Genomic DNA, 72089 nt, shown 5'->3' on the forward strand with positions numbered 1-72089 from the left:
ACCAACTAGAAATTAAGCATACACTGACTGAAATAAAGAATAATTTACAGAGATCCAACAGCAGACAAGAGGATCCCAAGAATCAAGTCAAAGATTTGAAATACAAAGAAACAAAAAATACCCAACCGAAAAAGAAAAAAGAAAAGAGATTCCAAAAATATGAAGATAGTGTAAGGAACCTCTGGGACAACTTCAAGCGTACCAACATCAGAATTATAGGGGTACCAGAAGGAGAGAGAGGGCAAGATATTGAAAACCTTTTTGAAGAAATAATGACAGAAAACTTCCCCCACCTGGTGAAAGAAATGGACTTACAAGTCCAGGAAGCGCAGAGAACCCCAAACAAAAGGAATCCAAAGAGGACCACACCAAGACACATCATAATTAAAATGCCAAGAGCAAAAGATAAAGAGAGAATCTTAAAAGCAGCAAGAGAAAGACAGTCAGTTACCTACAAGGGAGTACCCATTCGACTGTCAGCTGATTTCTCAACAGAAACCATGCAGGCCAGAAGAGAATGGCAAGAAATATTCAAAGAGATGAATAGCAAGAACCTGCAACCAAGATTACTTTATCCAGCAAAGCTATCATTCAGAATAGGAGGTCAGATAAAGAGCTTCAAGGATAAGAAAAAGCTAAAGGAGTTCATCACCACCAAACCAGCATTATATGAAATGCTGAAAGGTATTCTTTAAGAAGAGGAAGAAGAAAAAGGAACTCTTACCATTTGCCACAGCATGGATGGAACTGGAGAGCGGATAAATACCACAGGATCTCACTCATTTGTGGACTATAATGAACAACATAAACTGATGAACAAGGACTGATCCAGAGACAGAGAGGCATTGATTGGAATGTCGGGCCTTGGAGGGAAGGTAGGGGAGGGTGGGGGCAAGGGGGAAAGATCAATCAAAGGACTTATATGCAAGCATATAGGCCTAACCAATGGACACGGACAACGGGGGGGTGAGGGCATGAGCGGGGGGGGTGGGGGGGGGTAGAGGGTACACATATGTAATATCTTAATCAATAAAAAATATATTAAAAAAATAAATTGGAAGGAAATTGTATGGTTTTGATACTAGAGGACATGAGGCATGGACATACATTTTGAAGATGAAAAAAGTGAGTTAAAGTTATAAGAATGTTTGTGGTTCTCAACCCTCCTAATGCCGCGACCCTTTAATACAGTTCCTCATGTTGTGGTGACCCCCAACCATAAAATTATTTTCATTGTTACTTCATAACTGTAATGTTGCTACTGTTATGAATCGTAATGTAAATATCTTATATGCAGGATGTATTTTCATTGTTCGTGACCCACAGGTTGAGAACGCTGTGAGAGAAAAATATTAAAAGGAAGTTATATAAATGACACATGCCAATAAGCCAGGATAAGTACAACAGGGAAACTAGATGGTTAAACAGAATAAATCCCATCTTCTCTAAACCAAGGACACTTAAGAGTAAATGATTAGCATTTTGCCTCCCTAACCAGAGGGCAAATAGCTTATATCAAAGTACTCAGGGAGCCCTAACCGGTTTGGCTCAGTGGATAGAGCATCAGCCTGTGGATGCTAGGGTCCCAGGTTTGATTCCGGCCAAGGGCATGTACCTTGGTTGTGGGCACATACCCAGTAGGGAGTGTGCAGGAGGCAGCTGATCAATGTTTCTTTCTTATCGATGCTTCTAACTCTCTATCCCTCTCCCTTCCTCTCTGTAAAAAAAAAAAAAAAATCAATAAAATATATTTTTTAAAAAATTAAAAACAAACAAAAAAACCTCTAGCTCTAATCACTTAAAAAGCTCTATTGGTAGATAACATACTCGAACAAGTAACAACTAAAAAGACAGTGAGCCCTGGCTGGTTTGGTTCAGTGGAGAGTGTCAGCTAGCGAACTGAAGGGTCCCAAGTTCGATTCTGGTCAAGGGCATGGACCTTAGCTGCAGGTTCCTCACCAGCCCAGGCCTGGTCAGGGCTCATGCAGGAGGCAACCAGTCGATGTGTTTCTCTCACATCAATATTTCTCTCTGTCTTTCCCTCTCTCTTCCACTGTCTCTAAAAATCAATGGAAAAATATCCTCAGGTGAGGATTAAAAAAGACAATGAGCAAATTTTTTAAAGTTCAATCTCAGTAGAATTAAAAGAAAGGCAATTAATGAATGTCATTTTTTTTGCCTATCAAAATGGCAAAGATGTTTTTAAAAGAACAGGATAAAATGTGGCTAAGGCCAACTGCTGATGAGTAAGTGAACGCATGCAACTCTTCTGGAGGGAAATGTGAAATACACTCAAAGCCTTCAACATGTATGTACTTCAACGTATGAACATGTGCAACTGTTCTAGTGGGGTATGTGAAATATACTCAAAGCCTTCAACACATATGTACTATTTTGCCCTGGACATCACTTCTCTACAATTTTCCTAAGAAAATAATTTATAAGGGTTAAATATTTTAACTACTTAAGATATTTATTGCAATGCCAGAGGCCTGATGCACAAAATTCGTGCAAGAGTAGGCCTTCCTTCCCCCAGCTGCTGGTACCGGCTTCCTTTTGGCACTCAGGCGCTGGGCTTCCCTCCGACACCCGGGACCCGGGCTTCCCTCGCAGCCCCATCTTCATCTGGAAGATTGTCCAGAAGGACGTCTGGAAGGACGTCGGTCTAATTAGCATATTATGCTTTTATTATTATAAATTACTTAAAATAGCAAGGAAAGTTTTAGAAAAAGCTACAGTGCACAGCAATAAACGGATGAATGGATAATGTACATTTCACACAACAGGATTAGGTCTCTTAACTGAACTCCACTGAACACATTCACACAACTCCTCAGAGCCCATCCCTCTCCCTTCATCCCTTCCCGGCAGCCCCCTCAGGGGCCCCACTGGGTTGTGGGTAGATATGCAAAACACTGTGCTGAAGGGCCAGATGAGGCTCAGGAGGCAAAGACGGATGCTAGCAAACTACTCGAGTGCCACACTGGCTGCTGTTTGTTCCCAGGACTGCCGATGTCAGAAAGGTTTGTTCATAGTAACTGTGATTTCCATAAAAAGCATGATTTTTAAAAGCATGCCAGCTAATTCTGAGGCAGAGCCAAGTTTGTGACTACTGATATGGAACCCACACTAAAGACTGCTTCCTTCCTTTTCAGAGATGACTTTTTTCTTCTCTGCAGGCTGGTCTTTGTCTCTTCTGACCTTGATCAACTTCCTGTCCCATCCAGGAAGAAACTGTGTTTTGGCTGCGGACTCAAGGGAATACCTCCCTTTGGTAATTGAGATATTGGGTACAGCCCCCCCTAGGTGACACTGTGATTGATACTGGGTGTGGCCTCCCTTGCTACATTTCTAGAAAGCAGTATAGTGTACTGGGTAAGAGTACTCTGGCCCCACAGAGTCTCATTCTGAATCCCAGCACCACCACCTACTAGCGGTGGGACCCTGGCAAGTTACTTAACCTCTCTGTACTTCAGTTTCCTGACCTAACCCTCTGATGGGGTTACAGAACCTACCTCATAGCACTGATGGAAGAAATAAATGAGCTTGCCCAGCTGGTGTGGCTCAGTGGTTGAGCACCGACCTATGAACCAGGAAGTCATGGTTTGATTCCTGGTGGTCACGGCATATCCCCAGTTGTGCGCTCATTCCCCAATGTGGGGCGTGCAGGAAGCAGCCAATCAATGATTCTCTCTCATCATTGATGTTTCTATCTCTCCCTCTCCCTTCCTCTCTGAAATCAATAAAAAATATTTTTTAAAAAGAAATAAATGAGCTACCACATAGCAAGTATGATCCACAAGCATAAGCAGCTGTTATTATTGTTCTTGGGTGTGTTTTTGTTGTTGTTGTTAATCCTCACCTGAGGATATTTTTCCATTGATATTTAGAGAGTTTCTGGAAGGGAGGGGGACAGACAAAGAAACTTCGATGGAAGAGAGACACATCAATTGGTTGCCTCTTGCATACGCCTCAGCCCCAGGGATTAAGGGCCAGGGATTGAGCTTGCAACCAAGCTACGTACCCCTGACTGGAATCAAACCCGGGACCCTTCAGTCCGCATGCCGATGCTCTATCCACTGAGCCAAACCGGCTTGGAATTGTTTTTTAATTATATATCCCACCAGCAGAGAGTACTAGGAGCTGTCTAGTGAAAGAGTGAACACATGGTCCTGTTTCCTCATCTGGCTCATCTCTGAACACCTCCGCTTATGGCTTTGGATCTAAAGCTTCCCACAAATCTTTCACAATACCACCTCTTTCGTCAAATCCCTTCGCCCCCACTTTTTCTTTTTTTTAAATATTTTATTGATTTTTTACAGAGAGGAAGGGAGAGGGATAGAGAGTTAGAAACATCGATGAGAGAGAAACATTGATCAGCTGCCTCCTGCACACCCCCTACTGGGGATGTGCCCGAAACCAAGGTACATGCCCTTGACTGGAATCGAACCTGGGACCCTTCAGTCCGCAGGCCGACGCTCTATCTACTGAGCCAAACTGGTCAGGGCTTGCCCCCACTTTTTATCTACCCTTTGCTAACAACGAAAGCTGGAAACCAGGGGGAGGCAAAACACTAAGGAATCATGGAGGGTTGCTGGGATTTAGAGGACACAGGGGAACTGCCGCAAAGGTCAGGCTGAAGGAATGCCCTCTAAATGCCTTGGCAAGAAACCATGGACACATGGATAGTCTGTGATATGTGTAAGAAAAAGATGTGTTCAATGGCATACAAAGGCATCTGTCCTGATTTCTTCAGCAGACAGGAAGCAACATGGTGGATTCACAATTTCGATCATTTTGAAAGTGTTTATTATTTAATAACTCTCTCTCCCTCTGTCCCAGCCAGCCACTCTCTTGCTCTACTTTTTTAGTCATCCTAAAAGCTGAATACATTCTTTTTCTCTGTGGGGGAGGAGCATAAACACTAAACCAATAAACGCGATGAGGCCTGCATCAGGCACTATGTCACTGAGGAACGCTGGTCTCCAACAAGCGTGGCTTTCCCTGGGGCTTCAAAAGGTAGTCCTTTTTCATGGTATCCGATGCACTCATGGAGTTAAAATGCCGCTGCCCATCTAAATACAGCATGGACTCTGAAACACAAGAGAGATAATCATGGAGAAACTTGCAGTGCCTGAGAACAGCAAGGTATAAACACAAGACTACTCTGGAACACTGGGCAGCAGTGAGAACGCAGAACTGGTGCCCAGCAAGTGCTATTGGGCCAGGGGTACGCAAGGTTCCCAAGCCTCGACTCCCACCCCTTCCCTTTGGCTGGACCCGTCTTTGACCCCCAGTGGCTGCTTGCAGCTGGCACCCGCCCTTCAGACAAGAGCCAGGTGGGCAGAGCAGCCACAGCCACCTGTGGGGCCAGGAGGCATCCTGGCCTTCAGGGCTGCAGAACCTGAAAATGCACAATCTCCTAAAGATGTGCTCAGTGGTTGAGCGTTGACCTATGAACCTGGAGGTCATGGTTTGATTCCCCGTCAGGGCGCATGCCTGGGTTGTGGGCTCGATCCCCAGTAGGGGGCATGCAGGAGGCAGCTGATCAATGGTTCTCTCTCATCACTGGTGTTTCTCTTTCTCTCCCCCCCCTCCCCCTTCCTCTCTGAAATCAATAATATATATTGATTTTAAAGATGTGCTCTTGAGCTAACAGGCATCAGTGTGCTTCCTACAACAATTTGAAAGGAGAAAATTTCTTGAAAAGTTCCTGCCTTTGTTAGGGACACGCCATCCTGGCTGCTTACCTCCGTATGTTCTGGGGAAAACCAAGGGCACTTCATTCTCCGACATGAACGTGAAATGAAAGACATTGGTGGTCGTATGCTCTTTATTGTGCAGAGAGGCCACTTCGCTGTGGACTCTGACTTGAATGTAGTTGCCTTGAGTAAAGCAAACCTAAGAGATTATAGATACGAGTGAGCCAGTCACATTGGGAAGGGGGAACAGGCAGTCACAAGAGAAGCAATAGCTGTAGGATATCAAAACTGCTCTTCTAGGCCCAAATGATCATAAATTGTATTTTATCTCATCGCACACCTACCTGGGAAGACAGAAACAGCAATGATCCAACCTCAACAGGTTTCTGAAACATGATGTCATCCACCGCCACGACAAATGGTCGGGAACCACTATTGGGAAAGGCAGAATTTGGGGTCAAGTGTAAAATTCAGATGCTATTTTTTTCCCTAACAAGTGACTGAAGCAAAATTTAAATGATCAAAGAATAAACCTAGAGAAGGGGAAAGCAGTCATACCAGCGAGGAATGGTAAGACATGTCACTGTGACAAGATCAGTGCCAAAGTCACTGTATCTTTTCCCTTCAGCATATTATCACCTCCCTTTCTCATAGGTCTTTACAGGCAGACCTCGGAGATATTGCAGGTTTGGTTCCAGACCACCGCAAAAAATAAGCATTGAAATAAAGCGAGGCATAACCTTTTTGCTGATGGAAGGTCTTGCCTTCAATTTATAAAAAACACAACATCTGTGGAGTGCAATAAACTGGAGCACAATAAAACGAGGTATGCCTGTAATGTACTAATTTACCTAGTCAGAGTAACAGACTTCTAAAATGAGGATCAAACCCAGCTGGTATAAGTGTGATATTTATTTTAAAAACACAAAAAATTCCCCAACACATCCAGACTGGTCCAAAATGTTTCATTTCAGTGGGGTAGTAAAAATTGCTTCTCAGAAGTCAACACTACCTTAAATCTAACTTACCCAAAGTTACAAGCAGTAGCCCATCCGAGTTCATATGCTTTCCTCATAAGGAAACCACCAAAGATCCTATTGAAAATATTCCTCTCCTATAGGGCATAAAATGAATGATAGGAAATACAAGATCATGGCCACCCTCATATACATAACAAAGGAATTAATAATGCCAAAGAACAGAGACCAGTTTAAAGATATCATATCTTAGATCAGTGGTTCTCAACCTTCCTAATGCCGCAACCTTTTAATACAGTTCCTCATGTTGTGGTGACCCCCAACCATAAAATTATTTTCGTTGCTACTTCATAACTATAATTTTGCTACTGTTATGAATCGTCATGTAAATATCTGATATGCAGGATGTATTTTCATTTTACAAATTGAACATAAAGCACAGTGATTAATCACAAAAACAATATGTAATTATATATGTGTTTTCTGATGGTCTTAGGCAACCCCTGTGAAAGGGTCGTTCGACCCCCAAAGGGGTCGCGACCCACAGGTTGGCGACCCACAGGTTGAGAACCGCTGTCTTAGATGAATATCATTGATGCAAGTTATCCTATTTAGGTTTTTCACCATATCACAATACCTGAGGGTGGCAAATTTCCAAGCTCTTCAGTTTTGATTTCTCCATCCATACTGCATTAGGGGGCAAAACTCGACTTTGAAAACTTATAGTCCTGTGCAAATAGAGAATCAGTAAACCCTGTTAGGGCCATGGTTTAGCTGCTAAAAAGTAAAATATTTGCAAAAAATTTCCAATATGTTCAGGCAAGCCTGGCTATGGAGAACACCAAGTATTAATGCATCCTAATGTGGAATCTCACCAGCCTAACTTACTTTTTGTTTTAAAATATTCTTTATTTCAAAGAGAAAGGAAGAGGGAGAGAGAGATAGAAACATCACTGATGAGAACTATTGATCAGTTGCTTCCTGCATGCCCCCCCACCCCACTGGGGACTGAGCCCACAACCCAAACAGGTGCCCCGACCAGGAATCGAACTGTGACCTCCTGGTTCATAAGTCAATGCTCAACCACTGAGCTACACTGGCCGGGCCAGCCTAACTTACTTCTGATCCAGTGTGTTCAGAAACATCTCATGGATGGTCGTCCTCTCCTCAGCACTGGGAGCCATTTTCAGTAATGACATGGAGCTGAAGGCAACCCTTCTCCCCTTGTTCACTGAAATATGGGACAATAAGGAACCATGGTTAGGAGGGTCACACTGCACACTGGGGTTTCTGAACTGGGCTGTACTTCTAGACCAGGCGTGGGCAAACTACGGCCCGCGGGCCGGATCCGGCCCGTTTGAAATGAATAAAACTATTCAAAAAAAAGACCGTACCCTTTTATGTAATGATGTTTACTTTGAATTTATATTAGTTCACACAAACACTCCATCCATGCTTTTGTTCCGGCCCTCCGGTCCAGTTTAAGAACCCATTGTGGCCCTCAAGTAAAAAAGTTTGCCCACCCCTGTTCTAGACTGTAACAATCCCCCTGGAAATTGTCCATACGGCTCACAAAAACTTTCTGTGATTCTTTGCTTTCACAAGGAAATTGTATCAGCTCACTGTAAAACCAGCTATAATCATCCTGACCTAGAGCCCCAACCAAGTTATTTCATTAAAGATACATTTACCATTTCATGAACAATGAGAAAAAATTACTTCAATTAATAAATATTGGCTGATTGATAAAATTGTTCAAAGTATGAACTTCATGGAACAAAAAATAAGGTATTTTTAATTTCAATAAATTCTTGGAATGAGTAAGACACCTGACTAATATGAGCCCATGCATACTCTTAAAAATAATCTCTTCTGCAGTACAGTTAATGTGCTTTTAAAAGTTTATCTTATTATAAAAAATTAATATACATTCTCCTTGTCTAAAGAGCGCTTCTTCCTTAGGGCCTTCAGGGATGAGTGGATTTACAAATGCCGACCTAAAGAGAAGAAAAGAGTATAAATTAAAATGTTATTATCTTCCCTAGGCAGTTTGGCTCAGTGAATAGAATGTTGGCCTGTGACTGAAGGGTCCTGGATTCGTTTCCAGTCAAGGGCACATGCCCGGGTTGCGGGCTCGATCCCCAGTGGGGGGCATGCAGGAGGCAGCTAATCAATGATATTCTCTCATCATTGATGTTTCTATCTCTCTCTCTCCCTTCCTCTGAAATCAATGACAATATATTTTAAAATATTCTTTAAAAAACAAGCAAACAGCAAAGACTTGAAAACTGGTGGGTAATAGTTAATCTTCCATTTTTATTAGATAATAACATTTTTTAAAAATATATTTGATCGGCCTTCTACATGCCCCCTACTGAGGACTGAGCCTGCAACCCGGGCATGTGGCCTGACCAGGAATTGAACTGTGACCTCTTGGTTCGTAGGTCATAGGTCAACACTCAAGCACTGAGCCACACCAGCAGGACTTTGCTGTTCATTTTGAATAACGCTTACTGACTGCTTCACACAAGGACTCTGGAAAAATAGAGGAGGCTTCTGGTTACAGACCCATCTGCACAGTAGGAAGTTCACATTATCAAAAGGACACGACTGCTTGCCAACATGTTTCACCTGATCCTAATCACAAGGAAGCAGTCAAAATTGGTTGCAGAACATCCTACTAGACATCCGGACTCGACTCTTCAAAAATGTCAAGACAGAAAATGACAGGGTGACTAATTTAAAGAACCATGGAGCCGAAACCGGTTTGGCTCAGTGGATAGAGCGTCGGCCTGCGGACTGAAAGGTCCCGGGTTCGATTCCGGTCAAGGGCATGTACCTGGGTTGCAGGCATATCCCCAGGAGGAGATGTGCAGGAGGCAGCTGATCGATGTTTCTCTCTCATCGATGTTTCTCTCTATCTCTCTCCCTTCCTCTCTGTAAAAAATCAATAAAATATATTTAAAAAAAAAAAAAGATCCATGGTAACCAACTGCAATACATGATCCATGATTAGATCTGCCTCAGGGGAAGAAACCATAAAGGATATTTTAGGGACAATTGGCGAAGTTTGGATATGGATCATATATTGCATAATACAATTATATCACTGTTCAATTTCTTGGGTATAATAAAAGCAGTGAGGTTATGTAGGAGAATTATCTTATTCTTAGGAGATATATGCTAAACTATTTATGGGTGAAACAGTCTCAAACTTTTGAATGATTCAGGGGGGAATGTGTATATATATTTATAAAGGACAGGAAAATAGGTTGGTGGCAAAACATTAATTGGCAAATTTAAGTAAAGGGTATATATAAGTGTTCAATGCATTATTCTATTTTTCTGTAGGTGTCAAATTTTTTAAAATAGAAAACTGAGCAAAAAGGAACATAGTATTTCACTGTGGTAGAATCCAAAAGTTTGATGAAACAACAATGGAAACAAAAGACCTGAAATGGCAGTTTGGGAAACTGAAATACATCAGCTGGGAGAGGAATTTTAAGTAATGCCCCCCAGTGCTGGCAAAGGAGCCCCAGGCCAGGCACCAGAGCAGCAAGCAGGTCAGCTGGGGACGGTGGGAGGACTGAAGCTAGATGGGTGCATTCTTTGCTCAGACCAGTCGCCAAGGTATTTTTCAATCTTAACACATTTTCCATGTCAGCTTTTCACGCAGAAATGACGTCTCATTGCAAACTCCTCACTCAAGTTTCTAATACAAATTAGACTCCCCAAAGGCCTCTAGAGCAGCGGTTCTCAACCTGTGGGTCGCGACCCCTTTGGGGGTCGAATGACCCTTTCACAGGGGTTGCCTAAGACCATCGGAAAACACATATATAATTACATATTGTTTTTGTGATTAATCACTATGCTTTAATTATGTTCAATTTGTAACAATGAAAATACATCCTGCATATCAGATTCATAACAGTAGCAAAATTAGTTATGAAGTAGCAACGAAAATAATTTTATGGTTGGAGGTCACCACAACATGAGGAACTGTATTAAAGGGTCACAGCATTAGGAAGGTTGAGAACCACTGCTCTAGACTGTCCTGTACAAACAGCAATCCTGTAACACTCTCTCCCACCCTGCTCCCCCCAACACAATTAGATGGTTTTTCTCAGTTTGAAGGCCTTGGGTGGAACTGTTGTTAGGAACCAATAAATCAATTTAAGAGAAAAAAGATAAAGTAGAAAGCCAAATGAGTTAAAGCTTGTACAATTAAACTTGAAAATGACACTATAAACTCATGAGGTTGTTTATTTATTTGCTTTATAATATACACCCAAGCTCTGTCCACTAAAAAGGCCTAGACATGATGATAAACTAGTAACAATACAGTTCTAGTGCCTAGATTTTGGTCTCTAAATACCAGTTCCCACTAAAAGGAACCCCAGGACTCCTTGGGGAAATGGCTGTTTCTAGGCCTGGGGCAGGAAATGTGTAAGATGAGCCCAAGATAACTTGTTGCACCAGAGAGCAGGCAGGTATCAAAAACCAATGCGGAAATGTCAAAAGGGCTTATCACAGGAGGCAGCTTAAAGGGGCTCCCACTGACCAAAGAGAGTATACTCTGAGCGGTAAGAGCACTGGCTACAATTCGTGGAAATACATTTATATGTTAAAATCCATGCATTCATAATGATACTTTTTTTTAAAAACCAAAAAAGTAGAAAAACCATGCTGTCACTAGCTCATTCTTTTGCAAATGTGTAAGTAAAACACAGGAATGAAACATTCATCTTACTTCCCTTTACAAACCAAATTGCCCTAGTTGATAAGGGACAGCTCTTCTTCACAGAACTCCAGCTAATAAATGTTGAAAGAATGACAGAATTTGAGAATCCTTTTACACTCCCACATGATTAAAGCAATGATCAACAAAGGGCATTAAGAGCCACGGAAAAAGACGGATGGGGAGCTAGCTATGTGCAGGATGACAAAATATACATTGGATACACCCTGCCCTGTAGATCACTGCTGATCATAAGCGGATAATCTGAACTTGACAGTGGCAAGATCAGGTTGTCACTATTTGAGCCCACGCATCAATCTTAGCATCGCTAGGAGGGAGACCATCTATACCTCCTTATATGACACAATACAAGACACGAGATACACAGCATCACCCATGAAGTGCTCTCACCCAATAAGCTGAACCTGAATCTAATCAAGGCTCTAGCTCTAACTTCAATTTATAGAAAATACTAGGGAATAAAGAAACAAGTCCATGCTTCCTCATGGTATTTTTTTTTTCTTGAAAATCCAGAAAGTTGGACATTGTCTAGAACAGGGGTGGGGAACCTTTTTTCTGCCAAGGATATTTATGACATCATTTGCAGGCCATACAAAATTATCAGTTTAAAAATGAGCCTGCTCTATTTGGTCAAACATTTAATGAACTCACCCCTACTGCCTTGGCAGGGCCAGGCCAAATAATTTCTCAAGCCTTATACAGTCCACGGGCTGGATGTTTCCCACCCCTGGTCTAGAAGAACCCATTGGGCCTTTCAATGAGTTGATAAAACAATAAGGATGCATGCAATGATGTTAACATTTTGTGTCAACAGCAGCTCACCTAGTGAGTGTTGATACTTTGGGTCTGAGTGGGGGGAAAAAGAGGAGAACAGTGGAGACACACAACTATTCTGGATTTAAACAACCTCTAGAGACTGCACAACTGTGAATACACTAAAATCCACAAAATTGTACACTTTCAATGGGTGAATTATTTTTTTTTATAAGTTAGATTCAAACCAGGGTCTGACTTTTTGTTTCTTTTTTTAAAAAAATATATTTCATTGATTTTTTTACAGAGAGGAAGGGAGAGGGATAGAAAGTCAGAAACATCGATGAGAGAGAAACATCAATTGGCTGCCTCCTGCACACCCCCCACTGGGGATGTGCCCGCAACCAAGGTACATGCCCTTGACCGGAATCGAACCTGGGAACTTTCAGTCCACAGGCCAACGCTCTATCCACTGAGCCAAACCAGTCAGGGCTCAATGGGTGAATTCTATATGTGAATTATATCTCACTGAAGCTATTAACCAACAAAACAGGCTTATGAGACATAAAAATCAAATATAATATGTGGACTTTGTTTGTATTCTAATTTGAACAAATCATTAAAACGATATTTGGGGAAAATAGAATATGAATTATTGGAATATACTAAGGACTGACTAGTATTTTTGTCAGGTGTGCTAATGGTAATGTAGTTATTTAAGAAAATATTCTCATTTAAAAAAATATTTTAATACATTTTTTTATTTCAGAGAGGAAGGGAGAAAGAGAGAAACATCAATGATGAGAGAGAATCATTGATCAGCTGCCTCCTGCACACCCCCTACTGGGGATTGAGCCCACAACCTGGGCATGTGCCCTGATCAGGAATTGAACCCTGAGCTCCTGGTTCATGGCTTGATCCTCAACCACCAAGCTACATCAGCCAGGAAAAAATATCCTCATTTTTTAAGAGATGCCTCAACTAAAGTTTTTAGAGGTGAAATGTCATTATGTCTGGGATTTGCTTTAAAATATTATAAAGAAAATAATATACTTTAAAAAAACAGATGAAGCAAATATGGCAAAAATATTAAAACCCTTAAGTGTAGGTGATGCGCATATAGACATTCATTATGCTCTTCTCTCTGGTGTTATGTATCTTCAAAATTTTTCAAAATAAAGAATTAGAAAAAAAGAACAATTACCCCTTATTTTCAGAATCACGGGCCACCATTACAAATGTTGCTTCCAAAACAGGACAAAATTCACTGTCTTGTAACTAAAGAACAAAGGAAAGAAAATGCAGATGTAAGAAATGCATTTCCTGGGAAGACCTGCTACAATTCTAACAGAGAGCGTGCATGCTTTGAGAAAGGCAGCAATTAGAAAAAGAGGAGAAAGTGTGGTACATTTATACAATGGCATACTATGCAGCTGTACAAAAAAGAAGGTTCTCTTAACCTTTGAGACAGCGTGAATGGACCTGGAAATTATTATACTGAGTGAAATAAGCCAGTTAGAGAAAGACAGGTTATCACAGGATCTCACTTATATGTGGAATCTAATGAACAAAATAAATTGACAAACAAAATAGATCCTGAGACATGGAAGCATGCAAGAGACTGACAGACCTCAGGGGGGATATGGGGTGAGGGAGGAGGAGAGATTAACCAAAGAACTTATATACATATATGCATAGCCCATGGACACAGACAACAGTGCGGTGAAGGCCTGGGGTGGGGCAGAAGTCCAGAGGAGGGAGGCAAAGGGGGGGAAAATGGGGGACATCTGTAATACCCTCAACAATTTTTTTAAAAGAAACAAAAAGAGAAGTGCATTCATGAACCACCAGCTGCCGAGTTTCCAGGCACAGAACTAGGCTCTGTGTGGGGACAGCAGCGTGACCAGGAACCTGTGGTCTAGCAGGAGAAAGACACCCCAAAATTCCAAACAGTGTATTACGGGACATGCTGGGATGGACATGAGCTAGAGGCTGCGGAGCTGAGCCTGACTGGGACCCAACAACAGGGGTCACAGAAGGACCTACTACATCATCATTTCACTGTCCTGCTTCAGAGCCAGGTGGACCTCCCGCCACTCACATAGACATTAGCATTTTCAAGAACCTTAGTGTGCCAACTACCAACACGTCTAGGATTCCTTAGCTGAGCACAGGGGCTCCCAAGAAGGAATAAGATCAGTGACAAATCTGTGGATTAAGCTAAATACTTACAATGCACAAAAGCCTTTGAGGTTTTAAGGTGTTTCTTTATCCCTTAGAAGTCTGTACTTCCAGGACAATCATATCATAAAGTCCTATCATAACCTGAGGGTCCATTCAGTTCCTTCCTCATCACTAGTCCTCGTCACTAACACCTGTTTGGGCCCTAGTACCTCCCCCCTTGACTTTCTTGTAGCACCTGCTCAAAGCCTGTTGGCCCTGTATATACAGCCCTCCACCAGAGCCCAAATTCCTCTCCAGCTGTTCCCAAACACTTCCTCATACCCGCACCTTTTTCCCCAGCCACGGCTAACCACTTGGAGGCCCTGGAATGGACCGTGCTGTTGAATACCTCTGTTCCATGCCTTCGCCTGATGCCTTCCTCATGGCTACATTCATCACTACCACCCCGCCCCCCGTGGCCCAGTCAGTAAACACGCATCCCTTCGCCCCAGACACAACTCATCATTCCCTCCTTTGTTTGCCACTAAATGCAAAGTCCTCTCCTGACAGAGGTTCTCACCCCTGTAGAGTTATTTGGAAATGTGTAGGGTTGTCACATGACTTGGGAGGCATTACTAGTGGGATGGGGGTGAGCAAGGAGCTGAACACTTCACAATGCAGGGGGAAAGTCCTGCAGAACAGAGAATTTTCCCACATGTAATGCCAATAGTGTCCCTGTTGAGAAATGCTGCATCATACTTAATATACTATACCATGATCATTTATTTAAGTGGCCGCCTCCCCACTGCATCATGAGTTCCTTGAGGACAAAGGCCATTTTCATTGACATTTGTACCCTAAGCACTTAGCACAAAGACTGCCTATAGCAGATACCTGATCAATGACAGTCAATGTATGAATCAAGGTAGGTAATTATTGAGGACTACCAAAATGAAAACTCCAAGAAAATGGAACTGGGTTTTGCTCACGGCTGTATACCTAACACAGAATGGCAGGCAATAAATGATTGCTAAGTGAACTGTTAAATGAGTGGACGTCAGGAAGTGGGCTTGGTGACTCACACCCAGATCCTGTTGTTGAGAAGCATGTAACCTAGTAGAAGAGAAAACATGTTCCTACGAAGCTCTGAGGAGCAGAGGTCAGCAGGTCAGAGAAAGGGTTCTGAGGAAGGCATCATGGGAAGGAACAGGTATTATGAGCTGGAGGACCAGGGAAGGATTCGAGCATGGAGTGACTTGGAAGCACACGTGGAATGTGGATGTGCAGAGCCAGAACACAGGATTTCAGGAAAAGGAAAAAGCATAAGCAACGATATCAGCCACTTGCTTACTGGTTTATTATAATGAACACCTACTAGCGCCAAGTATCGGGAATGCCAAAATGAACAACTCCCTACTCTCAGGCTGCTCAAAGATGCTCTAAGAAGGTATTTAAGTGATGTTGGAGCTAGTTTTCGGAGACCCTTGGGTCCTAACTAGTCAAAGGAGTTTAGACTTTAATGAGCAGAAAATGGTCAAGGTTTTTAGGAGAGTGATGTGATTTAAGATCAGCTTTGGAAGGTCTATCTGATAAAAATGTATAAAATGAACAGAGGGTGAAAACATGCAACAGGCCGGCAGACTAACTGAAAGACAGTTCAGGTACTCACACAGAGGCAGTGGGGGCTTGAACAGGACACAGGGGCCAAGGGCAAGGGAGAGAAAGGACCGTGGTGAGTTGCGGAGGATGATGAATTTGTAAAACTTGGCAAAAGGCTGCACAGGAAAGGGAAAAATTTAAGCTATCACAAAGGTATGCATCTGGGAAGCCAGGAGGATGACAAAGGGGAAACACTGAAGGAAGATCAGGATTAGAAGGGAAGCTGACACTCAATTTAAAACGCACTGGACTGGAGGTAGCAAGAGCCCGGGTAGGGGGAGATATAATAGGTGCTTGGAAAGTTAGGTCTGAAGGTCAAGCCCAGAACAGAGATTTGGGATCATCTCCATAGTAACAATAAATTAGCATTATTGTCAACATGTGATTAGTAGTTACTGTGTGACAGGCAACGTAACAAGTTCTTCATATGGGTGGGATGTTTTCCATTTCATCTGTACCACACCATATAATAGGGTACTGTTACCGCTTCCATATTGCACTTGAGAAAAGAGAGGCTCAGGGAAGGTGATTTACCCACAGTCACGTGGCTAATAAGCAGCAGAGCTGGGATTTGAACCTACATGCACACAAACCAGAGGCACCTATTGCCAAGCTCCTCTCTGGAATGGAAAGGACCACTCAAGTAATAAGTTATTAGGCAAAACAGCCAATGAGAAATGAAAATTAAAAACAAAAGTTCGTACTTGCCTAACACTGATTTTCATTGGGTCTCTCCTCCTAATAATCTCTGTATCTCTTTTTCAATCGACTTGTCCAAGATTCAAATTGTCAAGTTTCCCTAGAAAGCTGGTCCGATGCCAGCAATCTGCTGCACGTGGCACTAGGAACCAACCATGAAGATTTAAAAAGTGTGTGGGCAAATCATACAGATCCCCAACTTTATTGTGTTTTGTTTTAAAAACAGTACTACCGTCAGTTACAGCTGCACTGGAGTTACAGAATCCAACTGCTTACATATAGCATCAAATACAAAACTACTTAAGCACTAGCCGGGTAGATGAGTTATTTGGGGCACTGCCCCAACACACTGAAAGGTTGCAGGTTCAATCCCCAGTCAGGGTGGGTATGGGAGGCAGCCAATCCCACATCGATGTTTCTCTCTCCTCTCCCTTCCTCTCTCTCTAAAATCAATTCTAAAGATCAAATCCTTGGGTAAGGATTAAAAAACTACTTAACTATTTTTGACAAATAACTATTGTTGTTTTTTTAGAGAGAGAGAGGAAGGGAGAGAGGCAGAGAGAGAGAGAGAGGCAGAGAGAAACATCAATCTGCTGCCTCCCATACTGACTGGGGATAGAACCTGCAACCTAGATTTGTGCCCTGACCAGGAATCACACCCACAATCTTTTGGTGTGTGGGATGATGCTCTAACCAACTGAGCCACCCAACCAGGGCTTTGACAAATAACTTTTTTTTTGACAAATAACTTTAATTACTGCAGAGCAAGCTTCAAACTTTTTCCAAAAGGTGAAGTATTTCAAAATTCCGTAACAACAACAAAAAAATGTATCTGAATAACAGGTCTACTGAATACCCTGGCTAAATTAAAAAAGTCATTCTTAAGTTTTCATAATAAAATCTTAAACATATGCTGAACTATTTGATTTCTGTGCTATTATCCCCTTTGAGGTAGTTTTCCTTGTCAAATTTCTCCATTTCTTTATAGTAGCTATTCTATGTTTTGCTCATTAGAGGTTCCTAACTGCTGTGATAGTCTAAGTGTCTGTTCTGGGTTAAACTGTGTCCCCAAAAATATATGTTGAAGTATCTATAAACACGCATTTATTTGGAAATAGAGTTGTTGCAGATATAATCAGTTAAGATGAGGCCATACTAGAGTAGGGTGGGTCCTTATCCAATATTATTGATGTCCTTATAAAGAGAGGAGAAGAGACATGGAGACACAGATGCACAAGAGGAAATGCCATGTAATAATGAGGCAGAAATGGAAGGGTTACAGCTACAAGCTAAGGAATGCCAAGGACTGGCAGCAAACTACCAGAAGCTGGGAAGGAGCAAGGAAGGATTCTCCCTTACAGATTTTAGAGGGAGAATCCCACCGAGACCTTGATCTTGGACTTCTATCCTCCAAATTGTAAGAAAATACATTTCTGCTGTTTTATGCCATCTGGTTTATAGTATTTTGTGATAGCAACCCTAGAAAACTAACACACTGACCAATCCCATGCATGCCTAACGTAACTCAGACATTTGTGCAACTCTCCACACAAAAGCAGAAGCAAGCACCTTACCATGGAGCTGAAATGATTTGAAAGTAATAAACCCTAAACATAAACACCAAATAATGTATCGGTCTTTGTCCAGGAGGAGGATATTAATAATTCACCATCTGTGTGACCAGAACTTTCAATAGTTTTTCTAGAAGTGGTGAGCTACATACCTGTCTACAGACACACAGGTAAATAAGCTTTCCTTTAACTAAGACTAGTGGGTTGTATTGAAACAAAGGGGCCATGTTTAGGTGCTTACACACCTGGAACATTTGCATCTTCGCTTCCATAGATGTCTTCCCAACCCAGCTAACATGTCCAGTAAACTTGATGTCCCGTTCTGGACTTAAGCTCTTCTTACACATATCTGCAAAACAGAAAATCAATCTGAGTTCAAACCACACCCAAACTTTCCTGTGCTGCAAATGGAGAATTTCATTTAAAATGTTGGTAAATTCCATTTCGTTTGAAATGTTGGTAAATTCCACTACATTTCTTGTCTTCCAAAAATAACGACTTTGTTGACACACAAAAGAAATTTGTATGTCTTTTTTTTAAATATATTTTTATTGGTTTCAGAGAGGAAAGGAGAGGAAGACAGAGATAGCAACATCACTGATGAGAGAGAATCATTCATCGGCTGCCTCCTGCACACCCTCTACTGGGGATCAAGCCTGCAACCCAAGCATGTGCCCTGATCAGGAATCCATCCATGACCTCCTGGTTCATAGGTCGACACTCAACCACTCAATCACTCCAGCCAGGCTGTATGTCTTTTTTTAAAATGTAGACAATGTAAAGAATATATAAAAAAAAACTGGAACCACACAAAATCCTTCCACCTAAAGATAATTATAATAAATATTTTTGTATGTAGCATTCTAGACATTTCCACATGCATAAAAATTCCCCCATAAAATTTTAATCTCAATAATATCTTGTAATTACGTTGCATGTTACAGAATAGTCATGGGGATGTAAATTACAGCACAGCGAATACAGTTAATAGTATTCTAATAACTGTGTATGGTATCAGATGGATACAATATTTATCAGGATGATCACTTACTAAGTTATATAATGTCTAATCACTGGGGTGCACACCTGAAACTATATAATATTGTATTTCAACTGTAATTGAAAAATAAAAAAATGATTTAAATTTTTAAAATAATATCTTGTAATTTTTAAGAATTTTAAGTATGCATAGAAAATAGTATCACTTACCAATTTTGTCCACCAGGGCTGTAACTATCGATAAAGGAGACATCTTAGCTTCATGAACTTTGGTGTGCATGTAGCAAATAAGAACTGTAGGAAAACAGAAGAGAACCAAATAAAAGCAAAGTAGAATTACTTCTCAACATTTACAATTCACTCCTGAGATCTAGAAAAAGTCTTATATTGTTTTGAAGATCCAACCCCCCATGTCCCACTTGTGGTCTTATCCTATGACCCAAGACTTTTATACATTGAAGAAATCTGAGGATCCTCTAATCTAACTGTCCAATCAGTTTTTGATTTGGTGAGGAAATTGAAGCCCAAAGCATAGGCCCATCAGGTGGCTTGTCACCACTCCAGAAAGACACAGTGCCTACATCAGAGAAAGACCCCAGCACACAAGTCTGATGGCATCAGACATCTTCAGAAAAGAAAAACAATCACAGGGACTCAGCTACCTGTTTTTCTCCTGACTCTTTCTTAATCATGAAGCAATTAATTCACTCAGCATTACCCCACCTTCCCCATAACACTCTGTGGCTATCTGTACACTTTCCATCACTTAGCAACCATTTGTATGTGCCAAGTATGGTTCTAGGCACCTTCTGTATTTCGTGGCCTCCCTGCTTCCCCCATGATTCATTCAAATGTTTACCACCAACAGGACTGGGTGTGTGCTCAATAAGTATTTGCTGTGTGACAATGAATTCTTCCATCCATGCACCTGCTAAAGGATGCACTGGGGGAATGAGAAGCTAAAGGCAAAGAAATTCCATTTAAAAGCCTTTGTGGTACCCCCCCCCCCAAAAAAAAACAACCATAGTCGTCTAAGAGCAGTGGAAATAAAGAGAAAAGATCTAAGAACTAAGAAGGGAGACTTGACTAAAGCCAGGTTTCCAGCTGGCATGAATGAAGATGGTATACCATTCACTGAAAAAGATAATACAGGAAGAGGAAAAGGGGCTGTTTTCCACATGTTGAATTCGAGAAGCCTCTGGCCCATCTAAATGAAGATGTCCAGGAGATAGGACAAAGTGGTCTAGAACTCAGAAAAGTAGGCCAGGAAATGTACCTTCCTAAGTACAGTGGGGCCTTGACTTACGAGTGTCCCGACTAATGAGTTTTTTGAGATACCAGCTATCTCTTGGCCGATTTTTTGCATTGAGTTGATAGAGTAATTTGAGTTAACGAGCTCCTTAACAAGCTCGGTCTCGGAACGAATTAAACTCGTAAGTCAAGGCCCCACTATATTCCCCATACTTTATCAACTAAAGCATGGGAAGTAAAGGAGATGATTTCTAGAGAATGTGCAAATAACCAAAAAAAGGGGGGGCAGAAGACAAAACCCTGAGGGTAACTGACATTTAAGGGATCAACAGAGACAGAGGAGCCTACACAGGAGAAGAGGAAGGAGCAACCCGAGAGACAGGAGGAACTGGCACCTGAGCCCAAGGACAAGTCTGACAGCAGTAGGAGCCGCAAAGGAGCTGAGTAAGGCCTGAAGAGTAGATCATGCAATGAGGGGGCCAACGGAGAGCTTGGCAAGAGCAGTTCAATGGCATAAGGAGAAGCCAGAACATGGAGGGTTGGGAAATAACAGGGGGTCAGGAGACAGAGGCAATAGGAGCATATGATTTTTTTCTAGTTCTTTCCAGAAAGTTAGTTCTGAAGTGAAAGAGACAGCTGGAGAGTGTTAGAGGGAAGTGAATTTTGCCTACTTTTCATTTTAAGATAAAAGAGACTTAAAGCCCTAACCAGTTTGGCTCAGTGGATAGAGCGTCCGCCTGCGGACTGAAGGGTCCCAGGTTCAATTCCGGTCAAGGGCATGTACCTTGGTTGCAGGCACATCCCCAGTTGGGGGTGTGCAGGAGGCAGCTGATGGATGTTTCTCTCTCATCGATGTTTCTAACTCTCTATGCCTCTCCCTTCCTCTCAGTAAAAAAATCAATAATATATATATATTTTTTTAAAAAGAGACTTAAAGACGTAATAAGGCAAGTTCCTTGAAGAAATGGAAGAAATAGGATCAAGTAAACAGGTGAAAGGGACTGGCCACCAATAGGAGGTAATGAAGAAAAAACAGGGCAGTGGCAGGGGAGTTTGTAAATTTAGGGACACTTATGTAAATCAAAGTCAAACGTGTGTGTTTAATTTTCTTAAAGGCCATTAAGAAATTGTAACCTGGTTTATTTAACCTGACGACAATAGTAGCTAGGTGTAAGCCTAACAATGGACTTACGTCTATATTTTTTAAGTGATTAAAGCCTTTCTTTAAACCCTTTCCCATAGTTCAATCCACAAGTCATTAGTTAGGAGTAAACAAGGTCGCCCAGAGCAGGATGTTGAAAGCCAAGTGGGGTCAGGAGGACAAGCGGAGAGGTAACAAGAGCGATGGCCCAGCATGGTGACCCTGAGCACAGTGAGGACAGTGACCTGCAGAAAGGGACTTGCATGGCGTAGGCCCCAGTGAGGGGAGCAGCCATGAGAGGGAGGGATGGCAGAGATATGACATTGGCTACATCCAGGGGAACCGATCAAGTAAGTAAAACATTAAGGATAATGGAACCAGCCGAGACCGGTTTGGCTCAGTGGCTAGAGCGTCGGCCTGCGGACTGAGGGGTCCCGGGTTCGATTCCGGTCAAGGGTATGTACCTGGGTTGCAGGCATATCCCCAGTGGGAGATGTGCAGGAGGCAGCTGATCGATGTTTCTCTCTCATCGATGTTTCTAACTCTCTATCTCTCTCCCTTCCTCTCTGTAAAAAAATCAATAAAATATATTAAAAAAAAAAAAAAGGAAGGATAATGGAACCAGTTGGAGAAAGGAATTACAAATATGAAAAGGAAAGAAATAACAACGAAACTGTGGTGTGGAATTGGAACTATCAGTGTGAACCCCTGGTTTTCACACAGAAACAGACAGAGAGATAAACACAGAGGTAAACGTGTGTATGTGCATACATTCCCCAGCTCATTCAATGAAAGGGCATGGGGACAGTCATACCCCAGCAGCAATGACCACTCCCCTCCCAGCACCCAGACCTTGGTTTCTAAATATCATTCTCCAGCCCGGCCGGTGTGGCTCAGTGGTTGAGCATCAACTCAAGAACTAAGAGGTCCCCGGTTCGATTCCTGGTCAGAGCACATGCCCGGGTTATGGGCTCAACCCCCCGTAGGAGGCATGTGGGAGGCAGCTGATCAATGATTCTCTCTCATCCATGTTTCTATCTATCTCCCTTCCTCGCTCTTTAAAATAAACATTTAAAATAAATAAATAAATATTCTCCACTAAAAAGAACCAGGGCTGATTCCAGGACTGGGGCAGGGAAAGTACAAATGAACCTAAAACAGTGATGGCGAACCTTTTGAGCTCGGCGTGTCAGCATTTTGAAGAACCCTAACTTAACTCTGGTGCCGTGTCACATATAGAAATGTTTTTATATTTGCAACCATAGTAATACAAAGACTTATATTTTTGATATTTATTTTATATATTTAAATGCCATTTAACAAAGAAAAATCAACCAAAAAAATGAGTTCGTGTGTCACCTCTGACACGCGTGTCATAGGTTCGCCATCACTGACCTAGAACATCTTGCCATGTCACAGAAAGACAGAAAGTGCTCAAAAAATGATAGGGACACATCAAGAAAAACCCACAAAAGCTAGCTTGAATGGATTAGGCCAGTCCTGGGACAATTTGAGTATCTAAACAGATGATAGTACAGGTAACATATTATAACCCATTCAATAAAACAGGAATCCCTGAGTCCATATTGATTTTATTTTCCTCCTCCTTCTCCTCCTCCTCCTCCTTTCCCTCCCCCTCCTCCTCCTCTTCTTCTTTTTTTGTTAATCCTCACCCCAAGAATATTTTTCCAGTGATTTTTAGAGCGAGTAGAATAGAAGGTAGGGGGAGAGACACAGAGAGAGAAACATTGATGTGAGAGAGACACATCAATTGGTTGCCTCCCACATGTGTCCCAACCAGGACAGAAGATAGAGCCTGCAACCAAGGTACGTGCCCTTGACCAGAATCAAACCTAGGACCCTTCAGTCCGCAGGCCGATGCTCTATCCACTGGGCCAAACTGTCTAGGGCCATATTGATTTTAAAGTAGTCAGTTGAAAATCTGATGAGGAATAGGATATTTACAAGGTCCCAAAGTACCTCCCTTCAAAGTACTTATTAGTTACAAAGAGGAAAAGAGTAACTTCAGTGAAGAAGCCTGGCAAACACCACCTTCAACAAGGAATCAAAGTTAACATCACGGTAATGGGGCAAATCAGAATCATGTACCACTTGATAAGATGCAATAAAAATACAGCATCCCTTCTGTGACATTCCTGCCAAAGATGCACATCCTCAATCTAAACTTGGGGAAGCATCAAACAAACCCAAATGGAGAGAAATTCCACAAAAGAAGTGGCCTATAAACTTCAAAAGTGTCAAGGTCATAAAAGTCAGAGAAAGACAGGAACTATCCCTGACATGACAACTAAATGCAACATATGATTCAGAGCTGGATCCTTCCACTATAAAGTCCCATGGGTGAAAGTTGAATGGCGTCGAAGGACTAGACCCGTGGTCAGCAAACTGCGGCTCGCGAGCCACATGCGTCTCTTTGGCCCCTTGAATGTGGCTCTTCCTAAGCCTTAGGAGTACCCTAATTAAGTTAATAACAATGTACCTACCTATATAGTTTAAGTTTAAAAAATTTGGCTCTCAAAAGAAATTTCAATCATTATACTGTTGATATTTGGCTCTGTTGACTAATGAGTTTGCCGACCACTGGACTAGACAATCTAATGTACCAGTGCTAACTTCTTGATGTATTGTGGTTCGGTAAGAGAAGGACCTTATTGGTAGGAAACAGACATGAAAATATTTGGGGATGATATGCATGTCAGCAACATACTCTTCCATGATTCAGGGAAGAACAATTCTTTGTACTTGTTTGCAACTTTTCTGTAAATTTAAGACTTTTTAAAAAGTTATTAGAAAGAAAAACAAAGTTATTAGAAAGGAGAATTAATCAGTTTCTAACTGATAAGTAGGAATCCACATTTTTGGGGGGAATTATGCCAATTCAGAGGTAGTAGCTGTTCTTTTTCTCCTCTTTTATAATATCCTCATCTGTGCAAGTTAATAAAAAATCCCTTTCTAGATATAGGATTTAATGTATTAGTCTAAGTATTTCGAAATACTAAAATAATACCAGTACCTCCTAAGCTGTCAAGGTCCTCAAGAATCCTGCCAAATCTGTGAAATAAAGAAAACAGAATTAAGTGAAAATAAGTTCTGTAGAAATAAATAGCACACTTTGGGGTGATGAAAATGTTCAAAAATTCATTGTGGTAATGGCTGCACAATTCTCTGAATGTACTAAAAACCATAGAATTGCACACTTTCAATAAGTGAGTGGTATGGTGTGTGAATGATATCTCAAAGTTGCAATAAAGAAAGGAAATGAAATAAAGGCAAACAAACAACACAAATAAAAACAGTGCTATGTTACCTTACGGTATTTTGAACAGTCAAATATTTCTCTCGTAATTCAGGCTGACTGCCCAAAGGCAAGAGAACTTCAACATAACTGTCTTTCATTCTCCTAGGGGGCAGTGCTTCCTGTGACTTTGCCAAAAAACTACGAAGTAATTTTCTTTCCTCCATTGCTTTCATATGGTCTCTGAGAAGAAAGGACAAAAGCTTCATGAGACACAGGAGCAGTGCTGTCCCACAACCCCAGTTGTACACAGGCCAGACAGGCACCATCAAAGGAGGAAAGAGGTCTGGGCCTACCTCATCTCCTCTTCCTTCCCTCCCTTCACACCTGCGACTTAGTGAAATTAAAATTTTCTGTTAACACTTCTTAGGCTAGTAGATAGGAAAAACATACTTATAAGTGATATGGATATACCCAAATGAACCATTTATTCACCCTCATCAAAAAGTGTATTCAAATAATAAAATACTTGAAATGACATGGCCACTGAATTCCGTATTCCCATTTCTCTACTTGACAGTTCTTATATTCTCTGTGCCCCAACTCTCTTCTCTTATTTTCTCTTCTTCCTTTCTCTCTCTCTCTCTCTCTCTCTCTCTCTCTCTCTCTCTCTCTCTCTCCCCCCCCTCCCTCCCTCCCTCCCTCCCTCCCTCCCTCCCTCCCTCCTCCATCCTGTCAATTTCAGGAAAAAGATAGCAGAGGAAAAATGAAGTATATCCAAAAGAGGTATGGAAGGCAGAGCAAAAGGTAAAGAGGAAGAGAATATGAGGAGACAGAAAAGGAAGGAAAAAGAAGAGGCAATTAAGGTGGAAGAGAAGAGAGACACAAGGGACTAGGAAACTAAAATGTTTACAATATCATTAAATAAGATATCTTTTTGCCCTAGCTGGTTTGGCTCAGTGGATAGAGCATCGGCCTGCAGACCAAAAGGTGCCCAGTTCGATTCCGGTCAAGGGTATGTACCTCGGTTGCAGGCTCCTCCCTGGCCCAGGCCCTGGTTGGGGCTTGTGCAGAAGGCAACCAATCAATGTGCTTCTCTCACACTGATATTTCTCTGTCTTTCCCTCTCTCTCCCATTCTCTCTAAAAATCAAGGGAAAAATGTCCTCGGGTGAGGATTTTAAAAAATAATAAAATAAGATGTCTTTTTAAGCTTCACTTATGAAGTATTTATTATTGCCAGAAAAGTTTAGCCTGCAAAAGATATAGGGGATAGAGGAATAAGTTAAATGGCACCCAGTAAATCCAGAATGTGGACCATTCTACAAGACAAATGGGTTGGCCTTAAAGTCAAGCTTGTGGTGATAAAAAAAAAAAAAGGGACAGAGGGATAACTATTATTCTAGATTAGGGGGGACTAAAGAGTCCTAACCACCAAATGCAATATGCAATCCTTTATTGGATTTTGATGGTTTGTTTTTGTTTTTGAAATATGTTTTTATTGATTTTTTTTTAGAAAGTGAGGAAGGGAGGGGGATAAAGAGATAGAAACACTGATGAGAGAGAAACATCACTGATCAGCTGTCTCCTGCATGCCTCCTACTGAGGATCGAGCCCAAAACCCAGGCATGTGCCTGACCAGGAACTGAACTGATGACCTCTTGGCTGCTGGGTCAATGCTCAACCACTGAGCCACACTGGCTGGGCTGGATCTTGATGCTTTTAAAAAGCTAGACTTATGTGCAAACCTGGGCATTCTGGGAAAGCGATTTTAGGGGGGGGAGCTATAAAAGACATCTGAGGAACAGTTGAGGAATTATGAATATAAATGTGTAATATACTGCTAGGGAATTAGTGTCAATTTCATTATGTTACAGACTATCTTCCTTGTGGAAGATACATGACTACTGATTTTGTTACATAGGAGAATATATTTATGTATTGGAGATGTGTGCTGAAGTGTTGTAATAGCTATAATTAACTTAGAAACAGTTCAGCCAATTTGTGTATATTGGCAAATCTGGAAAAATGTTAATAAGCATCCAATCCAGATGGTTGGGCCATAGGTATTCTTTATCCTAGTTTTTAGAAAGGTGAAATTTTCCTATAAAGAAGTCATTAGATGACTTTTATACCAACAATAGGTTATGATTTTTATTGACTTGAGAGAGAGAGGAAAAGGGGGGGAGGGAAGGAAGGAAGGAGAGGGAGAGAGAGAGAGAGACATTGATTTGTTGTTCCACTTATTTATGCATTCACTATTTGATTCTTGTATGTGCCCTGGCTGGAGATCAAATCCGCAACCTTGGCATATCAGGATTATGCTCTAACTGAACTACCCAGCCAGGGCACCAACAATAGATTATTGCATGCTGAGTGATCACTTGAACTTTTTATCTCATTTTAGCCTCAAAATCCTGTGCACCAAGAGGAACATTATCCTATTTTACATCAGGAAAATACTGAAAGAGAAAGACTGTATAAGAACCTGGTTGCCCTAACCGGTTTGGCTCAGTGGATAGAGCATCAGCCTGTGGACTGAAGGGTCCCAGGCTCGATTCCAGTCAAGGGCATGTACCTTGGTTGCGGGCACATCCCCAGTAGGGAGTGTGCAGGAGGCAGCTGATCGATGTTTTTCTTTCATCTTTGTTTCTAACTCTCTATCCCTCTCCCTTCCTCTCTGTAAAAAAATCAATAAAATATATTTTTCTTAAAAAAGAACCTGGTTATTTGTGAACTAACAAGATGCAATAAAGTAGTCAGACTGCATGAAATAGAAAAACCAGGAAACTTGGGTTCAAGTCCCAAACCCTAATAATGGTTGAATCTCTTGAAGTTTCTGTTTCATCATCCATAAAAAGGGATAGGAACATATGCCATAAGCCTTTCACAACTCTTGTTGAGAACCAGTGAAGTAATATACCTGAATGCACTTTGAAAAATGTGGAGTACAGCCCTGACCGGTTTGGCTCAGTGGATAGAGCGTCGGCCTGCGGACTGAAGGGTTCCAGGTTCGATTCTGGTCAAGGGCATGTACGTTGGTTGCGAGCACATCCCCAGTAGGGGGCATGCAGGAGGCAGCTGATTGATGTTTCTAACTCTCTATCCTTCTCCCTTCCACTCTGTAAAAAATCAATAAGATATATTTAAAAAAAAAAGAAAAATGTGGAGTACATGTAAATCACATTATTTTATGGCAACAATGCATCAACTGATGAACATGTTGGAATGTTGATCTTCTCCCTCAAGTAAAAAAAGCACCTTTCAATCTATTTCCATACACAGTTCCTCCCTCCCCCACCCTACAATGAGACCATCAACTGAGCCTAATTACAGCCTCACATACCACTTCAGGGATGAAAGAATGAATATACAAGAGTGCGTACCTCCAGTTGGTAGATACTCCTACTATTTCCCGCAGCTTATCTCGAACTGAAACAAAAATAAAGAGGTCATCCCTTGAAACAAAGAAATATGAGAACGATGGCAACAAGCGCAAGAACTAAGAAAAGCGATTCATGCACTCAAAAGCTTTAAAGAGCCATGAATTTTCATTTAATGCCACAAAAATAGCTCAGAGAAGGGTTCAGGTCTCTGCTTCCTGAAAACGTGAAACTATTGTCTCCTTAGCACAGAAAAGAATACCCTTGTGCCAATCACTAGGGTTTACATAAGCAAACAAAAAAGGATAATTCCAATTATTCATTGATGGGGCTATATCAGTGTTAACAGGAGTCCCTTTTTGATGGAGATACTATGAACAAAATCCCCATCTATCTTATATGCAGTAGATCAAATTAGTTCAGGAACTAACAATAATATCCAAATCTGAGTATCATTCTAATTGATTTCTCATATACTTACGTATTCTATGCTAATTGTTAGAAAAGCTTAAGCCATAAAAATGAAGCAAAAATGTAAATCAAGGGAAGGCAAAGAATGCAATTTAATTTTTGTTAATGCCCACTGCCCAAAAGTAGAAGAAAGAATTAATATAAAAAAAAAATCACTTGGTTGATACTAATTACCACACACACCATTATTCACGTGTAAAGGTGAAGATGCTATATGGATAAAGGGAAAATAAATTAGATAAGAAGTTGTGATTCAAAACTAAAAAATAAATCTTTAGGATTTCAAATAATGTGTTGAGTTCATGTTTTTTTTCTAGCATTTAACAATATATATTCAAGTTACAGGAAATTAATGGTCCTTGTCCTTCAATAACTAACTGAGCAAAACCAAATATGGTAAGATTAACATGGGAAAATGGTTGACATATATATATATATATATATATATATATATATATATATATTTTTTTTTTTATTGATTTTCCACAGAGAGGAAGGGAGAGGGCCAGAGAGTTAGAAACATCGATGAGAGAGAAACACCGATCAGCTGCCTCCCACACCCCCCCACTGGGGATGTGCCCGCAACCAAGGTACATGCCCTTGACTGGAATCAAACCTGGGACCCTTGAGTCCGCAGGCTGATGCTCTATCCACTGAGCCAAACCAGTTAGGGCATGGTTGACTTTTTTGTCAATTATATATATCCCATAAATTTGGTGCAAACTCTATAAAATAAATCATAGAAAACTACAAAAATTAATTAGTAAATTAGTATTATTTCTGATTTTGTTTCTCCTGAGTTCCTTAAATAAATGAACAGAAAGTACCTGGAACAGCATACAGACTACTGATGCTCGCTAACATAAAACAATTATTACTAGTTTAGTCAGTGTAAGAAGAAAGGCCAGTGCTGAGGGCCAAAAAGGAAAGTAGAATTTTAAATTATATTTCTACATATATGTTTATGTAGACCTTTTAAAGAACCCACAATTTTTCCCTCGCCGGTTTGGCTCAGTGGATAGAGCATTGGCCTGCGGACTGAAGGGTCCCAGGTTCAATTCCGGTCAAGGGCACATGCCTGGGTTGCGGGCTTGATCCCCAGTAGGGGGCGTGCAGGAGACAGCTGATCAATGATTCTCATCATTGATGTTTCTATCTCTCTTTCCCTCTCCTTTCCTCTCTGAAATCAATAAAAATATATTTTTTAAAAACTTTTAAAAATCCACAATTTTAATTATAATGAGTACTCCTAAATTGATAAAGACATCCATAACTTGCATATCAGATTAATAATTGAAATTAATTTCAATTAAATATGGATTAAACAGGGTCCCTCTAACAAAATGGTGTACTAAGAGCATTTAATTGGTACAACTAAAGTACCCATCTCTTATTTATGCATTAGATTTCTTTTTTCTGTGTCTTCCTCTTCAGTACCTACACATGGGAAGTGGAAATCACTTAACTACTAAAAGAACTCAGTCCCCAAGGTTCTGAATGTGATTTCTACCCACAGCTATCCTGGTCATTTTATAAATAAGAAGTTTATGAAAGATCTACCTGTAGTATGCCTCATCTGCCCTGAATTATCTATCTACATGCCTCCCAAATAAAATAGGGTTTTTAACCACTTGAGTCTAAAAAGTAAACACCCTTGCCTTCATGAATGTGGAAGACTCTCTGTTTTTCAGGATTCTGGAACCCTTGAGTCAGTCCTCTGCCAGGAGTAAGCAGCCCCCTGCTCAAGGTACAAAGCCTGCAAAACAAGAATAAACACACTTATTTGTTTGTGGGTAGTTTTTATCACGCGCTAACAGGTGGCGCGGGCAATTTTTGCTAATTTTTTGCGCAAATGGCAACGTTCAGTAAAAATACGATAACTTTAGTTTACGTATTTATACGTTACCCACATTCTACCGCTAGTCTATAAAAAACATATTAATACGTGTCCCGCGCTCTACTACCAGTCAACGCTACCAGTCAACGTAAAACGTATAAATACGTTTCCTGCATACAATGTGTTAAAGTAGGTTCCATGGCTTCTCCCCTGGCAACCCCAAAGACCTGCGCCTCCTCCCAGAGCACTTGACTGTCCCACATCCTTAGCCTAATCATGCACCAAATAACAACATTTTGGTAACAACAAACCGCATATGTGACATGATATACCACATAGCCTAAGAGTGTAGTAAGCTATACCATCTAGGTTTGTGTTGTGTAAGTTCATTCTATCTATAATGTTCACACAATGACATAATCACCTAACAAAGCATTTCTCAGAACTATCCCTGTCATTAAGCAATGCATGACTGTACTGTATATTGTCTTCTAGGGGTCTATACTTATTTCTCCAGTGTATGCACATTTGCATATAAGGCTACTCTATAAATCATCTCTCCAACCAGAGTAAACATTTCTTTTTTTTATTTTTCAATTACAGCTTACATTCAATATTATTTTGTATTCGTTTCAGGTGTACAGCATAGTGGTTAGACAATCATATATTTTACAAAGTGTTCCCCCGGTATTTTCAGTACCCACCATACACAGTTATTACAATAATATTGACTATATTTGCTTTGCTATACTTTACATCCTGTGACTATTTTGTAACTACAAATTTGTACTTCTCAGTCCCTTCACGCTCACCACCCAGTCCCCCAAACCCCTTCTCCTCTGGCACCCATCAATCTCAGAGTAAATATTTTTTCTTTGTTTCTTTTTTTAAAATATGTTTATTGGCCCTAGCCGGTCTGGCTCAGTGGATAGAGCATCGGCCTACAGACCAAAGGGTCCTGGGTTCAATTCTGGTCAAGGGCACATACATTGGTTGCAGGCTCCTCCCCACCATCAACCAATCGATGTATTTCTCTCACATCAATGTTTTTCTCTCTGTCTTTCCCTCTCTCTTCCACTCTCCCTAAAAACTCAATGGAAAAATATCCTTGGGTGAGGATTTAAAAAACATTTTTATTGATTTTTACAGAGAGAGGAAGGGAGAGGGAGAGAGAGCAAAACATGGATCAGCTGCCTCTTCCACACCCCCTACTGGGGATCGAGCCCACAACCCAGGCATGTGCCCTAACCAGGAATTGAACTGGCAATCTTTCTGTGCACAGGATGACACTCAACCAACTGAGCCACACTGGCCAGGGCTCAGAGTAAATATTTTTTGAGCACAGAGACCAATTAGGTATCTAGCTACAAAACATAAAAGATATCAACCAGGTTTAGTGGATTTATTCTTGCTCTTTCTATTTTATTAGCTTCAGAAGCCCAGAATTGATTTGGTAAATGAATAAATTATGAACATATGTTTTTTCATTATCACACCATATTTCCTCAACAGATAAGCTAAACCCAATTATAAGTTTATCAACTTTGAAAACAGAATTAACCCTTTCCAGATTCAAAGACAGTATTTATTTCACTTAGGCAGAAATTTTCTAATCCCCAATGAAATAAAATAAAAGCTAATTATCCAAATGTGCCTACCCTATTTTCCCAAAATAAGTTATTTAAGTTGATTTTTATATATATATATTTTATTGGGTTTTTCTTACAGAGAGGAAGGGAGAGGGATAGAGAGTTAGAAACATCGATGAGAAGGACACATCGATCAGCTGCTTCCTGCACACCCCTCACTGGGGATGTGCCTGCAACCAAGGTACATGCCCTTGACCGGAATCGAACCTGGGACCCTTCAGTCCGCAGGCCGATGCTCTATGAGCCAAACTGGTCAGGGCTTAAGTTGATTTTTATTACTCACTATTGCTTTAAGTGTTGACTCCTAGCCATACACTGTCATATCACGAATAACACATATATAATATCAGGGATTGACAAACTGATCTGTTGAGAGCACAGGTAAAGAAGACAAGGTATTAAAGAGGTCATGATCCCTAAATACTGTTACTCACTCTAGCTCAAGTTACTATAAATTCTTACTACCTAGTACCAGAATAAGTGATGACACCCCCCGCCCCAACATAAAGTATATTTTTTATTTTCTTTAGTGCCCAACTTCACTATAGATTTCTCTCTAGAATTATATACAGCATTCAGGAAAATTCTCTAAGTAAAAATATTTGGTAAGACCTACATGTAACTCCTTAGCCATCCAGTCATCACACTAGCTGTGATACAACCCCTGCTGGCCCACTAAGATCAGAACACTTGGAGTATTTGGGGTTTGGGTTTTGTGTTTATTCTTTTTTTAAAATATATTTTTATTGATTTCAGAGAGGAAGGGAGAGTTAGGAGAGATAGAAACATCAATGATGAGAGAGAATCATTGATCGGCTGCCTCCTATACGCCCCACAGTGGGTATTGAGCCAAAAACCTGGGCATGTGCCCTGACCAGGAATCAAACCTGTAACCTCCTGGTTCATAGGTTGACACAACCACTGAGCTATGGCAGCCAGGACTTGTGTTTATTCTTTAATCAAATAAGTAATAAGTCTCTCTACGTTATATATTTTGGCTTTATTTTTTTCCACAATATACCTTCCACTTCTGTACTTTTATATGTATATTAATATTTCAGTCTTCTAAGTCTTGACCTTCTAGTTTGCATTTTCTCAGAACATGCATTTTCTTTTGTTCTCACTGTTTCACTTTACGTATTTTCTGTAGGTTCAAATCCCTTATTGAAGGAAACAGTCCTTCATTCTGCCTTCTCAGACACTAGCATTCTGCAACTGAATGTATTGGATTTTAAAAAGCTCACTGGAGAAAGCTAATATTGTAACAGTGGGCAACTGTAACTCACCCCACCATTGTTCTGACATTGTTTCTGTAAATGCTGACTCAGACTAATATGTAGCTTATAGGTAAACAGCGTCCTATATAATAAAGAGGTAATATGCAAATTAACCATCACACCCTCACAAGATGGCTGCCTAAGACCAGGACAGCAGGGGGGTTAGTGAGGGACGACCAAACGACTGAACTGCAGGCTGCGTGGGGCAACCAGGCCGGCAGAGGGGCCATGAGGGGTGACCAGGCCGACAGAGGGGGGGCAGTAAAAGGCAACCAGACTGGCGGGGGGGTGGAGTTAGGGGCCACCAGGCAGGCAGACAGGTGAGCAATTAGGAGCCAACGGTCCAGGATTGTGAGAGGGATGTCCGACTGCTGGTTTAGGCCCAATCCCTGGGATCGGGCCTAAACTGGCTGTCAGACATCCCCCAAGGGGTCCCAGATTGGAGAGGGTGTAGGCTGGGCTGAGGGGACCTCCCTCCCCCTGCCCCTCCCCCCCGCACGAATTTCGTGCACCAGGCTTCTAGTGTTTGTATAAGAATCCTAGGAACTAACTTCAGAAGATAGAGACTCTGACATTCAGTCATCACGGCTCTAGAATTGCTGACCTTCAACAGTAAAACCAGGATGGTATAAGACCAGGATGATATAAAACCAGGATGACGAAAACCAGGATGACACACACCAGACCATCACTTGAACAGAATGAACTGAATTGGCCTGCATGTAGAGAACTTTTCAACCTTCTCCCCTTGATCTCTGTTCTGCTTTCCCTCTCCCTCCTTATAAAAACCTCTTCCTGCACTGAGGTGTGAAGATGGGCTTTGGACAAAAGTGGCCAACACCTGAATAAACCTCTTTCTTTTCACCAGCATCTGTCTCATGAGTATGGCTTTTGTGGCGATATGCAGCCGAACCTTGATTTCAGTTACAATATTTCTCATTGCTACTATTAGCTGAAAGAGCAAAATATCATGCCCTCAAAATCTTAACTAGCAGTTATAATAGATGCAGTAGATGCTCCCAATATAAGAAATAAGACCTGACTCTGAGTAGCTAAATATATTGAATATGTATGCATCACAAAGTAATGGGAGGTATATAGCCATCTCATAAACTGGGTAAATATACATATACATAAGCATTTTTGTTTTGTTACAATAAGAGACAGCATTTTCTGAAGAGTGATAAAAACCATCCCATGCTGCCTGAACATGCTGTTTGTTAGAAGAGTGACCTTGGGCAAGTTATCTGACCTCTCTGAGTTTCAGTTTCCTCATCCGTAAAATAGGGAAACTAATAGCACTTATCCCATAGGATTGTCATAAGGATAAAGAAGCTATCATGTTGCCCTAGCTGGTTTGGCTCAATGGATAGAGTGTCAGCCTATGGACTGAAGGGTCCCAGGTTCGATACCGGTCAAGGCACATGCCCGGGTTGCGGGCTTGATCCCAGTGTGGGGCATGCAGGAGGCAGCCAATCAATGATTCTCTCTCATCATTGATGTTTCTATCTCTCTCTCCCTTTCCCTTGCTCTCTGAAATCAACAAAAATATATATTAAAAAAAAGAAGTTATCATGTTAAACCCTTAGAAGCGTGCCTGATACACTAGCAAAGTCCTCAAAAACAAAACAACAATAAAAACACCCACATCAGCTATTACTATTGCAGAAAGTCATGCTTCTCCAAAGTCTCCCCCAAAAGTAAAAAAGGACCAGAAATTTAGAAAGCATAAGCTAGGCACTATGATGGGCCATGTCTGAATTGTGAACCAAATGGAGTTGATGGAGGTAGAGAAACACTTGAGACAAATTATTTGGAAAACTGCGGTCCTGCAACCCTGTTCTTTGTATATTGCCTTAAAAATTTTGGAGATATACCCCTGTAACAGAACAAAGGCATAACTTGAATACTTTAAAAAATTGTTGACTAATCAAAAAATAGTATAAAAAATTTCTATTGCTCTTGAACATTCAGCTTATGATAACTTCCAATTTAGTATTCTATCTACTGATAATCTGATGAAAATGGATATATAAAAATGGTATATACTATTTCAGAAGGTTCACAGACCACCCCCTTTTGACACCCCCATAAGGCTCTTATATTTAAAAATTCTGCCGAAACCGGTTTGGCTCAGTGGATAGAGCGTCGGCCTGCGGACTGAAGGGTCCCAGGTTCGATTCCGGTCAAGGGCATGTACCTGGGTTGCGGGCGCATCCCCAGTAGGAGATGTGCAGGAGGCGGCTGATCGATGTTTCTCTTTCATTGATGTTTCTAACTCTCTATCCCTCTCCCTTCCTCTCTGTAAAAAATCAATAAAATATATTAAAAAATAAAATAAAATAAAAATTCTGATTCAGATCAACCTCCTGAAAAACATAAAGTTCAAAGAATTAGATGATTTTTCCCAGTGCCAGTCAACTAGAGAGAGAGCAGTTCTTCTGATCCCTCTTCCATACGTACATATGCAGTTGCTCTTGTCACAATCTCGGCTACTTCCCTTTATATATGCAGCAGAGAGGAAAAGGAAGGGAGAATGATTTCATCATTACCCAACACTCAGGCACCCCAGGGTAACTGGCTTATTCCCTGAGAAGACTTCAGACGTTTTAGAGCAAAACCCCTAGGCCAGTGGTTCTCAACCCTTCTAATGCCGCGACTCTTTAATACAGTTCCTCATGTTGTGGTGACCCCCAACCAGAAAATTATTTTCGTTGCTACTTCATAACTGTAATTTTGCTTCTGTTATGAATCGTAATGTGAATATCTGATATGCAGGATGTATTTTCATTGTTACAAATTGAACATAATTAAAGCATCGTGATTAATCACAAAAACAATATGTAATTATATATGTGTTTTCCGATGGTCTTAGGTGACCCCTGTGAAAAGGTCGTTCGACCCCCAAAGGGGTCATGACGCACAGGTTGAGAACCTCTGCCCTAGGCCTTTCAAAGAAACTGTCAAAAGGCTTTTGGGGCCGAAACCGGTTTGGCTCAGTGGGTAGAGCGTTGGCCTGCGGACTGAAGGGTCCTGGGTTCAATCCCGGTCAGGGACATGTACCTTGGTTGCGGGCATAGCCCCAGGGGGAGATGTGCAGGAGGCAGCTGATCAATGTTTCTCTCTCATCGATGTTTCTAACTCTCTATCTCTCTCCCTTCCTCTCTGTAAAAAATCAATAAAATATATTTTTAAAAAAAGGCTTTTGGGGAAACTCAGGCCCTAGCGCTCCCTAATTGAATCTTTCCAACGAAAGAAGACCCAGGAGCCCAAGCTCTCCACGGCTTGCTTAAGGAGTCACATAAGTGCCTTGGCTCTGTTCTGGATCCCAAGCTTAGGGTGGGTGTCTGGGAAGAATCTTTTCAGTACAGTAACAGGCAATGCCATTCTCACCCTCCACTCTGAAGGAATGCCTCAATTTAGAAGTAAACAAATTCGGGTGGCCCTTTTGTGAATGGGAGGAAAAGAAGCTACAAAGATCGCCCACCAGTCCAATAACCTAATCATCTTGGACAGTCCATATTCATTGATGAACTCTTTCTCTTAGGCACTAAGGAGTACCGTCTTAGGTTTCAATAGGACTCATGAGGAAGGAATGCAAATTTATGTGTATTCATTGCAAAGAAAGGGGACTTCCAAATTGGGGGAAGAGGAGATCAAGAAAGGTTTCCTGGAAAGCACATGGGCAAGGCTGTGGAGTTTGTAGAGGGCCTTTCACATGATGTCCAACTGTGATCCTTCCTTTTTTTTTTAAATCTTTATTGTTGAAAGTATTACATATGTTCCCCTTTTCCCCCTTGTGGTCCTTCTTTTAACCTGACTTTAAACCTGTCTTCAAATAGTATAAAAAAGGGTGCTTTTTAAATGCTATAAACAAGAGACACACACACAGAGAACTTTTCTCAAGTGATAGCAAGGTCCACAGAGACCCCCTAAGAGAGAACCAGGACCCCCCCCAAAATAATTGAGGGGGATCACTGTCAGAAGTACTGTGGGCCACACCAGAGGGGCCGGGCGGGGCACCTGTAGCTGGATGATTCCAGAAGGTAGAACGGTGAAGGGCCCCCTGGGGCCCAGACAGGCAGAAAGAAGTTGAACAGCTGGAGTGCTCCAGTGAAGGGGTTTGGGCGAGAGCCAGCCACCCTGAAATCTAAAGCCTGAGGCTTCATCTGGGTAAGCTGGGATGATGACATTTACAAAACAGCATCCTCTCTTCGTCTAAGTGGCCCAATCAAAGCCCCCCGCCCGCTTGCCTTGCTGCTCATTAAAGGTAAAGTCGCAGTCAGCACCAGGGGTCCTCGTCATACAGTCCTGAGAGCCCAGTAAGTACCCTACATTACAACACACTTAAGTCTGAGTCCAAGTAGGCCAAGCACTTAACCCTAAAAATGTTCTCCAAAGGAGGGCAAAGGGCTGAAAAGGTAATATGGGACTCCAGATACCAGCTTTCTGATAAGGGGCTACCCCCAAACCACACCCGGGATGAGCAAACGTAAAGGAATTTCAGGGAACACCCAACTTCCTCCCTTAAAGTGCCGCTTCGCTATTAATATCACACTCAAAGCCACAAGACGCTAAGGTGGGGAGCGCCGTGCCCCACCCCAGGCCGGCGCACCCGCTCCCGGCGTGGTCCCGGCAGGCGGGCGCCCTTCTCCTTCCAGCCTCACGTTCTGCCCAAATGCCCACGCATTCGTGCCGCCCGCCGGCAACCCCGCCCTTCCGCCCGGGCCCGCTAGCAGCGCCGCGGGCAGGCGTGGGCGCCCCCCAACAAGCCACGTCAGGCCCCCCCGCCACCTACCGCAGCGCCACAGGCCTCATCGCGCTCCGCCGCTGTGCACGTGACCAGAGACCCGGGCCCGGCGGAGGGAAGCAGAAGCGAGGAAAAGGGCGAGAGCAAATGCGACAGCGAGCGCCACGGCGACCAGAACTCGCCGCCCAGGCCGACCGCACCCCGGCCGCCCGGCCCTCCGGGGGCGGACCCCTCCACCCACGCGGCCTGGGGGCGGGGCCTCGCTGCCAAGGGGCGGGGCCACGCTAGGCCTGCAGCTCAGCTCATTGGCGGGAAACTGGAGTCCGTCTCCGTGGAGCTGCCCACTCTAGCAGCCTCGGGCCGGCCTTGGTGGATGAAATGCACCGCGGAGCGTGGTCAGGGGTGTGAGGTGGCGGCGAAGTGCTGCCGGGTCCTTAGAACTTGTCCCCATTATCCCTCTTTGCTGAAAGCCGCGCGACTTTGATGGCCACGCCTCGCCTCCCCGTCCATCTTGTTCTTAGCTGTACGTTGTCATCTTCTAGGCATTTTCCCAAACTACTGATGCCTGGGCCCCACCCTGTGGAGACTTGATTTAGTTAAGTCAGGGGTGTGGCCTAGCATTAAGGATGTGTCTGAAGGAGCCCCAGGTGGTTCTAAAGTAAGCGAAGGTTGAGAACCACTGCCCTGAAGGGGAAAAAAATCCGTTCCTCTTCTAATCTCGGCCTGCCCCCTAGTGTTGACAAGGTAGAGATCTAGGCGGGGCCAGAGAAATTCAAGGTCACGCCCTTATGATTTTACCCTAGGACCTTATTCTGCATTTCATTCAACAAATTCTTTTTGTTTTTAGTTTATTGATCTTTTACAGAGCGGAAGAGAGAGGGATAGAGAGTTAGAAACATCAATGAGAGAGAAACATCGATCAGCTGCCTCCTGCACATTCCCCACTGGGATGTGCCCACAACCAAGGTACATGCCCTTGACCGGAATCGAACCTGGGACCCTTCAATCCGCAGGCCAATGCTCTATCTGAGCCAAACCAGTCAGGGCTCATTCAACAACTTCTTACTGGGCTGTTTGCAATGCGCCAGAACGTCGTTGCAGATGCTGGGGATGCAAAAAAAACTAATAAAAAAAATTCCTGCTTTTGGGGGGCTTACTTAGCAGGAAAGGAAAACAAGTCAGCAAGCAAGTTAGCAAATAGCATTTCAAATGTAGGAAAGTGGTCTAAAGAGGAAATAAAATAAGGTAATGAGAGGGTGTCTTTTGAAGAGATGGTAATTTCCTGGAAGGCAGGGTCCATGTTGTGTTTCTTCTGAAATCCCATGCTTACCAAAAATGTTCCAATTTTAATTAAACTGGCTTTTTATTCTCTTAATATGTCTTTATTGATTTCAGAGAGAAGAAGGAAGACAGAGATGGAAATATCAATCAACTGCCTACTGAGGATGCAGCCAATAACCAGGCCATATGCCCTGACTTTGGATTGAACTGTGGATCTCCTGGTGCATGGGATGACACTTAACCCACTGAGCCACACCAGCCTGAGTAAGCAGGCTTTTAAAAAAATCATTTTAGCCTTTGCTGGTTGCTCAGTGATTAGTGTAGGCTTATGGACTGAATGGTTGTGGGTTCAATTCTGGTCAAGGACACATACCTCGGTTGCTAAAAAATAAATGGAAAAAGATATCCTTGGGTGTGGATTAACAAAAAAATAATCTATACTAATAAAAGAGTAATATGCTAATTAGACCGGGTCAACTGGCCATCTTCTGGACGTCTGGCTTCCTTCTGGTGGTGGGGGCCGAGGTAGAAGCAGTTAGGGGTGACCAGGCCAGCAGGGGAGAGCAGTTAGAGGCAACCAGGCCAGCAGGAGAGGGCAGTTGGGGGCATTAAGCAGGCAGGCAAGTGAGTGGTTAGGAGCCAGTGGTCCTGGATTGCGAGAGGGATGCCCACAGGGATCGGGCCTAAACTGGCAGTCAGACATCCCCCGAAGGGTCCCGGATTGGAGAGGGTGCAGGCCAGGCTGAGAAACACCCCCCCACACCCCACCCCCGTGCACGAATTTCATGCGCCAGGCCTCTAGTAATTTCATAATTACAAATGGAACATGGTTTTTGGCTTTCTCTTTCCTCTCCACCCATTTTTCCCTTTGATCAGTCTGGCATCCAGAACACTCTCCTTTTGGCCTGCAGGGATGCCTCCTTTATTTTGGTTCAGATAGTCTGCACCTGTTCAGTGATGGTTTTGTTTTGCTTTGTGTTAGCTATACTTCTTTATACTCTGCCACACCTAACACAGTACAATAAATATTTTATTGAATTATACTCTTCCGGTTTTTTGTTTTTATTTGAACTTTTAGGTTGAGGTGACAGGAAGTTCAGGGAGAAAAATTAAGTTTAAGATAGTTTTCCAGGTTACATACATGGTATAACAATGGGTACGGAAAGCTTATAATTTGTGTGCAATCAAGTCACCTTCCAGGCAGACATATTCTCGTTGGTGTGTAAACAGTATCAATTTGGACTGGAATCACTGGAAGCAGGCACTCCTTTGTGCACTGGCTTCAGTCTTCTTTCTTCTGTATAATGCAGTGATGGCGAACCTTTTGAGCTCGGCGTGTCAGCATTTTGAAAAACCCTAACTTAACTCTGGTGCCGTGTCACATATAGAAATTTTTTGATATTTGCAACCGTAGTAAAACAAAGACTTATATTTTTGATATTTATTTTCTATATTTAAATGCCATTTAACAAAGAAAAATCAACCAAAAAAAATGAGTTCGTGTGTCACCTCTGACACGCATGTCATAGGTTCACCATCACTGGTATAATGGCTTTCTCTGTGTGACAAAAGAAGCTCCATCTTACAACCACAGTCACGTGCATAGACATTGACCCCAAAATCTGCATCCCAAGTACAAAAAGTCTTGAGAAGAGATTCATTGGCCCAAAAGGTCTACATTTGAAATGTTACTTGCTAACTTACTTGCTGACTTGTTTTCCTTTCCTGCAAGGTAAGCCCCAAAAGGCAGGAATTTTTTTTTATCAGTTTTGTTGCATCCCTAGCATCTGCAACGACACTCTGGCACATTGCAACCCCCCTGGACTGGTTGACTATGGCAGCAGGGAAAGGTCTTATGATTGGCCCATTTGACTTCTCAGAAACCCCCTCAACCCAGACCCACTGCCAGGTCAGAATCTACTAACATGGCTATTTCCATAAGTAGCCACTGTGACCGGGATATTAAGTATTTTTAGGAAAAAGAGTACTAAGCGCCCAGCTGGCATGGCTCAGTGGTTGAGTGTCCACCTATGAACCAGGAGGTCGCAGTTTGATTCCTGGTCAGGGCACATGCCCGGGTTGTGGGCTTGATCCTCAGTGTGGGGCATGCAGGAGGCAGCTGATCAATGATTCTCTCATCATTGATGTTTCTATCTTTCTCTTCCTCTCCCTTCCTCTGTGAAATCAATAAAATATGTATTTTTTTAAAAGAGTACCAAGCAGCTAATCTTTATATATATATTTTATTGGTTTTTTACAGAGAGGAAGGGAGAGAGATAGAGAGCCAGAAACATTGATGAGAGAGAAATATCGATCAGCTGCCTCCTGCACATCCCCCACTGGGGATGTGCCCGCAACCCAGGTACATGCCCTTGACCGGAATGGGACCCTTCAGTCCGCAGGCCGACGCTCTATCCACTGAGCCAAACCGGTTTCGGCCAAGCAGCTAATCTTAAAGGTGTCCACTGCAGGTGTTATTTAAAGAGGAAAAATGATCTTATCACTTAGCTCACATATCTCAGTCCTAAGCTCGGAGAACCCCAGCTAAAACCTAGCTGCCCAGCATTCATCCATGTGTCTATGGTTATTTCAACTGGCAGCATGCATAAATTATTAAAACAGCTTAGCAACCCTGATTTCTGTGTGTGTGTGTGTGTGTGTGTGTGTGTGTGTGTGTGTAAAGCACATACGCTATACCAAATTTTAGATAGCAGGGATTAGAAGACAAAGTGGTCATTCCATTCACCGAGTTGTCACCAGTTCTATTCTGGGTCAGGGCACATGCCCTGGTTGCAGGTTGATCCCCAGTAGGGCGAGTGCAGGAGGCAGCCAATTAATGCTTCTCTCACACACATCGATGTTTCTCTCTCTCCCTCTCCCTCTCCCTCTCACTTCCTCTCTCTCTCTCTCTCTCAAATCAATAAAAATATATTTTTTAAATTATCTTATTTCCCAGATTATAGAGATTATACAAAAGGATACAGAATAAAGTTGGGAGAAGGGAGGAGGAAACAATGGCCTCTTCAGGATAGGACATCTTCACTTCAGGGTGTCATCTTCAATAAAGATGTCTCTTTCAATAAAATAGGCCTTAAATGGTAAAAATTTCAATGGCTGTTTCCCCTGCCCATGCCTAACTGTAGGGAATACCTGGGAAGGCACGTGGACATTTCTTTAATTATTGTCAGCTGAATCCAGCGGCATTGGCAAAGCCACGTCCTGGAAACACACTCTGCCAAAAGGCAGGAGTGTTGTCAGCTTGACCTTCAGCCCAGGTGCCAGGGGTTGGGTTTTGTTATTTAAATCCAGCCAAGCACCAAGAATGAATACTTCCTGTTTTTTGCTGTATAAAATAAACACGCTGTATTGGCTCAGCGTCTCTGTCTCTGTCACATCATCAGAGGACAGTGGTCCCACCCGGCCCCAGCTTTTTTCTTCCATCTCGGTGTCTGTCTCTTTCTTTCATTTTCAATCCCCAGCTGCCCCTATTCAGGAACAGGACCGCTCTCTAGCCACGCTGGACGCAGAGAAAAGAGACATATTTACACCTGACCTTACAGTCTTCATCCTGTCATGCCCACCCTGCCTCTCACTTAAGCCACTTTCTCCAACAAATTCAGTTCTCTTCCATTCATTCCTCACTCTGCATCCTATGTCTCCCCACTCTCTTGCCCACCCACTGTTCATCATTTTTTTTTTCACACCACCCCAACTGCTACCATCCCAGCTGGGGAAAAGAGCCTCCCTTCAGACTCCAGGGCAGCCCGTTGAGCTGGGCCAGTGTACAAACCCTGCTGTTTCTCAGCCCAAGGAAAACCAAAAAGTACCTCCAATACAATGACAGCTGCACCAGCATGTAAACATGCTTCACCATCTCTGCAAAATATCATGGTTCAGAGTGCACACAAGCTTTTGAAACTTACTTTATAGTAAAGATTTGTATATTTTATAGATGCTAAAATCATGGTAGTTTTTAAATTTACATAACATGCTTTCAGGTGTAAATTGGTATTTTGTGCCCTGGCCGGTTTGGCTCAGTTAGTTGGAGCATCGTTCCATGCACCAAAAGGGCACTGGTTCGATTCCCAGTTGCAGGCTTTGTTCCCATTGGGGGCCTGCAGAAGCAGCTGATTAATGTTTCTCTCTCTCTCTCTCTCTCTCTCTCTCTCTCTCTCTCTCTCTCTCCTCTTTTCTAAAATCAATAAAACATATATATTTTTAAAAATTTATATTTTGTGCTATCTGGAGATGGGGCCACACAAAAACAGGGTGATAGTATTGGTTTGTTTTCAGAAGTACTGGCGTTATTCTACCTGGTTTATCTTTATGCATATTTATGGGACTGTCAGGCTGCATTGTTGGTTTTTACAGGTAACTCATTAGCACATTGCTCAGGATACCACATATGGCTTCTATTTGACTTCATCTATGGAGATGCAGAAGTCAAGCCCAGAGGGAGAAAAGGTCTTTATTTTACACCTACAAAGTTGCTTCAAAATGGCCATTCCTTCCTTGACTTCAGTTCCTACAATTACCCACAATTTCTCACTCCCCATGCATTGCTCAGCTCCTCCATCTCCCTTACTATGGCCCTGGCAACTCATGTAAAACTTCCCTGAGGAGATAGATATAGATATAGAGATATATAGTCACACACACACACACACACACACACACACACTGAGAGCAATCTGCTCTAATGGACTGGAATACATGTCTCAAGCCAAGCCTTCCAGAGTCTGGGTTTGCTAGTAAACTGTACATTCAGAGTCCTTCAAGGTACAAAGGTCTAGGGTTGAAAAACTAGAGAAAGTGTCACTCCCAGGAAACCCAATTGAATACTTTGGTGATTGGAGCTGCTCCATATCTAAGTGAAGTCTGTGGCTTCCAGTCTGGAACAAGTTGAGAAACACTGGGTGGCAGGAGGTGGAGTGGGTGGCAGGGAATTAGAGAGGGCTTCACTGTTGATGGGGCATATCCAGGAGGCTTGGAATTCTGTTGAATCAGTCCTGGTCCAAGAGCCCTGCCAAGGCCAAGTTGCTTGTGACACTACCTCTCCATGCCTGCAGACTACCAAACTCTGCCAGCCCACACCACAGAGAGCTAATGTCAATGGGATTCAGTCCCCACCAGTTCTTGTGCTTCCCCTCTCTAATGTCGACGCCACCACATTGAGTCTCCTCCCCATGTGCCTCCCACTTCCTCTGCCACCACTATGGACACACAGAGATTCAGTGACATTTGAGAGACTCAGAACACAGAGATGAATAAGGCACAGTCCTGGACCAGGAGAAGCAAACAGCCTGAGAAAGAGAGAGAGGGGAACATGGAAACAAATCAGTATAATTTAATGACATCTATACTAATAAAAAGGTAATATGCTAATTAGACCGGGTCAACTGGCCATCTTCCGGACATCCGACTTCCTTCTGGGCAAAGCCATGGTGATGGGGGCTGAGGCAGAGGCAGTTAGGGGCAATCAGGCAGGCAGGCAGAGGGGTTAGGGGCAATCAGGCAGGCAGGCAGGTGAGCGGTTAGGAGCCAGTGGTCCCAGATTGCGAGAGGGATGTCTGATTGGAGAGGGTGCAGGCTGGGCTGAGGGACACCACCCCGCCATGCACAAATTTTGTGCACCAGGCCACTAGTATATTCTAATAAAGGAATAGGCAAAGTACCCCGATACAGCAAGAGTGAATTGGTGCTGGACAATGTGATTTGGATACCTTTTAGTCTCACCCACTATATTAGTTTCCTACTGCTGCTGTAACAAATTACCAGAAACTTACTGGCATAAAGCAACACAGATTTATATCTTACAGTTATGAAGGTCAAAAGTCTGACATGGGTCTCCTGGGGCTAAAATCAAAGTGTTACCAACGCTCTGTTCTTTCCTGAAGCTCTAGGGAAGAATCCATTTCCTTGCTCTTTCCAGCTTCTAGGGGCCACCTGCACCCCTTGGTTCATGGCCCCCTTCCACCCTCTTCAAAGCCAGCAACATTGCATCTCTCTGTGCCTTTCTTTGCATATCCCTCTGACTCTCTGACCCTCTCTCTTCCACTTCTTTATATATATATTTCAGAGAGAAAGGGAGAAGGAGAGATAGAAACATCAATGATGAAAGAGAATCATTGACTGGCTGTCTCCTGCACGCCCCCCACTGGGGAACTAGCCCGCAACCCAGGCATGTGCCCTGACCAGGAATTGAATCATGACCTCCTGGTTCATAGGTCACTGCTCAACCACTGAGCTACCTCAGCTGAGCATCTCTCTCTTCCACTTTTAATGACTCATGGCTCACCAGGATAATCTCCCTACTTTAAATTCATCTGATTAGCAACCTTAATTCCCTCTACAACTTTAATACCTCTTTGCTATGTAATCTAAGATATTGACAGATTCCTGCAATTTGGATGGGGACATCTTTGAGAGGCCTTTATTTTGCCTATCACACCCACCAAAAATGTATATAAATATAATAAACTAGAGGCCTGGTGCATGGATTCTTGTACCAGTTGGATCCCTCGGCCTGGTCTGCAGGGATTGGGCTGAAACCAGCTCTTCGACATCCCCCGAGGGGTCCCGGATTGTGAGAGGGCACAGGCCAGGGTGAGGGACCCCACAGGTGCACGATCAGGGCCAGGGAGGGACCGCAGGAGGGCTCCAGGGTGTGTCCGGCCCATCTTGCCCAGTCCCAATAGGCCAGACCCCAGCAGCAAGCTAACCTACCGGTTGGAGCATCTGCCCCCTGGTGGTCAGTGCATCTCATATCGACTGATTAAAAAGTCAAATGGTCGGACACTTAGCATATTAGGCTTTTATTATATAGGATATATAAATGTATACACACACACACACACACACACACACACACACCAACCTGAGTTCTACACACGTTCCTCCCTGCCCAATTGCATAACAACAGTCTTACATCCTCCTGCTGGTTGAAGGCAATTACCCCTGCCAAGATGGTGACTCTTTGACCACAGGAATCCAAAGCCCTGGCAATAGCCATACTTGTAGTTCAATGACCCTTGCTATGTGCATTGGCAAGAGTGTGACCCTTTATGAACAGAGCCTCAAACTCTGAAGAGCCCAAAGTTGCAGATTCAGGCAGCATAAAGTCCCCCAATGGGTCATGTTGAATGAACTCAGAGAGTCTGGAGACTTTGGCTAGAGATAAATGAATAAGATTTATTCAGGTCTTAAGGTTTGCAGTTCATAAACTCAGCTAGATAAAACCCAGAAGTGTTAAAAAAAAAAAGAAAGAAAGAAAAGTTAAGAGTTCTTATAGTAAAAAGTGCATTCTTTTTTTTAAATCCTCACCAAAGAATATTTTTTCCATTGATTTTTAGAGAGAGAGAGTGGAATGGAAAGGAAGGGAAGTGAAGGAGAGGGGGAGGGGAGGAGAAGGGGAGAAAAGGGGAGGGAAAGGAAGGAAAAAGCCCTCATCATGAGCAGCTTATCTCCCACCTGCCTATATGAGGCAAAGGTTTTTTCCCATTTTTATACCCAGTTCCAGCCTATAGTCAGCCAGAACCTGGCATGTCACAGGAAGACATCTAACAGTGATCTCTTTCACTGAAGAGAAGGTATCATTAAAGAATTCCAAAGAATTCATAAGGGAGAAGAGAGTCCCATTAGTAGAACCAGAAAAGCTTATGCAGAGTCTATTTACTGCTGTGGATCTTATACTAGGCATGGTGCCTTATACACTGTAATCTATACTAATAATAGACAAATATGTAAATTGACCGTCCTTCCATGATGACCACAGCCAATCAGGTGTGAGTATGCAAATTAACCCGACAAAGATGATGGGCCTGTGGGCAGCCCATACGCGCTCCGAGCAGCAGAGGGTGGGGCAGGACGCTTGCGAAGGCAGTGCCAGCAGCCAGGGGAAGGAAGGCCTATTCTTGCATGAATCTTTGTGCATCGGGCCTCTAGTTATAAAATAATATGGATTGACCAAGTGACTAAATAGCAGTATATAGCTACCATGTATCAAGTATTTATCTCAGTGCCTAACATGTTGAAAAATACATAATAAATATTTATTAAACAAATGAGGATATGCCCTGGCTGGTTTGGCTCAGTGGACAGAGCATCTGCCTGTGGACTGAAGGGTCCCAGGTTTGATTCCAGTCAAGGGCACATGCCCAGGTTGTGGGCTCAATCCCCAGTAGGGGGCATGCAGGAGGCAGACGATCAATGACTCTCTCTCATCATTGATGTTTATATTTCTCTCTCCCTCTCCCTTCCTCTCTGAAATCAATAAAAATATACTTAAAAAAAAAAGACAGGAGAAACCAAGATAGCGGCATAGGTAAACACCGGAAATTGCTGCCTTGCACAACCACTTCAAAAAAACAACTAAAAGACAAAACGGACATCATCCAGAACTACAGGAAGGCTGGCTGAGTGGAAATTCTACAACTAGAAGGAAAGAGAAAAGCACACTGAGACTCAGAGGAGGTGCGGAAGTAAAGTACAGAGGTACGGAGGTGCACGTGGAAAGGGCTGGTAACTGAGGACGCGGCTGTCTTTTTCAATTGGGAGGGAGTCTCAAGCTCCCAACTGCTTTGAACTCCAGTTCCGGGCAAGTCTCTGGGGACCCAGTCTCATACAGGGAGAAACTGGACTGTCTGGCATCGGGCAGAACTCCAGGGCAGCTTTCTCTCAGAGGTGCTCGCAGCGATTACCACAGGACACTGAGACCCGGGGACTCTTAGGGCAGGACTGAGGATCAGCCATAGCTGTTTGCTCTGCCCTGTTGATTACCTGAGACCTTGCCCCACCCAAGCTGTGTGCAGAGGCTTTTGCATATGAATGGCTTGGCCCTTTGCAATCTAAAATTACCTAACAAACTGCAGTTGGGTCAGAGAGACCCAGAACATCCAAAAGAAGGCCCAAGCCCCTACAGCAGCTTGCATTGCTTCATAGCTGGGCCTCATCTGGGCACCTCCAAACCTCAAACAAAGAAGAGGAATCTGCAGATCTCTCCATAGCTCCTGCTGGGTAGCCTCAGGCAGAGGCTAAATTAGCACCTCCTTAGAGATCCAAGAGCCAGTGTACCCAGTGGTCAGAGTGGGACCATCCAGACTACAACTCTTCAGATCCATAAGGGACACTCAGGGTGCAGACTCAGTGAGCACCAAAGCCCCACTGAAGCAAGTCTTGCCCCATAAGGGTGTTTCCAGCACAGAAGTACTCCCACTGCAGACACAGCTGATTCTCACAGCCAATTGGCCTGGAGGTCAATTCCTCCCAGTGATACCTACAACAATCAAGGCTTAACTACAACAAGACTGTGCACAAAGCCCACAAAGGGGTGCACCAAGAGTGTCCACCTCAGGTAATTGGGGAGGCTGAGCCACTGGGCCCAATAGGACACATACCACACAAAGCCACTCTATCAACACAGGGAAGCATAAAAAATGCGGAGACAAAGAAACAGGTCACAAATGGCAGAAATGGAGGAAAGCAAACAACTGGATATAGAGTTCAAAACCACGTTTATAAGGTTTTTCAAGAATTTTCTAGAAACCACTGATAAATTTAGTGAGATCCTCAATAAATCTGGTGAGACCCTCGAGGATATGAAAAAGGACCAACTAGAAATTAAGCATACACTGACTGAAATAAAGAATATTATACAGTAATCCAACAGCAGACTAGAGGATCACAAGAATCAAGTCAAAGATTTGAAATATGAAGAAGCAAAAAACACCCAACTGGAAAAACAAAAAGAAAAAAGAATCCAAAAATATGAAGATAGTGTAAGGAGCCTCTGGGACAACTTCAAGCGTACCAACATCCGAATTATGGGGGTGGCAGAAGAAGAGAGAGAGCAAGATATTGAAAACCTATTTGAAGAAATAATGACAGAAAACTTCCCCTACCTGGTCAAAGAAATAGACTTACAAGTCCAGGAAGCTAAGAGAACCCCAAACAAAAGGAATCCAAAGAGGACCACACCAAGACACATCATAATTAAAATGCCAAGAGCAAAAGACAAAGAGAGAATCTTAAAAGCAGCAAGAGAGAAAAAGTTAGTTACCTACAAGGGAGTACCCATACGACTGTCAGCTGATTTCTCAACAGAAACCATGCAGGCCAGAAGGGAGTGGCAAGAAATATTCAAAGTGATGAATAGCAAGAACCTATAACCAAGATTACTTTACCGAGCAAAGCTATCATTCAGAATTGAAGGTCAGATAAAGAGCTTCACAGACAAGAAAAAGGTAAAGGAGTTCATCACCACCAAACCAGTATTATATGAAATGTTGAAGGATATTCTCTAAGAAGAGGAAGAAGAAGAAAAAGGTAAAGATACAAATTATGAACAACAAATACATAGCTATCAACAAGTTAATCTAAAAATCAAGTGAATAAATAATCCGATGAACAGAGTAAACTGGTGAATATAATAGAATCAGGGGCATAGAAAGAGAGTGGACTGACTATTCTTGTGGGGGAAAGGGGTGTGGGGGATGCGGAAAGAGACTGAACAAAAATCGTGCACCTATGGATGAGGACAGTTGGGGGCGGGGGGTAAGGGCAGAGGGTGTGGAGGGAACCGGGTGGAGGGGAGCTATGGGGCAGAAAAAGAGGAACAACTGTAATAATCTGAACAATAAAGATTTAATTAAAAAAAAAGACAAATGAGGAAAGAAAAGCATTAGTTATTGAGCACTTATTGCTCAATTATCTTATTTAATCCTCACAATGAGCCCAGGAGAGGGAGAATCCCATCATTTCCACTTTATAGATAAGGACATCGGGTTATAGAGACATTAAATAACTTTCCAAAAAATTATGATGGCTAGCAAGCATTGTCTAAATAGCTATTACAGATGTGGAGTGATTGGTGTCCCTCTCCACCAGAGGGCATAGTCTTGTACCCCAGTCTTGCCCTGAAAAAGTGATAATGGGAGTAGATCTGGGAAATTAGGATCCTGATCCCAGACGTGTCATGGGATTCTGCAGAGTGAGAGGGAACAAACTGGGAAACAAAAAATAACCTAGAAACCTATAGTTAGGGTTATGGGAAACCCAAAATGGCTGCTCGGTTCTTCCTAGCTCCCTGGCGTTCTTTTCATTTTTTGCATTCCTTCATCTACCGGAGACCATTTGGGCTGGACTTCATTCAATTGCCACTTAGTCTGAGTTACCAATATGTTCTTCTTGTTGTGTATATGTTTTCTGCATGAGTTAAAGCCTTCCCCTGCCACAAGGATGATGCCCTCACAATGGCAAAGAAACTGTTAGAAAATGTTTCCCACTTGGGATATATCTTCCAAAATCTCTAGTGACTGAGGCACCCATCTCACTAAGCAAGTCATACAAGACGTGATGACGGCCCTGCAAGCTTCTTGGAATTATCACTGACCCTATCACCAGCTCTATCACCCGCAGTTTTCAGTCAAGGCCGAGAGAACTAAGAGGGAAACTGGATTCCAGCAGAGCAAGTTGAATTACACTCGACTGAATGAACTGGTGAGAAGAGCTAAAATTGTACGGCTCTCTATTTGAAATGTTGGTAATTTTTCAAATCCTTTGTTTTGCAGATATAAATAATTTTCATTCTTTACGCCAGAGGTGGGGAACGTCCAGCCCGAGGGCCGTATAAGACCTGAGAAATCATTTGGTCTGGCCTTGCCAAGGCATTAGGGGTGAGTTAATTCAATGTTTGGCCAAGTACAGCCGGCCAATTTTTAAGTTGATAATCTTTATGGCCCTTAAATAATGTTATAAATATCCGAATGGCGTTTGACTGGAAAAAAAGGTGCCCCACCCCTGCTTTACACCTTTGAAAACAATATTGAAACATTTACTTTCTTTCTCTGTAATTGATCCCTCCAGATTGTAATCACACAGAAACTTTATGTTCTTTAATCTGGCCTTTATTTTTTCCTTTGACTCAAACTGGCCTCTCACCCAGTGCCCTGACTCACCCACCTCCCTTCTCCCTTGCTTAACCATTAAACCCTCAGGACAATGAGTTTCTGGTCAGCATCCAATAATCTTGGGAACAAGGTCCTGGGTCTGTTGACTACTGAGCGTTAAAAATATCTTAGCCTCAGTTGTGTTTTAGCTCTGAACCCAGGGAAGTGGAACACTTCCACCCACAGAACAAATTCTTGCAAAACAGGACAGATCAACTCCATGGCTCACATCAGGACCAGATGCACTTATCAACTACCCAACCAATCAGTAGAGACCATGACCAGGCAGACAGAACACTATGGGCAGAGTGCAATAGGCACTGCAATATTGATTCCTGATTTTATGACCATTCACATTTATTATTCATGAGGAAATTCAAAGTTTCATGACATAGGTCAATGAATATGAGAATGAGCCTGTGTAAAGGCAGGATAAAAACAGATTTAGGGACAAATCCTTCTCTCTCCCCACTGAAACATTCACAATTATTCTTCCTAATCCAAAAATTGCTATCCTTATATTGCCAAGTAGACAGAAAGAAATAGACATTTAGAAGGTACCTACTATCTTCTAAGCACTCTACAAAGGACTTTACCACAGCATTTAATATTCACAACCCTAGAAGGAGGAAACTATTAACTCTATTTTACAGATAAGCACCCTGAGTTTCAAAAACCTGTCCCAAATCACACAGCTGATAACTGGCAGTGCTGGGGTTTGCACCTAGGTCTGCCTGGCCTCAAAAATCTCTACTTTTTCTGCCAAACAAGTGAATTCAACTCCACCAATCAAAAAGTACTTACTGCCTTGGCCGGTTTGGCTCAGTGGATAGAGCGTTGGCCTGTGGACTGAAGGGTCCCAGGTTCAATTCCAGTTGGGGGCACATGCTTGGATTGCGGGCTTGGTCCCCAGTTGGGGGTGTGCAGGTGGCAGCCGATCGGTGATTCTCTTTCATCATTGATGTTTCAATCTTTCCCTCTCCCTTGCTCTCTAAAATCAATAAAAAATATATTTAATTTTTTTAAAAGGACTCACTGAGTCAATTACCCTTCAGCTCCATGCCAACAGGTTGGTATTGTCTAAGTCACTTATTTAGATAAGAAAACCCAAATTTCCTGTCCGATGGTGAGGGTGTATGCTCTCTATGAGGGAAGAACATTAATAAAGAACAGTGGACCATTTTCAAAGTACTAGGATAGCATTTATCTCAGAAAGAATGCCCCAGATTCACTGACTAGACATCCAGAGAGGAATCCTTTACGAGCAGGAAGTCCTATGGTCTCTAGAATTCCCCTTCTGTGAAGGAGTCTGGATGGGGGCAGCCTCTGAGGGTGCAGAGATCTCTTAGCAAGTTGATTGTTTACTTATCTCAGGCTATAGGCACTTCCAATCCATACTGCAGTCCTACTTATCAGTCCCATTCTTGGTATGGGGGGCATAGATGCAAGGCAAAGAAGGGAAGGGGGATATATTGGGAAGACTGGAACTGGTCAAGAGCAAGCATTCTTGCCCTAGCCAGTTTGGCTCAGTGGATAGAGCGTCGCTCTGCGGACTAAAGGGTCCCAGGATTCCGGTTAAGGGAATATGCCTAGATTGCGGGCTCGATTCCCAGTGTGTGTGTGTGGGGGGGGGGGGTGCAGGAGGCAGCCAATCAATGGTTCTCATCATTGATGTTTCTCTCTCTCTCTCCCTCTTCCCTCTTCTCTGAAATCAATAAAAATATATTTTAAAAAAATAGCAAGCATTCTTGTTGTGATTAAATAAGGTGTGTGCCAGAGAAACTTAATTTGTGAAAAGGGAACCAAATGTGTTGAATATTTACAATTTTTAGCCTAAGGGCCAGCCTTAGGACAGTATTTTATAAAATCTGTTTTTAAACTTTCCACGTTTGCCAGAAGATCTATGAGAGCTGTAATTACAGGGTATAGAGTCAAAGATCTCTTGCCTAAGAGTCTGGAATTCTCCATTGTATTTCTGACTCTGCTACTTTCTAGCTCTGTGACCTTGGACACGTGCTTTATCCTCTATGGCAGCGGTTCTCAACCTGTGAGTTGCGACCCCTTTGAGGGTCGAACGACCCTTTCACAGGGGTCGCCTAAGACCATTGGAAAACACATATATAATTACATATTGTTTTGTGATTAATCACTATGCTTTATGTTCAATTTGTAACAATGAAAATATATCCTGCATATCAGATATTTACATGACGATTCATTACAGTAGCAAAATTACAGTTATGAAGTAGCAACGAAAATAATTTTATGGTTGGGGGTCACCACAAGATGAGGAACTGTATTAAAGGGTCGCAGCATTAGGAAGGTTGAGAACCACTGCTCTATGGGCTTCGGTTTTCTCAGATGAGGAATTTGGGACTAGAAAATCATTAACATTCTATGCGTTTCAACAACACAGACTAAAGAGCTCTGAAGGGAAAAAATTCTTATTCTCCCAGATTATATTTATCCAGACCAGCTTTATTTAAATGACTAATTGTATTCCCTGTTTTCCCTGAAGCTCTGAATGGAACTGTATAGTTAACCCTTTTTTAGTATAACAACAAATATCCTTTCAATTAAAAAAAATATAGGTGACATATGTAAAAAATAAGTAATAATACATGATAATTAATACTATGTGAATCCTGTCTGGGTGGTTAAGTTGGTTGGAGCGTCATCCTGATACGCCAAGGTTGCAGGTTCATTCCCTGGTCAGGGCACATACAAGAAGCAATAAATGAATGCATAAATAAGTGGAACAACAAATATCTCTCTCTCTCTCTCTCTCTCTCTCTCTCTCTCTCTCTCTCTCTCTCTCTCTCCTGTATGTCTGTCTCTCTCTTAAATCAATTTTTAAAAAGGCTAAATGAAATCACATCTGTAAAATGCCAACCAAGGCATGCCATGCCACTCATAGTAGACACTAAGAAATGCTAGTTGCATATCTCACTTCTTCCTCTCCTGTAGCAGCCTCCTATGATTAATCTTTTAAGGAGACCTTAAAATGTATTACAAGTCTCTCAGTCCTGTGGTCTTGGGTCCCCTTTTGATCTTGCACCCTTCTCCCACTTTCATCATCCCCCAATAAGGAATGACTTGCCCCATATCCTCCACCACCTCCAGCGTGAGTTCTCAGGTAATAACCCCTGTTGTCTCCAGCAGAATATACCCACTATCCACTCACACAAGGCAAGCGCGTGGGTCTCTTCTTTGTTCTCAGGTCAACAGAGGCTGCTCAAGTGGAGTTCACTCCCCTGCGTTTCCTTCTTTGAAGTATCCTCTACTTTCCTGGATTCACTGTTAACATGTAATTGCCAGTTTATGAATGGTACAAAGAATGAGAAGCTGGATTCTGAACTTTAAAATCTATTGTGTATGCCCAGGGGCCATAGGGAAAAGAGGGGGTGTCTTCTACTTTGTGTACCAATAGACAATTATTTAGACTGATCTTATTGAGTAACCTCCATACTCCGATTCATAGAGGTGACATTTCAGGAGGCCTACGGATGGCTGATTGCACTTTGCAGATTCCCTGCATATTTATGAGGAGTTAAATCTTTTTTTTTTTAATATATTTTATTGATTTTTTACAGAGAGGAAGGGAGAGAGATAGAGCGTTAGAAACATCGATGAGAGAGAAACATCGATCAGCTGCCTCCTGCACATCTCCCACTGGGGATGTGCCCTCAACCCAGGTACATGCCCTTGACCGGAATCGAACCTGGGACCCTTCAGTCCGCAGGCCGACGCTCTATCCACGAGCCAAACCGGTTTCAGCGAGGAGTTAAATCTTGGTCCATGAGCTGAATCTTCCCTTTGGACATGAAAGATGAGAAAGGGGCCGAAACCGGTTTGGCTCAGTGGATAGCGTGTCGGCCTGAGGACTGAAAGGTCTCAGGTTCGATTCCGGTCAAGGGCATGTACCTTGGTTGTGGGCACATCCCCAGTGGGAGATGTGCAGGAGGCAGCTGATCAATGTTTCTCTCTCATCGATGTTTCTAACGCTCTATCTCTCTCCCTTCCTCTCTGTAAAAAATCAATAAAATATATTTTTTTAAAAAAAGAAAGATGAGAAAGTGAGGGCGGCCTGGAGAAGGTAGGTCATGCTGCTGAATTGGGTGGGTGACTCTGTCTCTGCCCCTCAGTTCTGATTGTTCCTGTCCTTTTTCTCCAGGTGGCTGAAGCCCTTCCAACTAGAACTAGAACTGTCAGGGCCTGTAATGTTGAACTATAAATCCCTGGAGGGCAGGGACTAAGCCATATTAATTTCAGCATTCCCCGAGCACAGTGCTTGGCAGGAAACAGACCTTAATAAATATTTGTTGAATAAGAAGTAGGCTTTTACTGCCCTTCAAATGCAGACAGACTTCAAGGTGACCGCCATGATCCTGTCTTCTGGTGTTTACACCTTTGTATTACCCTTTCTGCTTGAGCGTGGGCAAGATCTGTGACTTGCCTTTAATCAGAGGAATATGGTGAGGTGATAGGGTGTCACTCCCCGGATTATGTTACATTATGTAAAACTCTCTCTTGCTAGGCAACAAAAGCAAAAAATAGACCAATGAGACTACATCAAACTTTTTAAAACTTTCACACACCAAAGCAAACAACCAACAGAGTGAAAAAGCAACTTACTGAATGGGAGAAAATATTTACAATACATGTATCTGATAAGAAGTCAATATCCAGAATACAAAAAGAATTACTATAGCTCAACAACAACAAAACACCTGATTTAAAAATGAGCAAAGGACTTGAGCCATAGCCGGTTTGGCGCAGTGGATAGAGCATTGGCCTGCAAACTGAAGAGTCCCCAGGTTGGATTCTGCTCAAGGGCACATGCCCAAGTTGTGGGCTTGATCCCCAGTAGGGGGCGTGCAGAGGGCAGCCGATCAATGACTCTCTCTTATCATTGATGTTTCTATCTCTTTCTCCCTTTCTCCCTGAAATCAATAAAAATATATTTTAAAAAATAAAATGGGCAGCCCTAGCTGGTTTCACTCAGTGGATAGAGCGTCGGTCTGCGGACTCAAGGGTCCCGGGTTTGATTCCGGTCAAGGGCACATGCCCAGGTTGCAGGCTCGATCCCCCAGTAAGGGGTGTGCAGAGGGCAGCCAATCAATGATTCCCTCTCATCATTGATGTTTCTCTCTCTTCCTCTCTCTTCCTCTCTGAAATCAATAAAAATATTTTTAAAAAAATAATATAAAATGGGCAAAGGACTTAAATAGACAGCTCTCCAAAGAAGACATTTAAATGGCCAATAAGCATATAGAAAGATGTTCAAAGGGGAGTGGGGTCATAAAGGGTAAAGGGAGTCAAATATATGGTAACAGAAAATGATTTGACTTTAGGTGATAGACTCACAATGCAATATGAAGATCATATATCACAGAAATGTGCACTTGAAACCTATATAATCTTATTAACCAATGTCACCCCCAATAAATTCAATAAGAAATATGTCCAACATCACTAATCATCAGAGAAATGCAAATCAAAATCACAATGAGATATCACCTCACACTTATTGGGATGACCATTACCCAAAAAATAAAAATACAGACCCAGAATATAACAAATGCTGGTGCAGATGTGGAGAAAAGGGAACCTTTGTGCACTGTTGGTATAGAGGCTCCTCAAAAAATTAAAAATAGAACTCCCATCTGATCAGCAACCCCACTTCTGAGTATATATCCAAAAGAATTGAAAACAGGATCTTGAAGAGATATTTGCACCTCTATATTCATTACACCATTATGCATAATAACCAAATAACCAAAAGGTGGAGGAAACCTAAATATTTACTGATGGGTGAATGGATAAAGAAATGTGGTATCGCCCAGCCATTGTGGCTCAGTTGTTGAGCATCGATTAACCTATAAAGCAGGAGGTCATGGTTCCATTCCCAGTCAGGGCACATTCCCAGGTTGCAGGCTCAATCTCCAGTAGAGAGCGTGCCGGAGGCAGCTGATCAATGATTCTCATCACTGATGTTTCTATCTCTCCCCCTCTCCTTTCCTCTCTGAAATCAATAAAAAATATTTTTTAAAAAGAAATGTGGTATATACATAAATTGGAATATTATTAAGCCTTGAAAAAGGAAATTTAGGCCATAGGCTATAACATGGATAAATATTGAGGACATTTTACTAAGTGAAGTAAGCCAGCAGAACAACACTACTATATATGATTCCACTTATATGAAGCATCTAAAATACATACTCCAACTCCTAGAGACAGAATGGTGGTTACTAGGGGCTGAGGGAGGGGAAAATGGGGAATTGTTCAATGTGTACATATAGAGTTCCAGTTTTGCAAGTTCTGGAGATCTGTTACACAATAATATGCATTTAGTTAATGCTACTATCTATATACATATATAAAAAGAGGTAATATGCAAATTAGGCCGGGACACTGTAACAGTCACAACTGGCTCAGGAGGAGGGACTGGGGACGTGCACGAGCCGGAGACACAACACACAGGGTGGCCTGCCCCTGGCCCCAGTGGCCCTGCAGCACTCCAGCAGTCCCACCTCTGTGTGGGAGCTGCAGAGGAAACACCTTTTCTGACCGCTCATTGGCTAAGCTCCCTGTACGCCACTTGCAGTGTTCTTGGTAACTTGGGTAATAAGAATCCAAGAAGGTGATCTAGGGTTTTTCCACCTCACCCCTGGAGGAAAAAATGTAGGTCCGCTGCTAGAGGGGCTAAGAAATGTCATATCCTGCCCTAGCCGGTTTTGTTCAGTGGATAGAGTCTCGGTCTGTGGACCGCAGGGGCTGGGTTCGATTCTGATCAAGGGCATGTACCTAGGTTGCAGGCTCCTCCCTGGCCGGGGCCCAGGTTAGGTCTTATGCAGAAGGCAACCAATCGAAGTGTGCCTCTCACATTGATGTTTCTGTCTTTCCCTCTGTCTTCCACACTGTCTAAAAATCAATGGAAAATATCCTCAGGTGAGGATAAAGGAAAAAAAGAAAGAAATGTCATATCCTATGAAAGAGACATCTTGAAAACGCCTAAAGAAAATTGTCATTTTTTTTGTGGTGAAGGGACTGGAGTCCGTGTTGATGAAAACACTTTGGTGGCTGCGGTAGCCGGCAGTGGCGGCAGCAGCAGGGTGATGGGGGTGGCGCCTTCTCATGATCAGCCCGGTTGCCTCCCACAGAGGGAGGCCAGACTGTGGCTTACGCCTGCTCCACGGGGAAGCGGGCCTAAGCCATCAGTAAGACATCCCCTGAGGGCTCCCAGACTGTGAGAGGGAGCAGGCTGGGCTGAGGGACCCCCCTCCAGTGCACAAATTTCATGCACTGGGCCTCTAGTACACCTATAAATGGCTAAGATGGTAACTTTTATGTTATGTGGGGTTTTTTAACATACACACAAAAAGACTATCTTGATAGCAGGCTACTCTAAAGACTCTCCTTGCTGGCTTGATGAAGTAAATGGCCATGCTGGGTAATCCAAGGTGGCAAGGAACTGCAGGCAGCTTCTACAAACAATGGACAGCCTCAAGCAACAGGTGGCAAGAAGCCAAGACTCTCAGTCAAGGAAATGAATTCCGCCAATGCCCACAACTTGAGCTTGCAAGTGGATTCTTCCTTGGTCACACTCCCACATGAGAATGCAGCCTGGCTGACACCTCGGGCAGAGGACCCACCTAAGCCATGCCTGGACTCCTGACCTACAGAAACCACAATAATAAACGTATGTAAGTCACTAGATTTGCATTAATTTAGGTGACAACAGATGATTAATACAAAAGAGATGTTATAAGATAACTGTTACTGGAATTAAAGGTTTGTTCACCTGAGTCCATCAAAGCCCAATCAAATGCAAACAGGAGACACTAGGCAGAGGAAAGAAGTGTGAAAAAGACATGGAGATAGTGCTGAAGTCACCCCCCCTGTCCTCTCTGTGATGGGGGAAGCCACCCCAGTGAGCATCGAGCCACAGATCAATGTAGGCTCCCAGTTCCAAGCTGAAATCCCCTCCATGAGGGACCGTGCCCTGGCAGCTGCTGACCCCCACAAGGCCGACTTGGTGTGGCAGCCATGGGAGGACCTAGAGAGCAGCCGGGAGAAGCAGAAGCAAGTGGAAGACCTGCTGACAGCTGCCTGCTCCAGCATTTTCCCTGGAGCTGGCACCAACCAGGAGCTGGCCCTGCACTGTCTGCACGAGTCCAGGGGAGACGTCCTGGAAACGCTGAATAAGCTGCTACTGAAGAAGCCCCTGAGGCCCCACAACCACCCACTGGCAACTTATCACTACACAGGCTCTGACCAGTGGAAGATGTCTGAGAGGAAGCTGTTCCACAAGGGCATTGCCATCTACAAGAAGGATTTCTTCCTGGTGCAGAAGCTGATCCAGATCAAGACTGTGGCCCAGTGTGTGGAGTTCTACTACACGTACAAGAAGCAGGTGAAAATTGGCCGCAATGGGACACTCACCTTCGGGGATGTGGACATGAGTGACGATAAGTCAGTCCAGGAAGAGGTTGAAGTGGATATTAAGGCCAATGACATCCTCATCCTCGGAAGCCATGAGCCCAAGGCCCCAGGGTCTGCTGGTGGCCAGGCCTCAGAGAAGCCAAGGGAGGGGCCAGGGAAGCCAGGAAGGGCACTGCCTTTTGCAGAGAAGAAAAAAACAGAGACATTTAATAAGACCCAGAATCAGGAGAACACTTTCCCTTGTAAAAAATGTGGCAGGGTGTTCTACAAGGTGAAGAGCCGCAGCGCCCACATGAAGAGCCACACAGAGCAGGAGAAGAAGGCTGCAGCTCTGAGGCAGAGGGAGAAAGAGGCTGCGGCGGCTGCGGCGGCTGCGGCGGCTGCGGCTGAGGCCACTGCCTCCCCCCACCAGACTGGAGAGAGGAGCTGAGGCCCAAGGCTCTGCCTGGAGACCCAGGACTGGCCCCTCTGCCTGGGCGCCCGGCTCTCCCTGCACCAGCCTTGTCAAAGCGCCTCAGGCGCCCAGGAACTTACAGAGGGATCGAGGAGAGATCACGTGGACTTTTCTCCAAAAAACAAATAAGACAATAAAATAAACAGCTCTTTTATTTATAATGGCCCCAGGAGCAGTGTTAAGGGCTGCAAAAAAACAAACAAACAAAAAACACAAACAGGAGTTTGCAGCCAAGAAGTAAAGTTTATTAGTTAAGGAAATGGCACCAAACCCGAATTACAGGTGAGCTATTGCTAAGGCCTAGCTCCCAGTTGGCTTCTAGGGGATGGTTTATATAGAGGGGAAATCACTAGTTATGGTGTTTAAGGAAGTTAGGGTCGTGGTCTCTACTGATTGGTCGGCGCTAGGGTAGAGGGTAGTTGATCAGTACATCTGGTCCTGACATCAGCCATGGCATTGCTCCGTCTGGTTTTGCCACTTGGCAGGGCCTGGAGCTGAAACATAACTGAGGCCTAGATGTTATCTCTAGTTTGACCGAAACTGTCTCTGGGATCAACAGACCCGAGGCTTTGTTTCCTAAGGTTACTTGATGCTGACCAGGGCCTCACTGTCCTGCGGGCTTAATGATTAAGGGAGTGGACATGCAAGGGAGAAGGAAACAAGTGAGTTAGGTGCTGGATGAGGCCAGTTTGAATCAAAAGGAAAGAAAGGAGAAAAGGTCATATTAAAGAAATTAAGTTTCTGAGCAGTTATACAGCCTGCTTTCAAATAACTATCTTGCTGTTGTGGAACCTTGAAATAAAAAGTGTTCATGGTTGCTCTAGCTGGTTTAGCTCAGTGGGTAGAGCATGGGACTAAAGGTTCCTGGGTTCAATTCTGGTCAAGGGAACATGCCTGGGTTGCAGACTCAATCCCCAATAGGGGGTGTGCAGGAGGCAGCTGATTGATTATTCTCATCATTGATGTTTCTAGCTCTCTCTCCCCTCTCCCTTCCTCTCTGAAATCAATCAAAAAATATATATATAGATAGATTTAAAGTGTTCATGGTAGAGACCGATGACTCTTAGGTCAACAAGACCAATCTTAAGTCATAAACATTCATAGCCTTGGAATATGTCCATGTCTTTATTTAAAAATCACTCAGCCTCTACATCTGGTTTCCAGGGGATAATCTCTGTGGATTTAGTAAAATTGCCACTATGCTGGCCTCCTCAGATAGAGCTCTAGACAGGAAGAAAAGAGGCATGATCATATCTGTTAAACTTCAACCACAGAGTCTCTATGGTCTGTCTCTGCCATAAATTTTTGTGACCCTCAGTAAGGGCCCCATGGATTGCAATTGTAATAGCCTGGGATAGATTTAGGCCAGAAGGGTAAATAGATTCCATCTTATAAATAGACTAGAGGCCCAGTGCACGAATTCGTGCACCAGTGTGTGTGTGTGGGGGGGTGTCCCTCGGCCTGGCCTGCAGGATCGGGCTGAAATTGGCTCTCCGACATCTCCCGAGGGGTCCTGGATTGCGAGAGGGTGCAGGCCAGGCCAAGGGACCCCACCGGTGCACAATCGGGGCCGGGGAGGGATGCTGGAAGTTGGCCAGTTGGGGAGGGACTGCGGGAGGGCTCCAGGACATGTCCAGCCCATCTGGCTCAGTCCCAATCAGCCGGACCCCAGCAGCAAGCTAACCTACCTGTCAGAGCATCTGCCCCCTGGTGGTCAGTGCACGTTATAGCCACTGGTCAACCGGTCGACTATCTGCCCCCTGGTGGTTTGTGCACATCATAGCAAGTGGCTGAGAAGCCTTAGTGTATCATTAGCATATTATGCTTTGATTGGTTGAACGGACAACATTCTGCTAAGTGTCTCTGTTTCAGTCTACTGATACAGCTTTTTATTCTTTGGTTTGCAACAGGCATTCCTTTTGTGAGGGTCAGAAATGAGCAGAGCTGGGCACATCCGTGGGAATTAAAGTGTGATCATCCCTATTTCTGCATATTCCCAAACAGCATTTACCACCCAGCCTCCTTATCTGGCCAAGGAGCTTCTTATCCACACTTCTGTGTTAAGTGAAATGGAGACTTTCTGATCATTTGGCTCCATTTTCTTTACAAGTGTGTGCAGTGGTGATGGTGAGTAGGGGTTGGGGGTGAGACAGTCAAAATAGGCAACAGTGGTGGTTGGGAGGATGCAACCCATCCCAGATGTGGCTATGCAGAGCCGGAAACTCAAATGTGTCTTCCCTGGCAGGTCAGTCATTGTCCCAGACCTCCACATCTTCCCAGATATGCAGGCAGAAAGGAAAAGACTTTCTTTTCAATTAAATTTATTGGGGTAACATTAGTTAATAACATTACGTAAATTTCAGGTGTGCAACTTTATAATACAACATCTCTCTACTCTATAATGTGCTCACCACCCAAAGCCTAGTCTCCAGAAAGAACCTTCTTGGCACAAATGAGAAAAGACTCTGATTGGTAGGCTTGGGTCATACCAGGGCCAGCATCAATAAGGTGTATGTGTGTATCAAGAGGGGATAATGTTTGTCATCCATTGCATCTATCTATTTATGACCATGGAAACGCCTAGTTAATTCACTTCCATGAAGAAAATTCAAATTTCTTAGGGTTCTAAGCTTCTACCAGTACACAAACATAACCACAATGAGCTTTTTAGCCATCTGTTTTCATTATGACAGACTCTTGTCATAAGGACAAAGCAAAGCATAAGAGCATGAAAAACTGGAAAAACAAAATAAATAGAGAAAATATGGTAATGCATTTTAATGAAACAATCAATTTCTAAAACACTAAGCAACCCAAATCAAAAATGGCTTGTTTTTGCTTCAACAAGGCAGCTACCATTCCAGCCTCGTCATGGAGGTCTAATTTACAATTAGCAGTAATGTGTAGCAGGGTCTCCTTAATCCTCTTGCATGTCTGACCAAAGCAGTGGAGGGAAGAGCCTATGGGTGGCCATCCATGCGTCATGATGTCAGGAAACACAACACCTAGAGTAGCTTAGGCAACTGAGAATGGATGCCATTTTTAAAGATCATTGAGAAAGACAGACATTACGTAAACTCCCACCGTGACTCACTACTCACGACGCATGTCATCCCCAGAAGGTTCTCGTAACTGTGAACCTACTTTTGCTTTCTTTTCTACATGTGGGATATTGCTAGCAAAGGCAGAAAATCACTTGTCGAATGTTTGGGGTGGGGATCATTTGGTGATAGTTCAGCCTCTCATTTTACAGACTGAACACACTGCAGGCCCTTGTTATGCTTTCTCTTTGACTCATCGGGAAACCCAGGCAGGGCAGCCCAAACAAGACCCTCAGGAGGGTCTGTCTGGGAAGGTGGGTTGTAAAAGAAAAACTATGTGCAAGAGGTTTGAATAATTGTCCCAGTGGGTACAATCCAGGCATAGCTATATTCTAATCCAGCTGTTCTCAAACTTTTTGACATTTAAAAATTATCTCGCCCTAACCGGTTTGGCTCAGTGGATAGAGCGTCGGCCTGCGGACTGAAGGGTCCCAGGTTCAATTCCGGTCAAGGGCATGTACCTTGGTTGCGGGCACATCCCCAGTAGGGGGGTGTGCAGGAGGCAGCTGATCATTGATGTTTCTAACTCTCTATCCCTCTCCCTTCCTCTCTGTAAAAAATCAATAAAATACTTTTAAAAAAATTATCGAATGCAAAAATGCTAATGTTTGAAAATTTTAGAAAACATAAGAAACACAAGCACACATTCCTTTAGTCGCCAGAGCAATATGCCATCGCATCCTGTATATTTATAATTATTTCAAAATAAAAAATAATTTAAAGGCAAAAAAGAAGCACAGAAGATGGAGCAAGTAGGGATTACAACAACCCTCAACAGCAAGGAATTCAGAAGATGGACGTCATTAATATGCTGAAAGAAGATAACTATCAACCTCAAATTCTATAAGCAGTGAAATAAATCTTCAAGAATTTTAAGAAGAATTAAAGACATTTATACAAGCACAACAGAAAATTTTACAAAAGCAAACCTTCACTAAAGGAAATTATGAAGAGTGTAATTTAGGAGTGTTCCCACAAGGAAGATCAAAGATTTAAAATGGAAAGAAGTATAAAAGAAAACAGTCTGTTAACTCTAAAAATTACAAGTACTGTACAGGAGAAAAAAAATTACTGAGAAATCCAAATAGCTTACTTTGGGAAATTCTACAAAACACAGAATATTCAAGAACCCATTCCTTTAGTCATCTGAGTAATGACTTAATCACACATCAGGTTGCTTCTGGAAAATTCTAGGGAGATTGAAAAAGGCAAATGACGTCTTACTATTGTTATGAAACTAGTTTTGACACAGACTCCCTAATAGGATCTTGGAGCCCAAACACTCCCCCAGACCACAGTTTCCGAACCGCTGCTCGAAACCTCATTGCCCAAGGCCAGGTTTCCTGAGTTCCCTTCCCTCACGGGTCAAGGAGGAAACAGTAAAGTCACCCTCTTCCATTTGCAAAGGTGACTGGGGACGCCTAGGCTCCAAGGTCGGGCTTCCTGAAGATTCTGCAAAACGCCGCTAGAGGGCGCCGCTAGAGAACTAGTCGCGTGCGTCATCGCCTCGCCCGCGCCTGAAGGGTTCACACGGCGCCGGAAGAGAGGACGACACCGGAAGAAGGGGGAAGAAGGTCGCAGCCTCATTGGACGAGGAGCCATCGTCTCACGACGGGGGCGGGGCTTCTTCGCGCTAAAAAGACTGCCAGCTGCGCCACACATTCGCAGTTCCCAGCGGCTCTGGTCCCGTCTTTCAGTTGCTCACCGAGGTTTCCCGGGTCATGGTGCCAGCCTGACTGAGAAGAGGCCGCTCCCGGGAAACGAATGAAGAACCACTTTCTCCTGTTGTTCAAGTACAGAGGCTTAGTCCGCAAGGGGAAGAAAAGCAAAAGACGAAAATGGCTAACTTCGTAATCCGCCCTGCCACCGCCGCCGACTGCAGTGACATCCTGCGCCTGATCAAGGTTAGCCTGAGGAGCCGGCTTCTCCCAGGGCGGGGGGCGAGGCGGGAGGTCGGAGGCCGCGTTCCCCGCTGAGTCTGTGACTCTGGCCGGTTCCCCTTCCACCCGCCTCCCCCAACCCCTGCCGGGCAGCGGCTCTGGATGGGACTCCCCGATGAATCACCGCCCCGCCGCGCCCTGCCCCGCCTCGCCACCTTCCCCCCCCCCCGGCCCCCCTCCCCGCCTTCCCTCTAGGCTGGCCGGGCCCTCACTCAGTTTTCTGCCTCTTTCCCATTCTCCTATGCGCATCGCCTTAGGAACTGGCTAAATATGAATATATGGAAGAACAAGTAATCATAACTGAAAAAGGTAACGCAACAGTGGCGGGGAGGAGGAGGTGCGTCAGGTGCCTGTCACCTTCCCCGAGGCCAACACTGTCTGTCCCCACTGCCCTTTCTCGCAGATCTGCTGGAGGATGGTTTCGGAGATCATCCCTTCTACCACTGCCTGGTGGCAGAAGTATCCAAGGAACACATCACTCCGGAAGGTAAACCGCCCTCCCCTTCCAGAAACCAGAGACCTAGTGTTCTAGAAACGTAGTCTGCTGTGTAGAACTACTGACAACACAGGCTTTAAGTTACTGAGAAGTGGCCAGAAGTAATAGCCAGCCAGTGTTCAAACTAATGAGGAAATAAAGTAGATGTACTACGCTGATTAGGGCGGGTTAAAAGAGCTATTTAAGTATCAGAGTGCCATGGAGACCGGAAGTACTTGAGCTGTTTAAAAGTAAGTATTAGCCGTAACCAGTTTGGCTCAGTGGATAGAGCGTCGGCCTGCGGACTCAAGGGTCCCGGGTTCGATTCCGGTCAAGGGCATGTACCTTGGTTGCGGCCACATGCCCAGTAGGGAGATGTGCAGGAGGCGGCTGATCAATGTTTCTCTCTCATCGATGCTTCTATCTCTCTCCCTTTCTGTCTGTAAAAAATCAATAAAATATATATTTAAAAGTAAGTATTAGTGCTGTGGAGGTCCAAAAGACTTAGGTATGTCATTTGTTGTAATTCAGTTTCATAAATGGTTCTTGTTTGACCATATCGTAACCTCTTATTTTTGTAATGCTGTTAAATCACTTTTTTTCTTAATTTGTCCCAATCTTCAGGTTACAGTCTCTAGCTTCGCCATGTACATGGCCCTTCCGTGTACATGGATGGGCGGGGAGGTAACTAAAAGATCCTTTACACAATAAAGTAGATGATCATGATAAAATGAGGTAAGGCCCTACTATCACACGGTAGATATTAAACACGGTAGATCAGAAACTCTATTCTACTCGCTTCCTATGTTTACAAAGGACTATCAAATGGCAAGAAAGTTTAATTTGAAACCTTTGCCTCCATTTGAAATTATAGACACTCAGTAAAAGGGAGTCTTATTTTACTTATTTATTTTGCTGGTCCCTATTAACTGGTCGAAAAAAAAGAAAAAAAAAAAGAACTAAAAGGGGAAGTTGTTTGAGTAGGTGCTTACTTTTTTCCCCCCTGAAGTCTGTTCCCCAAGCTAGAAGAAATGAGCAGAAAGCAGAAAGGATGAAGTATTTTTTAAGAGATATGTGGATGTTACATAATACCTGTTTCTGAATATCTCTGCTGCTTCTGGCTTAAAAACTGGGGAGAGCAAATTGAAAATGTTTTAAATGGAAGGCAAGTTCTGAAATTAAATATTGCACTTTTGGCCTACTGTCCTGACCTTAAGGAAGCAGGGTTTCTAAACTACAAATATTTACTATTCTGAACTGCCGTGTAAGCCTTATCCCCAAGTCACCATTCCAGTATATCAATAGGATGTGAATAATGTGTGGCTTTAGTTTAAGACTATAGCAGTTTTGTTCTGGCAAGTAATGAAAGCATTCTCGCTAATACATGCATGTATATTTTTAAAACCTATGGTAGGCTTTGGATTTTGCATCTACAACTTTTATGAGTCCATTTTGTCCATCGCTCATACGATACTCTGATTACAGGACACAGCGTTGTTGGTTTCGCCATGTACTATTTTACCTATGACCCATGGATTGGAAAACTCTTGTATCTTGAGGACTTCTTCGTAATGAGTGATTTTAGAGGTATGGTTGAGTTCAGAAGGGTGGCTCTAAAGAGAAATTGGGGCTTGAAGTCCTTCAAGTGACGTTTTTTCAATGGTTACTTCTCTTTTAGGCTTTGGGATAGGATCAGAAATTCTGAAGAATCTAAGCCAGGTACGTTTTGGTTTTTGGTTCCTGAATTTGTAAGAGTTAACTAGATGATTTTATTTTAACGACTGAATCAAAACTGGATCCTGGAAAGCAGGTAAAATGTCACTGAGTTTGTATTTTACTCTCCCCTATACAACAGGTTGCGATGAAATGTCGCTGCAGCAGCATGCACTTCCTGGTAGCAGAATGGAATAAACCATCTATCAACTTCTACAAAAAAAGAGGTGCCTCTGATCTGTCCAGCGAGGAGGGATGGAGACTCTTCAAGATCGACAAGGAGTACTTGCTAAAAATGGCAGCGGAGGAGTGAGGAGTGCTGGTGTAGACTACAACTCCCATTGTATTTTAGAGCAAATTCCCAACTTATCTTCTTTCTATCATGTTTGTAGTGAAATAAGAGAATGAGCACCCATTCCAAAGCTTTATTACCAGTGGCGTTGTTGCATGTTTGAAATGTGGTCACTTTAAGATGGCAATGCAGTTTGGAGTCAGATTTATCCTTGAACATCTTTTGAGAACATAACGTGGTGGTGTAATCTTAATGTATATGAAAAAACTTCATTCTTGTGAGTCATTTAAATGTGTACAATGTACACACTGGTACTTAGAGTTTCTGTTTTGATTCTTTTTTAAATAAATTACCCTTTGATTTCATTGTTTGGTGTAAGCATTTTTACTAATCCTTTATTTCTTAAGACAGTTTTCCTGTTGAATATAAAATAAAAATGGCCAAGAAACATAACCTAAAACATTGTAATTGTTTAAACAACTCTGGAAAGAAGCCAGTTGAAATCCAAGGTTTTATAAGTAGCAACACCTATAAGATAACATATTGCTGACACTGTATATTTCACCTGCAGAATTTTCCAGAGCTTAGGAACTCCATAAATAAGCCTATATGTTACACAAGGAAGAGTCAGAGGTGGGATTCTGAAATGCTGGGGGAAAAACATCTTGCCCAAAACAGTCTCATCCTACATAAAATACTGCTCAGAAGGAAAATTGGATCACATTGCTAATCAGGCAGGAACAAAAAATCCCATATTTGTACAGGACATTTGCAAATAGGCTGGAGTTGGACACGGGTGCTAAGAAGGGAAATTAGCATCCCATTTGGAGGGCAGTTCCTTAAAACAAGTGCTTAAAACCACCAGGGTGAAAGAGAAAAATATTCCCTAGGACTAAGAATGAAGTTCAGAAGAGGCTTGGGGAAGCAACTATTTTAGAACTTTTATTACTCATTACACTGATCTAAATTCCTAAAGCCACTAATTACCACAATAAGGAAAATGGTAGTTGATAAGAACAGTTGTACTGATTGCCAAGATTAATGATTTCCAAAAGAAGTTGACAGATACCTGAAAAACAGATCCTCTGCTTCTGCTTTCTGTGTTGTCTAAGACAGCGGTCGCCAACTGGGGGTCCAGGCGGTCTGAGAGGTTGGTGACCGCTGGTCTAGGAAATAAATACTGGGCTCCTCCGAAGGGGGATTTTGCCTTGAATCCCTTCATTTCAGTGTTTGTTATGGCTCCTAAATTAGAGGGCAGCCATATAAACAAGTGTGATCCTGTATTGAATTAATACAGGGGAGATCTTACTGGCGGCTCAGCATCCCCCCAAAGCAGGCCTACAGAGTCCACTCACAACCAAGGTTCTGCTAGATGGCAAGTAACCACAGGCAAGACGCTGGCTAACAAAAAGGGTTATCAGCGGTTCTCAACCTGTGGGCCGCGACCCCTTTGGCGGTCAAAGGCCCCTTTCACAGGGGTCGCCTAAGACCATCCTGCATATCAGATATTTACATGATGATTCATAACAGTAGCAACATTACAGTTATGAAGTAGCAACGAAAAGAATTTTATGGCCGGGTCACAACATGAGGAACTGTATTTAAAGGGCCAGAGGTTGAGAACCACTGGGTTAACTGAACACAAGGAGCCTGTGGGGAAAGAAAACATTTTGAAAATTGTGTTTTGGAAAGTGGGCCTCTTGGAGGAAAACAACTACATGCTGACTGTGGTTAAATATGTGAATAAATTAGATTAACCAAGCAACTTACAATAACAACCCTTTGTTTTCTCATTCTTAGAGCTTAACCCTAAGGGCCTAGTGTTGTCAGCATGAAAGCTTTTATGAAGTTTTTGTGTCCATTTTAAAGAAGTCCCTTAAGTTTATTATTGGAAGCAGAAACACCCCAGCACCAGCTCACTATATGCTCATCTCAATCACAAAGACACCTCTTTAAAAACTGAACCATGAAACAAATCTGTAAAGCCTGAAATCACTGGGCAAGTAAGAAAACATGTTCTGGGGAAATGATATGAAAGGAAATATTAAACAATCATAAGCCTGGAAATGGAGAAAAGTCCATGTAAGCAACACCTCTGTAAAGATAACTAAAATTACTATTTTACTAAAATATTATCCCTGACAGTCATTTGGGAATAGTATTTCAGGCCTAAGGCTATTTTGGGGTTTTCTCTGGTGTCTGTGTATTTTTTTTTAATAACTATTATTTGCTAAGTTTATTCTATCCCTTAAAAAACTTACAAAATCAGGGGTGATGGGGGAGTGGATGAAAGAAGGGGAAGGGAATAGCCAAAGAACATATATGCATAACTCATAGACACAACAGTGTGGTGATGGCTGGACGGGGGGTGGGGCTGGGTGCAGGTGGGCAAAGGGGGGTGGGGTGGGAGGAGTGGAAGGGGGAGGGGGAGATTAAGACATCTGTATCAACAATAACAATAAAGTAAAAACAATAAAGCTGGCAGCCCTAGCCAGTTTGGTTCAGTGGGTAGAGGGATGGCCTATGGACCAAAGGGCACGTACTTGGTTGCAGGCTCTGCCCCAGCCCAGGCCCTGGTCAGGGCTCATGCAGGAAGCAACCAATCAATGTGTTTCTCTCACATTGAAGTTTCTCTCTGTCTTTCCCTAAAAATCATGGAAAAATATACTCGGGTGAGGATTAAAAAAATAAATAGAAAAATAAAGCTGGCAAATAAAAAAAACATGTAAAATCAAAAATTTTTATACAGTTTCCCCCATATCCATGGAGAATGCTTCCAAGACCCTCTAGTTCAGTGGTTCTCAACCTGTGGGTCGCGACCCTTTAATACAGTTCCTCATGTTGTGGTGACCCCCAACCATAAAATTATTTTCGTTGCTACTTCATAACTGTAATTTTGCTACTGTTAATGAATCGTAATGTGAATATCTGATATGCAGGATGTATTTAGGCGACCCCTGTGAAAGGGTTCGACCCCCAAAGGGGTCGCGACCCACAGGTTGAGAACCGCTGCTATAATGAATGCCTAAAACCACAGATAATACCAGGCCCTAAATATCCTATGTTTTTCCTACACATATATACCCATGATAAAGTTTAATTTCTAAATTAGGCACAGTAAGAGATTAACAACAATCCTATAAAATAAAAGCCTAAAAGGCTAAGTGTCCAACCATCTGTTTGACCATCCGACCAGTCACTATGATGCGCACTGACCATCAGGGGGCAGACGCTCTGATCGATAAGTTAGCTTGCTGCTGAGGACTGGGCTAGAAGAGCCAGACATGCCCTGGAGCCCTCCCTCGGTCCTTCCCTGGCCTGGATCATGCACCAGTGGGGTCCCTCGGCCTAGCCTGCGCCCTCTCACAATCCGGGACTGCTGGGGTCCAACCCCAGCAGGTAAGGGGTCCCCAAAGTGTGGACGGAGTCGGTGAAGAAGGAATGACACGGAGACAGCTGATCAGTTCAGTTGATCAGCAGCCTAGCCAGGATCTCTAGCCAAGTTCTGGTTAGGATCTCCAGCCAAGTTCTGTGTCCATGTTCTCTTGCTAGGTTCTCCAGCCAGGTTCTCCAGGTTCTCTAGCCAGGTTCTATAGCCATGTTCCCTCACTAGGTTCTCCAGCCAGGTTCTATCCAGGTTCTCCTGCCAAGTTCTGTTGCTAGGTTCTGTCCAGGTTCTGTTGCCATGTTCTCTCGCTAGGTTTTCCAGCCAGGTTCTGTCGCTAGGTTCTGTCCAGGTTCTCCTACCAGGTTCTCTCGCTAGGTTCTGTCTCTAGGTTCTGTGGCCAGTTTCTGTCCAGGATCTTTTGCCATGTTCTCTCCAGCGAAGTTCTTCTGTGTCTAGGTTCTGTGTAGGTTCTGTGTCTAGGTTCTGTGTCCTGTCGTCTTGTTACATCTGTATTTATATCAGTTGATTCCAATCCTATCAATCTCTATTCCAAAGGTTAGGGCGTTTCTTATCTCCATTCCAGGGAGTAAAGATTATGTACCTTAAGCATGATTGTTCGTAGTTAAAGTGATTAATTACCCACCTGGCACTTAGTTAAGGGGTTTTATTCCCTCCCTAACTTCAGGGGAAAATCCCTACCTGGGGAAACAACCTTTCTCAGAGAGGTGACCTTGGTTAAAACACATAGTGCCAAGA

At 43.1% G+C, this 72089-nt stretch overlaps 2 protein-coding genes across 4 annotated transcripts; one reads left to right on the forward strand and one right to left on the reverse strand.

Annotated features, from left to right (window-relative positions):
- Positions 1–2672: 2672 nt before the first annotated feature.
- Positions 2673–38533, reverse strand: ACOT9 (acyl-CoA thioesterase 9). Of its 3 annotated transcripts, none has more exons than XM_081081230.1 (16): positions 38345–38507; positions 36010–36046; positions 30442–30539; positions 28316–28361; positions 25003–25173; positions 24709–24746; positions 19493–19576; positions 18529–18632; positions 13396–13469; positions 8609–8676; positions 7799–7910; positions 7317–7407; positions 6731–6816; positions 6047–6134; positions 5751–5901; positions 2673–5093 (listed from the first exon to the last, which is right to left on the reverse strand). In XM_081081230.1, coding segments are annotated over exons 2-16 (1341 nt in total). In that variant the 5' UTR covers positions 36012–36046; positions 38345–38507; the 3' UTR covers positions 2673–4965. The 3 variants fall into 3 exon arrangements, with proteins under 3 accessions (XP_080937356.1, XP_080937354.1, XP_080937355.1); XM_081081228.1 differs by lacking the exon at positions 36010–36046 and adding an exon at positions 28967–28993 and having other exon boundaries at positions 38345–38501; XM_081081229.1 differs by lacking the exon at positions 36010–36046 and having other exon boundaries at positions 38345–38533.
- A 26300-nt stretch (positions 38534–64833) lies between these two features.
- SAT1 (spermidine/spermine N1-acetyltransferase 1) lies at positions 64834–68311 on the forward strand. Its single transcript, XM_081115470.1, has 6 exons — positions 64834–65429; positions 65723–65774; positions 65869–65952; positions 67426–67527; positions 67619–67659; positions 67796–68311. Exons 1-6 carry the CDS (start codon positions 65364–65366, stop codon positions 67964–67966), a joined length of 516 nt encoding a protein of 171 aa, XP_080971596.1. The 5' UTR covers positions 64834–65363; the 3' UTR covers positions 67967–68311.
- Positions 68312–72089: the final 3778 nt, after the last annotated feature.

The sequence above is a fragment of the Myotis nattereri genome (genome assembly GCF_964212035.1).
Source record: "Myotis nattereri genome assembly, chromosome: X".
In the NCBI taxonomy this organism is placed as follows: Eukaryota; Metazoa; Chordata; class Mammalia; order Chiroptera; family Vespertilionidae; genus Myotis; species Myotis nattereri.

Bases quoted from the DNA above. Each gene is read 5' to 3' on its own strand.
- ACOT9 (XM_081081228.1), bottom strand. From the start codon at position 38,364: ATGAGGCCTGTGGCGCTGCG. The intron at 8,677-13,395 runs GTAATTGTTCTT...TCTTCTCTTTAG, and splicing joins CGTGATTCTGAAAATAAGGG to GTCGGCATTTGTAAATCCAC. The intron at 7,408-7,798 runs GTAAGTTAGGCT...CTATTTGCACAG, and splicing joins CTGAACACACTGGATCAGAA to GACTATAAGTTTTCAAAGTC.
- SAT1 (XM_081115470.1), top strand. From the start codon at position 65,364: ATGGCTAACTTCGTAATCCGCCCTGCCACCGCCGCCGACTGCAGTGAC. The intron at 65,430-65,722 runs GTTAGCCTGAGG...GCATCGCCTTAG, and splicing joins ACATCCTGCGCCTGATCAAG to GAACTGGCTAAATATGAATA. The intron at 67,660-67,795 runs GTACGTTTTGGT...CCTATACAACAG, and splicing joins TTCTGAAGAATCTAAGCCAG to GTTGCGATGAAATGTCGCTG.